The 71,761-nt window shown below is 43.4% G+C and overlaps 1 protein-coding gene and 1 long non-coding RNA gene across 3 annotated transcripts; one reads left to right on the plus strand and one right to left on the minus strand.

Annotated features, from left to right (window-relative positions):
* Positions 1-18,691: 18,691 nt before the first annotated feature.
* Irx5 (iroquois homeobox 5) lies at positions 18,692-22,091 on the minus strand. Its single transcript, XM_074055985.1, has 3 exons — positions 21,775-22,091; positions 20,309-20,714; positions 18,692-20,135 (listed from the first exon to the last, which is right to left on the minus strand). The coding sequence occupies exons 1-3, from the start codon at positions 22,021-22,023 to the stop codon at positions 19,342-19,344; spliced, it is 1,449 nt and encodes a 482-aa protein (XP_073912086.1). The 5' UTR covers positions 22,024-22,091; the 3' UTR covers positions 18,692-19,341.
* A 2,441-nt stretch (positions 22,092-24,532) lies between these two features.
* On the plus strand, positions 24,533-54,986 carry LOC141417415 (uncharacterized). Of its 2 annotated transcripts, XR_012441971.1 has the most exons (3): positions 24,675-28,572; positions 29,253-29,318; positions 52,291-54,986. It is a non-coding gene; the product is annotated as an uncharacterized lncRNA (long non-coding RNA). The 2 variants fall into 2 exon arrangements; XR_012441970.1 differs by lacking the exons at positions 24,675-28,572; positions 29,253-29,318 and adding an exon at positions 24,533-24,667.
* The last annotated feature ends 16,775 nt before the right edge of the window (positions 54,987-71,761 follow it).

The following is a 71,761-nucleotide window of genomic DNA, read 5'->3' on the forward strand; positions in this document are numbered from 1 at the left end:
TCCCTTGATGTCAAGTTAAAAATGGGTGCTCCTGGTTGGAGGTGGGTGTTCTCCAAATGGTGACTCAGGGAGACAGGGCCATTCCACACATGGTTTTTTTGTCTACCACACATGGTTTCCAAGGTGGCTGTTTTCACCTGCAGCAAGCTTTAAAAATAGAAGGCACCTCTATTTTATGACTACTGTTGACTGGAAAGAACATGTATCACTTCCTATCATAGTCTAGAGGCTGTTTTTTTGGCAGTGCTGGGGATGGAACCCAGAGTCTCGCACACACTAGGTGAGTGCTCTACCCCTGAGCTGCATCCTCAGCTTCCATTGTGTCTTGACACCTCATCACAGGTCATCACTTGGAAGGAATGCTGGGAAAGCAAGTCCCTGGTTTGGAGGTATTTCCTACTACCAGCCTATTCCATGGAAATGGAGGTGTAAATCCTTGGTGTGTGGTTAGTCCATGTGCCACACGTGAGCTACAAAGAGACAACTATGTCACGGGAGGAAGAAAAGGAAGTTGACTTGGAGTTAGAAGGTATGTGTTCAAGTTTCAGAATCTGACTGTCTCCTTGGGTGAGCACTCCACCTTTCTGAGCCTTGGTTTCCTAATCTGTAAAATGGAGATCATACAAAATGGAAAGAGGCAATAAGAGAGACAGTGTGTTATATGCTATCAAACGATTTACCTGTAGTCCCCAAGTGAGTTTGAATCTTATGGTATTTTATGAAAAATATGATATAGTTATGAATTTATATGGATTTCACATTTCCCTGGGGGAAAAAAATAGAAGAATTGGCAACATTGCAACTACATGACTGTATCATTACAATTAGCTAAAGCCCAATGCAGAAGTGACGCTGTAATGTCCCTGATGTCAAGCCCTAGGTGTGCAGTCCCCTCACTCCCTCTGGCCTGCTCTGCCTATGGACTTGGCCTGCCTGGCCCTCATTGGCAGGTGAGTTTGACACTCCTGAGCTGACAAGTGGTGGATGGATTCCTAATGTAATGATGGGCACATTCAAGTGTCTGGAATGATTTACTTCTACTTTTCTGCTCTCAAAAGAACTAAGTCATTTCCAAGCCTCTGCTCCAGCCATCGAATTTTGTATGTCAGTTTAATTAATTGATCTGTAGAAACTGCTTATTTAAGTAACAACTAAAGTTGATGTGCATAATAGTTTTAATTGTCTATGTTACTATGCCACAAACTTCAGAACCTTCTTGATTTTCATAAAATAATGAATGGGAGTTTATGGAAAAGGTTTTATTGCAGAACTCAGAGACTCATGAGTTCAGTAATATGATTGGGAAGCTGGCCTGCTGGGGCCTGTGCTGGGGAGGCTGAATGACTGACAGCTGTAATTGATTGGCACTGGTGAGGATGCCAGGAGCACGACGTTGTTGAGGCAGGCTGGTTACCTTCTGCCAATGTCCACTTGGCTATCACTGGGAAGGCAGGAAATGAGCAATCATGGAAGGCTTTTAATGATTTGTTGACAGAGGTAAGTTAGGAAATAGAATTATAAAACTGTTGGGAAGGGCAAGGAAGCAAGGAGGGGAGGGAGAGAGAGAAAGAAAAAGAGAAGGGGGAGAGAAGGAGAAAGAGGAGGAGGGAAAGAAGGCAAAGAAAGAACAAGACAAGAAGGAGCTGGAGAAGGAGGAAAGTAGTATATCACTAAGGATGGACTAAGGTTTGACGCTATAACAAAGACACAGTTTCTCAATGGCTTAAAACAATGAGGGTTTATTTGTTGCTCATAGCACATTTGTAAAGGTCAGGAGAGGTCTCTGTTCCACATTGTCCTCAATCTGGAGCCTCTGCCATCTAGATATGATTATAGATTATGTATTTGGTTTTTTTTTTTTTGTCTTTTGTTTTGTTTTTTGACAGCACTGGGGTTTGAACTTAGGGCCTCACACTTGCTAAGCAGGTGCTCTTACTGCTTGAGCCAATCTGCCAGCCCTAGACATGATTATAGAAATGAAAGAAAGAAGGATGAATCCTGCACTGAGTTTCAGTAGCCCACCTGGAAGTGACACCTGTAACTGCTACTTACATTTGGTTGGCAAAGGAGGTCATGCTGTGCCTCACTCAGAATGAGTCTGTTCTAGTGGGGAGTCTTTTGGGAGAACAATGACTGCCCATGCCAGGATCAGCGCCAGCAGTCTCCAGGCAAAGCTGGGTGCAAGAGTGAAGGCTCCTGAGACCTGTTCTCCTTCTGTCATTCAGCTCTGTTCCCTTCTAATGGAACTTTATTCTAACATAGTCTTAGGATTCAACTTCAATGGGAAAAGAAAGCCTCCATTTTTCATCAGTTTTAATAAAAATCCTAGGCCTTGATCTCCCTGGGCCACCTTGGGTCATGCACACATTCCTGAACCAATCTCTGTGCTCAAAGGATGGAATGTTGGTCATGCCTAAAGCACATACCTAGCCCTGGACCCAGGACTGAATTACTTCATCAAATGCATATGAACCCAGGGGAGTAGAAGGATGGTTTCATGGAGAAATTCAGGGTGCTGGAATGGAATCTGGGTGTCAAAAAAAAACTCCAAACAAATCAAATAGCTTACATTCACCACAGGACAGAGTTGTTCTGACCTACTGGTTTTCCAAGTGTTGTTTTGTAGCCGTATTTCAGGTGCTGTATTCAAAACCTGGGATTAGGCCCCTGTACCCTCTAAACTCCTGTTCAGTCCCAGCAGTCATGCTTCATTTGTTACATGTATTAGAGGACCATCTCTGGGCCCTGGATGCAAGCAGTAGACAGCCTTTAAATATTTTAAGCAGGTGAACTGTATCGGTACAGATGCAATTAAAATTTTTGTGGAACAGGAAAAAGGAATCTTCTGCTTTAAAAAAAAGCAAGATATTACGATCTCCACTCTTTGATCTCATCTCCTTATTTTACAAAAAGAAGAGACTGATAAGCAGAAAGGTTGGTAGATTTCTCTTTATCTGTCATGGGCCAGAATTGGTCACATGCCCACCTAGCTGCAAGGAAGGCAGGGAAAGTGAACAACTTGCAAAACAACATAAAATGATCACAATTGGCCCTGACGGAAGTGGTTTATCCCCTCGGGCTGGGCACATTGCCACTCCAACCAACACTGGGGTTCCCTTAGGAGAAAAAAGAAAGGAAATGTTGCTTAAGGAGCTGACAGCCATGAAGGCCTGATTCTGATCACATCAAAATTTCCTGAAGGATAGGACAGGTCCCATCTTCTATTTAGTCCCCCCAAACCTGTCAAAAGTGCCCGGGATGATTTCTTTATCCTCACAGCAATCCTATGCGGCAGTGAATCACACTGACTTATAAAGTGTCCCCCTAGAAAGGGCTCAACACCATGACTATGTCCCATTTTGCAGATGGAAAAACTGAATCTCAGAGGTGAGTTATGCATCCAAGGTCACATAACTAGGAAAGGGTAAGAGTGGACCTTTAACCAATGCTTATCCTTTCTTTTATACCTTTAGTGCAGAGAGGGTCAGAGCACTGGGGAAGGAAAGAGCTCTAACCATGGACCTTTCTCTACACAGAGGCTGAACATAGGAAGGTGGGGGGAGAGGGGACAGAAAGGTATGCCAGGCTGAGAGAACAGCATGTGCAAAGGCCCAGAGGCAAAAATATTACACAGACGTGGAAGACCTCTTAAAATGTGTAGAGAGCATCAAGTTTGAAAGGACACCATACTCTCCAGTTTCTGAACTTTGTATGGAAGCCATAGCAAACCATTAAATATTTTAGGCAGGGAAAATGCAGTTTATCCTCAAAAATCAAGTGCAGAGCAAGACTAGAACTGGGAGTCATTGAGGAGGTGAGAGGACAGGGGCCTGGATTGTGGAGGGAATGGACAGAAGTGGAGATTCTAACAAAGAATGGAAGACATTGCACCAAGCTGATTTGGAAACAGGGTATGACAACTAGGAGAACATAGAAGAAGCTGGTGGAAACTCAGGTATCTAGATGGCTGTGCCATTTGCTAAGGTGGGCCACATGGGAGGGAACCATGGAGGCAGGAACCCAGGCAGCCTGACTCAGGGCCAGGGGCTTAGTCAGTTTGTTCTAGGTTCCCAATAGGTGTCAAGTGGTTAGAAAGGAACTCAGGACAGGGCCAGGAATCCTCAAAGAACACTGACAGAGGTAAGGAACCTTCCCTCACTGCATGTCTCCATACCAGAAGTCCTTAAGCAGTCAGCCATAGTCCTGACCAGAGCTCAGGGCCCAGGGGAGTGCTACCTTCCAGAGCTGCACATGCAGTCCTCTCTCACCTGCCTCAGAACCAAAGGGCCCTAGTTTTTCCCTGGACCCAAGGAAGGACATCCAGGCCCTCAGGTTCCTTTTGAAACTGTCTTCAGGAGTGCCCCAGATAGATCCTGAATTTTATTGCTGTCTCAACTCACATTCTCAGAGAATCACCTGATGCTCCCACCTCCACCCACCCTGAATTAAAACCCTGTGCCTGTCAAAGCCATCAATCCCAGCTACTTGGGAAGCAGAGAAAGAAGGATCACTGTTCAAGGTCAGCACTGGCAAGCCTGATGTGGTGGTGAATGCCTATGGTCCCAGCTACTTAGGCAGTAGAGGTAAGAGGATTGAGGCCCAGTTGGGCAAAAGTGAAAAATGAACTAGAAAAGCACAGGGGCTGGGGGCATGGCTCAGTGATAGCACTTTCCTAAGAAATGCAAGACCCTGAGTTCAATTCCCAGTACCATCAAAAGAAGAAAAGAGAGATACCTTGATAATGAGTTAAACACTTGGGAAACTTATGTTAAAATTTGTGTAAAAGAACAAATGCCACAGATAGCTAAGTCAAATTATTTTTTTAAAAGAAAGCATAAATAAAGTAAGGACTGCCCAGCAAGACGTTAGTGCACACTACAAGCAACTATCTTTTTTAGGTTGGGAGCCCTGAGGATCTCAAGACCTCATACATACTAGATATACACTCTACCAATGAAGTGCTCAACCCTAAAGAAGCCATTTGAACACAAACAGCCCAGCACCTGCTCAGGACAAATGGGCCACAAGAACTCATGTCTAGAACCACATCAGAGATCAGAGCAGTCTGGCTGAGCTCACAGAAGTGTGCGATTTTTGCAGTCATCTTGTTTCCATCTTACACATTGAATATGTGACCAGTGGACACCCTGGCTCTAAGCCATGTCAGAATGACTCAGTCTGATGGCACGCTCCAGACAGCCTAGCACTAGTGGGAGGACACATGTGTAATGAGACTGTGGCACTGGGGGGTTGAGTTACTTGCCCAAGGTTACAGAGAGGCAAGATGCAAGCCCAGACTTCCATGACCTCATAGTCTGCACACACCATTGCCCTTGCTCAGAAGCTGCCCCATGTGGAAAGGAAGCAGTATGGGCTGGAGCCACTAGAAGAAGCTCCTAGTAGAGTCTCTATGGGGCAGGGGGTTTTTAGACAGGTGGCTAGGATAGAGGGCACCACATCAGAGGAACCAGCCTGGAGAAAGTGACTGTTCAACAAGTGTGACCACAGCACAAGCTACCACGAGGAGCCTTAGCACACAGGCTATATAAGAAAGTGGGGTCAGTCTGGGGAAGGCCTTCAGGTGACAGGCAGAGGAGTTGCAACTTCAGGCTTTGTTTAATTATCTATCTATCTATCTATCTATCTATCTATCTATCTATCTATCTATCTATCTATCTATCTGTAGTACTGGGGATTGAACCCAGCATCTTGTTCATGCTAGGTAACTGCTGTATCACTTCAGTCACAACTCCAGTCCTCTTGTTTTCAGGACAGGGTCTCACTAACTTTGCTCGGGCTGGACTCAAACACACCATCCTCCTGCTTCCTCACCCTAAGTACCTGGGATTATAGGTGTACACCACCACATCCAGCAGGACTTCAGTTTTTTGAAGCACAGCTTTAACTTTGTCACTTTTGTGCTTTATAGTGCCACTGTCTCCTGGCTAACAAAGCAGGAGTATTTTGTAGGTAAGAGGGAGGGAGAGCCTGGAGACAGAGATCTTTAAGAGGCTGATGTCACAGGCCAGGGTGAGAGGACAAGAGCTTGATGGGGAAGAAGGGAGAGAGTGCACTTTGTGACAGGGTTTTGTGAGATGTCTATTCCTGGCATCCCCTACTTATATCACCAAATTGAGGATCATTTCTTGCCTGCAGAGTCAGGTAACATTTCAAGCTTACCAACTAGCAGTAGAATAGTACACTTATTCTCCTCAGTGTACATTTGAGCCACAAATGGCTGGAAAAACAGCTGATGCCCAAAGAGGAAAAGAACATCCAGCAGCTCTTCTCCTGGCTCCACATAGGCACAGAAGGACAGTTAGACAACCCCAGGCTCTTCTACCTTGATATCTTCTCAGGCAAGTAAATCTTTCAGTAAAGTCTTAGTTTGTTCATCTGCAAAATGGGAATGAGACCATATATGTAAATTCTTACTAACCCAGCTACTCACCACGTGGAGGCAGGAGGATTTCAGTTCCAGGCAAGCCTGGGCAAAAATTGGTGAGAGCCCCATCTCAACAGATAAAAGCTTATATCATGGCACACGCCTGTCATCCCAGCTATGGTGGGAAGTATAAAATAGGATTGCAGGCAGTCTGGGCCAGCCTAGGAAAAAAGCAGACCCTACTCTCAAAATAACCAGAGCAAAAAGGGCTGGAGGCATGGTTCAAGCAGTAGAACACTTGCCTAGCAAGAGTGAGTCCTGAGTTCAAATCCCAGTACTGCCAAAATAATAATAATAATAAAATAAATTAGATTAAATTTTTTTAAAAGGGCTGGAAGTGAAGCTCAAGTGATAGAGCACTTGCCTGGTATGCACAAGGTCCTGAATTCAATCTCCTGCCCTGAAAAAAAAACCACCTTTACTAAAATAATTGGCTCTCACTAAGAGCTTAATAATAAGAAAACAATTGCTTAGGTCACATCTTACCCCTTGAGCTATGCGATTAGCAGCTTTTAGCATAGGAATTGGTGTTGGAATTCTCCAGGTCTGGAGGCAGAGACTTGGGCCCTTCCGGGGACTTAGAAATGTCAGAAGATGAAGCACATTCAATTCAGCTCAAGAAAGCTCAGACTGTCATTTCCTCCTACTACAAAGATTGCCAGTTACAGATAGATAAGGAGCTAGATGTAAATCATAAAATTTAACATATTCTTCCTGTTTGAAGTACTGAATGCTATTTAAAAAAAGAAAAGAAAACCCAGTTCTCTGACCACAAGTCCCTGCTCGTGTGACAGGAGTCCATAGTGTCACCTCTGGGAGTTTTCATTATTCAGCTGTTTGAGGAATGAGTGATTGATGTAATTAAAGTTATTGGTAAAGAAAGACTCAGTTATCAAGGAACAGATGAGTCAGCAGTAAGCTTAAGTAATGAAATAATGTTCCAAGGAGTGAGTCTTAAAATAAGCTTTTCTTTCTTTTTTAACTCAAGACATCTTAAATGTTGTCGGTCAGCAAAAAAGATGTGAAGTAGTTTAGAAAGGTGGACACACACTACACGATTTGAGAAATTCTCAGATACATGTATTTTCTATTCTAGGAAACACTGTTTATTGAGTAATAACAGTTGGAGCTTACGTTTTATTGAGAGTCCACTTCACGATTTTCCCACTTGCTCTCATTTGCTCTCCAAGGTCAGTATTGTCATTGTCTGTCTTTCTGATGAAGATACTGACATCCAGAGAGGTGGAGGAACTTGACCAGGTCTCTCCACAGCTGGCAAGTGGTCCAGGAAGGTAGGCTCTGGTGCTCTTGGCATACCACAGGCCCTGGGCTCAGATCCCTTGACCATTTCATACCCCAGACAACAAGGGGCAGATGGGCAGTGAGGATTTGAACCACATTTGTGTGACTCCTGAGCGCTTTCTAAATTCATGGGTGCATTGTATAAGAAAGACTGGCTTAGGATTCATTGATTTGTTTTCATTTCCATTGACGTTTATTGAATACCCAGGACACCCCACACTTTGGGCTCTGCGCTGGTGCTGCGGAGATAATTGGGACAGAGAGACCCTGGAGGTGATGTGCCATAGATGACAGAGGCACAGACCAGAGCTGAGGAGGAAGGGAACTGAAGGATCCAGAGGACGTGAGAGTGAATGCATGTGAGGTATAAAGAACAGAGGTGAAGAAGGGTTCCAACTGGGAAGGCTGAGTAAAGGACAGCAAAAGTTGACTTGAGGGTGAGAATAGGGGGGTGGCTTCAGTTTGGAGCATGTTGAATTTAAGTTACATGTGGCCCTTCTAGCTGGAGACATCAGTTGAATATTTGGATGTATGGCTTAGAGCAAGAGTGAGGGTGGTCCTGAATGCTAAGCCAGGTGTGGCCATAGCACCACCAAGGGGCATGGCTAACCCGCCTGGCCTGGTCCTGTTTCCCCATGTAGGGAGAAAAGAAAGAGATGGGGTAAGAGGGGAGGCATGAATTTAAGTGACATTACGGTTAGGAACCCAATACTCCTCATGTGGTGACTCTAAACTGTTGCTGTATGCCACTGTGGCTGGCTGCTGGAAGGGAGAGTGCAATGGGATTCCCCCACTGAGGACCCCTGGGCAGCACACTCTCAGAGGGAGATGGGATCCACCTGTTCAAGTCCCCAGAACCACCAACCTTCCACCGCCTCCACATCTGGTGCAGAGAAGGAAGTCCAGCCCCTCTCCTCACCCTACAGATGGCAACAAGGGCCAAGGCCTTTCAGGTGTCAAAGAGCTTATTGGGTGGCTATTTTTGGCTTTTTCTCTCCAAAGAGTGAGCCGAGACAGAAGAAAAAGGAGTCAGGCATTGCAGACCCAGAGAGAGACAGGAGGGACCAATGCCCAATAGGATTGTGGGAACCCTCCCGTTTGAGTCCTGCCTCCCTGGAAGCACACCCTGAGATGAGGATTGGAGAGCAAGGGATTTATTAGGAAAGAACACCCAGAGGGAACTGGTGAAGGAGTGAAGGGAGCAGCTGTCCCTAGCTGTCACCAAATCTGCTTTGTGTTCCTAAGGAAGCTGCTTGACCACTCAGGTCCTCAGTTTCTATATCTATAACAAGAACATGAGCTGTTTTCTCAAAGAATGGTAGTCCCAGCTACCCAGAAGGTTAAAGCAGGAGGATCTCTTGAGTCTAGGAGTTCAAGACCAACAAGGGAAACAGAGGGAGACCCTGAGAAACAAGGAAGGATAAAGGAAGGGAAGGAGGGAGGAAGGAAGAAAGAGAAAGATAAGTCATGGCAAGGCCAGGGGGTGGCTCAGTGGTAGAGCACTTTCCTAGCATGCACAAGGCTGTGGGTTTGATCCTCCACACTACAAAAACAAAGCAAAACAAAACTACATCTGGGTGTATATGAGATGATTCCAGGCAGGGTGAAGAGATGTTCATATGGAAACCCACATAACTCTGAGGAAGCCTGCAGAACAGAAGGAATAGGGGTGAGGGAACCTCTAGGACAGTCAGAGGTCATGAGGTCCAAGAGATGCCAGCTGCTTTCCAAGTCCAGGGGCCAAAAAGTTCACTGAATTAAGTGTTTGTTATCATTGCCTTCTGTTTTAGTCACAGCAGCCATATAAATATTCCTTTCAAAATCAGTAAATGGTGACAAAATTTGAAGGAAATGACCCTGTAAACACCAGCTAATAGTCATGGGCCATGGCAAGCATGTGGAGGCAGGGGCTGGAAGAAGCAGGTTGGAGGAGCACTGATCAAAGAAAAGGCTAGTTTCTTCTAGCCTTGAAAGCCTGCAGAACCTTCTGAGACATTCCTTCTACCGGTACTAGGACTTGACAGGCCTTTACCAGATTGAAAGAGAAAAATTAAAAAGCAAAAACTCTGGAGAGAAAAAATAACTTCACCAACCAAAATAAACAGGTAGATGAATTTTCTGCCACACTCTTCACAGGAGCAAAGAGGTGGTGCTTATTCCAAATAAGCCCTTTTCTCCAAGTGGCCACTAATAGGCTTTTTATGTGAAACAGGAAATTGGCCCTCAGCTACTGGTGAGCATCTTTGAACATAAGAGTATTTGGAAAAAGAGCCACCTATTACCACAGGGTTTGGATTTAGATACTCTATACAAATAGAGTACAAACACAAAAAGCAAATAAACAAAAAGTAAGCCCTTGTGGTTTGGATCAAGGGGAAAAAAAAAAGGAAAAGAAAAAAGGGGAAAAAAAAAGTCTCAGAAACAATTGTGTGGTGAGCCTAATGTCAAATTGTGTTAGCTGGGAAGGTGTCTGGAACATTCTGGAACCACGGGAGTATTTGGAATCTGGAGCTAAAGAATGCTTCACTCTGCTTGAAAGATGTTGAGATGCTGTTCCTAAGGGCTGTGGGTTCCCTTGGGGACAAAGCCACTGAAAGTTTACAGAAGAAAAGTCCCCAAACTGACAACCATATATACAATACAGAAAGTCAAGAAAAGGATTGAGAAAAAGCAGTCAAACTAAGATGTCAAAAAAAAAAAAATTCAAAATGGATGCACGAAAAACCCCAACTCAAATCTTTGATGGGATTTGCTCTGCAAAATGATGGGCAAAGGAACATTAAGTTTTGCTTTTGTTATGTGAAATAATTGTGGGCGGGCAGAAGTCACTTCTGATAGGAGAAATGAATAAACCCTTTCAGACAGCAATTATTCAGGGCAGAAAACACTCCCCAGCCCTCCTTGTTGTTGAGTCTCTGGAAGAGGTGGCACATTCCTAGCTTCTCCCTCATCTGTACTTCACACATGGAGTCCTGAGGAGGCAGCCATCTGCAAGCAGCATTTGAGGAGGGCTAAGATGTTTCCTGGCCCAGCCTAAAAATATCTCCCTTGACAGCCTGTCACAGTGTCTGAGATTCCGCCATTATAAATTCATTCTTCTCTGTTAAGGCGTTTTGTTTCCAGGAGTTCTCTGTTAAAACACAGATATCATGGGGAACTTAGCTTGGGTGAGCCAGGAGTTAGGAGACCTGGGTTTGGGATTTGACTCTACCTGTGAACTCACCACTTGAACTTGGACACGTCATTTTAACTTCCTGAACTTTAGTTTCTCTCCTGCGGAAAAAACAAAGGCAGGAATAAAAAGTGAACCCTGGCCAGAGAGTGTTAAGATCTATGGTTTCAGGGAAGAGGATCTGTTCACTTTGGAATTTTCCCTCAACATGGGCATCTTACCCTGGACATCTGGTGCTTTGCCACTGGCTGCCCAACATGTCCACACAGGTAGCTATGGTGAGCCAAGGGCATGGGGGTCTGCCAAAGAGTTCCTTAATCCCTGATCTTCCCTTCATGTTTGACATCTCAGCAAATGGTACCCCTACTCCCCAGGGTGCTCAGACCCCAATTCTGGGAGACAGAGCACTGTCCCTTTTCTCATCTCCCATAACCAACCCATCAGCAAAGCTTGTTGAGTCTTCCTTCAAAATATGCCCATGGCTGCTGCTTCTTTCCACTTCTCTAGCTACCACACTGGTCCAAGGCAGCACCACCTCCCCCTGGTCCCTGCTTCCCCTCTTTCTCTCCCAGAATCTCAGCTCTGCACTCCAGGGATGCCTTTAAAACATAAGTTAGATCCTTTTGCTCCCCTCAAAATCTTCCATGCTTCCTTCCTTCCTCTCATGATAAAATTGCAAAGATTTCACCGGGGCCTACAAGGCCCCTTTTAACCTGCTCCTGGCCTTCCCTAGGCCTCATCCACTCCCCAAAGGTCTCCTTGCTGCTCCCACCTCAGGATCTTTGCATTTGCTATTCCTTCTATCTGGAACCCTCTTCCCCAAATATCTGCATGGCCTGTTCCCTACCTTCTTTCAGATCTCTGCTCAAAGACCACTGAGGCTTCCCAGAGGGCCCTCTTCAAAAGGATTCATGCTAGTCTTCCTTATAACCTCATCACCTGAACTTTGTGATAAGTCATCACACTGGTTTGTAATAAGTGTAGTTACTATCTTTGCCGCCTCTGAAGTGTAAGCTCTCCAGGGTAGGGACTTTGTTTTGTTCATGCTGAATCCTTGACATGCTGATTAACATTAGTTGGAGGAGGAAAGGGAAGAGTTGGACTGGAGATGCATTAACAAAACCAGTCAATGCCAAGGTCTTTCCTGCCTTCTGAGTCAGCAAGGCAGGATGTCACATGGAGGCAAAAGTGAAGCCCAAAGTGGAGCAGATTGTTGGGAGATCTGGGAGGAACCAGTGTATGAGGTGGGTGGAGGGTGTGTGTACAAGGTAGGCACAGAAGGTGTTGCAATCCAGAGAAAAGAATCCCAGCTGAAGTCATAAGCCTTACAGGCTGCAGGTTCTTGATTGAGACCAGCAGAAACAGCCAAAAGGTCCTTGTGCACAGATTCCAGAAGGCAGCCTGCAGCCAAAACACTGGTAAAGGATAGAAGGACCCCCCCAACTCTCCAGCAACTACCCTGAAACTGGATTCTGCCATTTAAATGTGACCCCGGGCAGCTTCTGTCAGCTCCCCAAAGTTCAGCCTTTAGCAGGTCACTGGTGGATCTAATTGCCTTCCCAGGCTCCCCTATAGTCCCCCCTTCAGATCCCTGGGAGTGGTGTTCTCCAGAAGAAGTGGGGAGGAGGAAGGGGTGCTAAGGAAGAACAGCCATTTTGGCAGGATCTTCCTCCCCTCTGCCCCATGCATTCACCCCATGCCTAGGCTAGTATCTCCAGTGAACTTGACTCTTTAAGGTACGTGATTTTAATAACTGTATTGAAGGTTACCACAAAACCTGGGTGGCAGCCCCTTTTCACAGGTGAGGACTTTGGGCTCACATCGGCTACTAGACCTGTCCAAGGATAAGAAGCTAGTAAGTTGTGAGAGCAGCACGGTCAAGTACCTAGTAAGCTGTAATGTCACTGGACTCTAGTCAGCTTTTGTAGCTCCATGCTGCCTGGGGCTCCAAGGTTCTGAGAGGCCGCAGCCTACCTGTGGGCCTGCAGCCGCCCCAGCTTCCCCCCAGGCTTGATAAAGCAGGGGGCGGTGGCGGGTGACTTGAACCTGAGCCCAAGACTCTTCCAGACTCGATCTCCACTCCTGAATTTGAGGACCCCGGACCGCCCGAGAAAGCAGCCACAGTCCCAGCCAGGGAAACGCTCATGGCCAGGCCCTTGGGGAATCCCTGGCAGGTGCTGAGTTCCCTGAGGCTGAATCCAGTTGTGTTGAGCGCCGCCGCCAGGCCGCCGGTGTGGACGCTAGCTCTGAGTTCTTGTTTGATGAACAGCGGCCAATAAATTCATTAATCATCATTTTATGCCTCATCAAACCCCCTCCAAGCCCCTCCATGGGAGTTACACAAATTAGCCCCTGAAAAGACAGTAATTTCAGTTTAGCGAGGTAAGTGCTTTCTGATGGGCTCCGCGCACAGAGCTCTCCTGACAAGCCAATCCATCAGGCTTTGGGATGAGGGACAAGGCAGGGACGTCCTGCCCAGGTCCAGGTCTCCCGGCCCTGCCCAGCCCAGCCTTAAAGTACTGGGGGAGGGGGCGGGGTAGCGAGGGTAGCGAGGATCTCCGCCCAGGGTTCCTCTCTCCCCGGTCTTCTTTGCACCCTTCCTCCGCAAGCTGCCTCACCAGGCCTGTGTCCCTCGCCCGCCCTGACCTCCTCTCCAGTCCTTCTGAACAAAAAGAAACTTTTTGGGAAAAACCGAGATTCAAACGAACTTGAGGAGCAGGAAGACGACGTGCTGGCGCTGACGTTCTGAACTGCGACCGGGAGGAAAAAAGAGTCAGGCAGCCCTTTCCCCTTCTAATATCTGGTTGTCCCGGTTCTGCGACTCCTTGAAATTGAGTGTCGTGTGTATTGCGTGGGTACATTATTTGGGGGAGGAGAAAGGAGGAATCCATAGATTCCAGCTGGTTCTGAAAGAAACCTCAGGTTCCAAAAGAAGGCCATCTGGGTACAGAGAAAGTGGGTCTCGCTGCGTTGCGGGCGGATCCACAGGACCCTGGTGGCGAGAGAGGAGCGCCTGGTCTTTTTCTAGGCCACTGAAAGCGCCACCTGGGGTGGAAGAAGACTCCTGGGGAAGAAAGAAAGAAAGGTTCTTCTATCCAGTGGGGCCGGCTAGTATGACCCAAGTAAGGGGAGTTGGGTGAGAAAGGAGAGGGGAAAAAACCAAAGTGGAGAACGTTGTGGCAAAGGCGGGGTATTTGCAAGTGGCATGCCAGCGCCATCCGTCTCACCTTCCCAGCCTGACCGCACAGATGGCCCCACGGGAACCCCATCCGGCTTAGAGGATCAGTGCAAAGGAGGGCGACTGGGAGGCGCAGCCCACGCGGAGCTGGCAAGCCAACGCGCCACGGCTGCGGAGAGCCCGAGCGCTGAGCGACGCTCGCTCGGTTCCTTCATTAGCTTCCCCTCCACGCGGCGCTGCATGCCTCGGAAAATAAGTTAGCAAACGGGGAGCCGTTTATCTCTTTTATCTTGGGGCCTGATCCAATTAAATAAGTGCACATTTACATTTGCATCCATCAGGCGGGAGCACTGAGAGCCTGGGGTTTGCTCGGAGCAAATAAAAGCAGATTTCACTGGGAAAGTGACGTCTGGACGCGCTGGGCTCGTTCGGGCTCCGGAAACTAACGCTGCCGGGCGGCCGGCCTTGGGGGACCCAGGATTGGGGGCTGCTGCCGACAGTAGGCGGGAGACCCCCAGCGGCTCCGAGGGGCGGGCCAGTGCAGGGAATCGAGCCAGAGTTGCAACCTTGCCCCGGGAGGGTTCTTCTGTTAGGCCACAATCTGGGTCCGCCTAGTGCCCGAGGTGCATGTCGCATTTATCGCGAAAACGAAATGGAGACCTGGTCTGGCCTGGTCACAAAGCGAGACTTGTAGAGAGGGTCTAAGGATGGTTCTGAAGCTTTGGCTAGTTTAAGGGAAAGAGGGCAACAAGGTCCCAATCGGGCCCCATCTCCCTCCTGTTTGATGGCGGAGCGGCAAGGGGTGCGAAGAGCTGGGCCAAAGGCGCGCCCTCTTACTCCAATATCCTTGCACCTTAGGGACAACAGTTAATACCACCCATTAGCACTTCTGGCTGCGCGGGCGACCGCCCGGGAGAGCGCTGCGTGCTTCGCCACGCCGACCTCATTAAAGATGCTCTCGAAACAGAAGGGTTCCAAGCAGTGGGAGAACAGTTTTCTTTTCCTTCATCTTTAATGTCCACCCACAGGTCAAAAGCTCCAAAGACCAAAACGGTGGTCGGAGGCGCAGTTGCATAGTCACACCCTTCGGAAATGCCAAAACTCAGATTAAATAGGACTGCGCAGGGTGCAGATCGCGAGCTTGGAGGCCCACAGAAGCGAAGTGCGAGCACCTGAGCCCCAGCGGAGCCCCGCATATTGTCGCCCGCGTATTTCTCGATCGCCTGCTGCCTAGTTTTTTGAAACAGTGCGGAAGCCATGACGAGAATCTGTAGGGTTAAAGCTGTTTTAGTCAAAGGCCCTGCTCCCCAAATCCCCAATTGCTAACCAGGTCCTGAAGTCCATACCCAAGGCGACTTAGGATGGCAAAGCAGTTTGACCAGTTCGAAGTTCAAAGCTAAGTCCCTGCTGTGGATGGGGGCTTGGCAGGATTTTGCCTAACTCCTTCTCCCAGCGAACCCCGTGGCTTCGGGGTGGGGGGACCAGTAGGCGGCGCCCTTCCTAAACCGCATCCGCATCCAGCTCTCAGGAGCACAGTCTTGTTCCTTTCACTTTGGGTGCTTTACAGTGAGCTGTTCCCTGCCTCCAACCCGCGTTGGCAGCTTCATGTGGGGAACAGGCGGGTTGGGAGACCTGGCTCCTGCCGAAGCCGCATGCACGACCCTAACTCTTCTTCCCCCAAACCTTTCAGGCCCAAGAGCTGCGCCTGTCAAGGAAATGAGTGGCCCTGGTGGGTTTGTAAACTAGGAGGCCTCGCAGCAGGCCCCGCACAAGAGTTAGGGAACATTTTTCAGGCCTTTTCAGGCTTTTCATGGACCCTGGAGTCCATGAGCAGGAAGGGAGAGGCTCCTCCGAAGCCTCTCAAGGCCCGTGTACTCGCCTTCGGGGAATTTACTATGTTATTTGGTCCTCACTCCCAAATGCCTGCACTGATTTCCCCTGCACAGAGGGGTAATGGAAGAGTTACAACCCGGTCCATTCTCGGGTCCGCGCCGCGTCTGGATACTGCTTGCCTGCATAGCCCCTACGCAGTGATCTCGGGACCCTTGTCGCTAGGGTCTCCTACTCCCTAAACGCCAGGCGAAGTACTTCCTGGGATCCAGAACTCGCCCAGCAAAGCGCAGGTGGCTAATGCGCGCGCCACCCAACCCCGCACTGTCTTAGGCACTGCCTCTCGAAACTTCCGCGCTCCAATTCAATACTGAGAACAAACTCTGGCCCTAGTTAGTCCCCTCTGCCCCCCATGCTTCTAGGATGCATTGCCTACTAGATGGCTGGAGAGGCCACAAAACGGAGGTTAGGGGACATTCTTGTGACCCTGCAGCCACACAACGACTCCTGGGATTAAACGCAGGAGCGTTTCCTAAATGTCCGCACCTGGATCTGCCCCGCAGGCTACCTCCATATTGGAAAGTCTCTAGACACCAGAAAAACTACTGGCCGCCTAAACCCAGCTCTGCAAAGAAGAAAACCCCAGACTTCATTGGGATTGTACTCAAGACGAGCTACGCAAAGAAAACCGTAGACCCTGCAAGGCTGTGGGCAAGGGACTGGGACTCGGGCACCAGCAACCGAGACTCTGGTGGTCGCGTACCCCAGCTGGGAGCCTCCTTGCGCCGCCCTTCGTTGGGGAGAAAGACCGCGCGCTCCCGGGCACGCGGTTCGGATTCCCAGGCAGCCCCGCGGGCATTCGGCTCCCAGCCCCAAGCCTTAGCAGTCGGACTTGGGAGGCTGCGCCATGTCATTTGCATATTCCCGGGAACACAAGGAGGCCTGTAATTTTCTTTAAAAAAATCGATGGGCAGGGTTTTAGGACCAATGCTTCCAAAGCCCCGCCGAGTTGATGTCGTCTTTAAACTTTCTCTTAAGAGACTGGCCTATTCTTCAGACTTTTTAGAAAAGGTGTCTCCTGGGGTTGTATATTCAACAGCGAGGAAAAAGCTGATTGTGAACTAGGCTGGGGGAAGGGGGTGGAAGGGACTGAGGCGTTTGGGGCTGGGAGGGAGGGGGGAGGGCAAGTCATCTCTGGAATTCAATTGTTTAAAAAATCATTTATAATTAAAGGGACAAAATAAAATACGATCATCTCATGCATATTTAGTGATTCACACTTACAGCTTTGAAACCATGTTCCCTGCGTGAATTTTGTCACTAATTTAAACCCTGAAGTCAATCACTGTTCGCTAAAACATCCGGACAATACTAGCTTTCAAACTTGTCGAATAAGCTAAAGGATCCCAGTGGCAGGTTAAAAAAAAAAATAGCAAACGCAATAACTCCAGTGAAACTTTGGGGTGTGTTTTAAAAACCTAGTTGAGTTAAAGTAATCTTGAGTGGAAATGCAAATATGTGCATTTTGATTTAGCCTAATTAAATTGGTGTTATGTGCAAACACATTCTGTCTCTACATTCAAATTTGGGTTTAATAGAGCAAATTAATTCCTCTCACTGGAGTATGTTTTTGCAGAAACACACCCGCCTCCCCCGATCATTGAAAATTTCCCACGAAGTAAAAACCGGTCAGCAACTCCAAACCTCGGGCGCAAACGGAGACCCGAGGTCGGCAGCGAAGCCAGAATCCCGACAGGGTTGGCCGGCGTGGAACTCAGGGTGGCGTCTCTTCCTCATTTAGAGCTGAAATTCTTCCTGAGTTTGCATTTTGAGATAAAATATTCGGGACTGAAAGGAGAAAAATAAGCCTCAAAAATGCTTTTGAAGCTACGCCCACTTTTGAATTTGAACTGAGAAAGGTGCTGAAGCGGCGACAAGCCTCATCGAATTCGCAACGGCCTTCTTATCTATGCAAGTGGTCTACAGGTTTGGAAGTCACTTGTCTAAAAAGAGGCCGGTAAGGGGAGGGTTCACCCGATCCCTACTAGGCCTCGCTCGCTAGCCCAAGTGACTACGGAGCTCCCTCCTCCCCCCTTCCGCCCACTCTCCGATTTCCAACTTTGCAAAGTGTAGGCTCGAAATTCAGGACAAGTGTGACACCTACCTGTGAAAGGGGGGAACCGTCCCATCGCGGGTCGTGCGACCCCAGCTAGGAGGCTGAGCGGTCATCCGCAGGGCCGCCGGCCACCCGCACCATCGCGGATAGAACATTCACTGATTTAATTAAATCCAAAGTAGAGATCAATGCCCAGTTTTGAAGAGGTAGAGAAGACAGTGACTTGGGAAAGAAAGCCTTCTCTGTGGCATTCCCTAACGCTCCTCGCCCGCATTAGCCAGCAGCACCTTTGAAATAGTAATAAGGGCTAAATCCGGCATAAAATCGAACTCATTAGCAAAGTTCACCAGCTGATTGCTTTGCATAAAACACGACACTGATTGGAAGTAATTAGGTTAAGCGATGGCGCTGGGGTGGTGCGTGTCTCTGGCTTGCTTTGCCCTCTTTTCTCCCTTCTGGGCACACACTTGGGTCTCTCTTCTCCTTCCTCCAGGGTCCAATCTCCCCCAAGTATCCCGCATCAGTGACCCAAATCCGCATTCCCCGGCACGGCCGTTCCTTGGGCTTGCAACCTAATTACAGTGCACAGGCACCTGAGGGTCTGTGGAACCTTGCACACCCCACTTCGAAAAAAGTTACAGTTGCACCTTTAGACCAAGGCAATGGACAGTTTATTGAGGCTTCTAAAAAGTAATGAGTAGCTCTGATTATGTTAAAATCTCTTTTAATTAAATATTTTGCATTTTACAAAGGCGGCTGCAGTTTCTTTAACTTTTTAAATCTAAGAGTATAACCTGTTTCCTTTCTGTAATAATACTTTAGCTCATACCCAGAAAAATCAATAGGTGTAAAAAATTAAATTAAACTTGTATTTTTAAACTATGAAACAGTTTTGGGGGAAACACAAATGTATATATTTATATTACAAAAAAACATTAAATGCCTGTACAGGGGTCTTGATTTCATAATTTACTTCAAAGATATTGAATTATCAATTTAAATACAAAATGCTACATTAAATATACAGAATAAGATTTAATACAAATCCTCTTTTAAATTTTTCTTTTCGTTTGGTTAAGACATTTGTGTTTGTGTATTATGTGTGTGTGTGTGTGTGTGTGTGTGTGTGTGTGGAGATGTTTACATTTTTATGTCATCCATCTCCATAAACTATAAACTTTTGAATAGGAGGGGTAGTTTTTCTCTCTCTCTCTCACTTACTCTCTTGGTGATGGGAAAATAACTGCCAAGGCCATGTTTTTAATAAATTAGCAAAGTCCGGGACGACGCGGCCCGCGTTAAATGTCGGACATACCTTTCTTCGGTTCATAGGGAGAGTCTTTGCACAGGTCTAGCTGAGACTGGCTCCTCAACATTTTCGGATCTTTAGCCAAAGTGTCCGCTCGGTTCAACATGGTCTGGTTTAATCCATTGAAATGAGAGCCTGGACCGGTTGTGGGGCCTGGCCCAGGCCCTGGGTGGCCATGAAGGTGTCCGAAGGAGCCATAGTTCGTGTAGCCAGGATAGAAGGGCGCAGTGTAGTAAAGAGGCCGGGACAACACTGTCCCGCCCGGGAAAGGACACTGCGCCGAGGGCGAGCGCGACGGCGCAGGGGCCGGCGACACACGGCTGCCTCCTAGGGCTTGCCCCGCTACAGACCCCTGGCACGGTGGGCATGGAGAGCTCTCGCTCCCGCCGCCCCCGTCCTTGACCTTGTCCGAGGATGTGGCGATCTCTGCCAGAGACCACAGTTTGGGCTTGGTGAGCACCGCCGGCGGCGGTGGAGGTGGCGGCGAGTGGATGACCGAGGGCCCGCCAGGGACGGGGGGCAGCTCTCCCGCTGATGGGTGCGGGCTGGGCGCCGGCGCGCCCGCGGGGTAGTGAGGGACCGGGTCCTCGGCCAGCCGCGCTGCCACTGGCCCAGCTGGAGAGGGTCCCCCGGCGTGGGGGGGCCCCGGCTGCGCGTCGTGGCGGCCGTCCGAGGGCGGCTCCTTAAAATCCGAGTCGCTGAGACTGCCTTCCGTCTCCTTACCGGCCGGAGTCGGCGGCCCCTGCAGCCGCTCGCAACCCGCAGCCTTCTGCTCTGCTCCTCCTGTGGGCGAAACCCAGATTGTCAGAGGCGCAGAGGCCACGCGGCGGGGCCCAGGTTCCCGTCCGCAAAGGCAGAGACCCTTGCCCCCAACGTTCAGGACCCGTGCGCGCCCCCTCCAGGCTCTCCCTTCCTTCTTAGTCCTGCCCAACATACCCATTCCCGCATCTACCAACCTGCTTCAGGACCCTCGGGGTCGCCCTTGTCCTCGGGCTTCTGGGGCTCGTCCTCGTCGTTCTTCTCCAGGTCAATGTTCTCCTCTTCTTCCTCGTCCTCGCTTCGGTTCCGAGGAGTCCACGTCATCTTGTTCTCCTTCTTCAGGCGCCGGCGCGCGTTGGCAAACCAGGTGGACACCTGGGTGAGCGTCATCTTGGTGATGATGGCCAGCATGATCTTCTCGCCCTTGGTGGGGTAGGGGTTCTTGCGGTGCTCATTGAGCCAGGCCTTGAGCGTGGCTGTGGCGTCCCGTGTGGCGTTCTTCCGGTACGCGGGGTCTCCGTAAGGGTATGAGCCCAGGGGCGCTGCATACGGGTGGTACCCCAAAGATCCCGCCATGCCGGGTGTGTGATCGTAGGGAGAGCCCTGCGGGGGACAGGCAGAGGGAAAGTGAGTGTGGGAGGTGGTCTCCACCGCTGAACACTTTCCCTGCGTTCCGGGGTCTGCGGGCGGGTAAGGCCCGCACTCCAGCTTTCCCTGGGGAAGGGCTGGCTGATTCAGACCCAAGAGCAACCCCTCCCCCGTGCCAGAGGGCTATGAGGCCCCAATTTCTTGGTCTGGTCCTTTGGGAACCCCTGAAGCTGTCCGGGGCTCGGTGCCACCCTGGAGGCCCATATCTGCCGGGGAACGTCCATGCTCTGTGCACAAATCTGGCCTCCGCCGCCCGGCCCACCAACCAGATAGAGGCCTGGGCAGAGGCGGCGACTCCGCGCGCCGCGCTTGGGCGGCAGCATGTTGGGCGCAAGGGCGTAGAACAAGGGAAGTCAAGGCTTTCCCTTTCTCTCTCTCTCTCTCTTAATCCTCAAAGAAACACAAACGACAGCCTGAGCCTTACCCTGCATGCCCACCCTCCAAAAATGATACCCCGAACCGAAGGCATTGCGCTTTTCCAGAAAGTGCACCCGGCCGAAAAATCCCGGATGCACCGCAGCTCGGGAGACTTTTCAGAAATTTAATACCTCCAAATCGGATTGCGAAGATAGGATTACGGATTTGCAACATGTTGGAGGATTAATTAAAGGCGAGGCCAAACACATTTACATAGATCTAGCAGGCTTCTGTTCAGATTTCGGGTCTATTTCTTTTGAACTACTTTTCCAAAATGGCAAAACCAAAAAAAGAAAAAAAATTTGCAGGGCGGCCTAGAGTTTACGTTTGAAACAAATGCTGCTCTTTAATTGCAACGACCTCTCCCCTCCAAACCCTTCCCTCCAGCTAAGCGATCCGAGCAAGACGAGGCTCTTTCCCGAGCAACTGCTAAGCCCGAGGCCCAGGCGAAGCCGAGGGACACAATCGCCCAAGTTTGCAAGGGGCCGCGAGCTGGGCGGGGGAGGTGGGCAGTGGCGCTAGGCCTGTGTCCCGCACAGTCCCCGCCCGTTAGCCTGGCCCCGGTTGCCCTCGCCCGCTGCGGATCCCACTTACTCACCACGTACGAGGAGAAAGCCGCGGCGGCGGCAGCTGCGGGATCGGCGCCGTACTGGAGGTGCGAGTTGTACCCCGGCGAGGGCGCCGTGAAGGCAGTAGAGCCAGCGTAGGGCGAGAACGCAGAGCCCGAAGACGAGCGGCCGAGCTCATCCGTGCGGGGCCCCGAAATGACGCTGGTGCTGTACGCCGGGCACGAGTAGAGCGCCAGCGAGGCGGACGGCTGGTACAAGTAACCCTGCGGGTAGGACATGGCCACACACGGGCATGGGGCGCGCCGCGCTGCGGCCGCCAACGAGCCGGGCGGCGCCCTGCAAGGGCGAGCGGGCGGGCACCTGGCCTCTGGCCGCCCTGGGCCGCCGCTCTTCGAGCCCTGGCTCCTGGGCTCCGGCCCGCGGCACCTCCTCGGTGGCTTCCCGCGCGCCTCCGGCTGCGACCGCCGCGCCTGCTCCTCTGCGCGCCCCGGTCACCCCGGCTAGGCTTTTTCCCCCTCCCCTCCCTTGATGCTTTCTCTTTTTCCCCCTCGCTCTTTGCACCGGGGGGCTCTGCTTTTGGCTTCGCAAAGGTCCTGCCAAGATGCTAAGTTGGAAATTGAGGATTCTGACGCCTTGTGCGCGCCCGAAGCTCCTCCTTCTCGGGGTGTAGTCGGTGGGAGGACTGGCAGGAGGCTCTGGGCGGCCGCAGCCAACCCGGCCGCCAGGCGCGCCTCGCCCTCTCCCTCTTCCTCCCCGGCTCCCTCTCCCGCTCGCTGGCGTTCCCCTCGCCCCTCCCTAGCGCCCGCCTCTCCTCCACCGCCCCCCTTTCTCCCCACTCCCTTACCTCCCCCCTCTCCCGTCCCCGGCTCTCCCTCTCTCTTTCTCTCAGACTCTCGAGCGCCGGCCCCAGGATGACAATCACATCCCAAGCGCGTCGATCTCTTCCAACTTTCCTCTCCTGTTAACTCGAAGCGGAGCGGCAGTCCCGAAGCGTGGCGGGCCCCGATAGCGGGTCTGGCCGTTCCGGAGCACGAAGGGACCGAGGCCGGACACTGCTCAGGTCAATGCTCTGCGCTGTTTTTGCCCCCAGCAAATCACGAAGTTAGCGGATTTCTTCTCCGGGAGACTGGGCTCTGTGCTTGGAGGTAGTTCGTCACCCGCCTCTCAAAGGCTTCTCCCTAAAGTCAGGGGTCATCAGGGCAAGTTAGAGATCCGGAATTAAGGTCTCTTGTAGAACCAGTGGATGCCTGCGCCCAGGGCGCAGGGAGTCCGGACTGACCCTCTGCGCTAGCCACAGCAGCAGGTGGGCGAGAACCAGGCCTCGGCTCGGACGTCTGCACGTCTCTGGCTTGGCCTTCCTTTCAAAGTCCCCTGCCAGAGGGCGAGGGAGGAGACACTGGGAGCCTGGTACTGCTGGGGTAGTGTTTCTCTAGGGGAGAGGTAGTGGGCAAGAACTGCCAGGCGGAGAAGCAGCTACAACCGAGTAGGTTCCCTTGACTGCCCCCGCCCCCACTCCCACTCCCTGCCTGTTCAGTCTTTCTCCGGGGTTTCCCATCTGCAGCTCGCTCGCCAGGTCCGTGGTGACAGAGGGTGCATGTCCCCTTCCCTTTTGTTCAACTAAGTCGCCTTCCCCTTCACATGCACCCGCCCAAGCTCCACTGCAAACACTCGGCAGCGCAGTGCCCAACCCAACCACTGTTTGTTCAGCGAGGCGCTGGCAAGGCAAACACACACCACTGAGTCACAGGCAGAACTCTCGCCCCCCTCGGCCACACAATTCAAAACAGACCCTCTCGCGTCTCTCCGCCTCCTGCCGCCACAAGCCACAGACGCACTCGAAGACAGACAGGGGCGCTGGTGAACCAGGACATGGGCAGGCACAATGCTGGGCACTACCCTGAAGCTCGGTGTATCAGGGACGTTGTAGCCTTTTATAGTGGGGCCACGCGCAAGCCGAAGCATAACTATACACAAACTTTCTCGCAATGACTTGGGCGCGCGACACACACAATTTGCTGAGCCCCAGCCTTGGCACACACTAACCCTACCCTAACACAAGGCACCCACTCGGCGGCGCGCCTTCACGCACGCGCGCTGACTCCTCCCCTCCGTCTGCTCCAAGTCCAGGCTCCGCCCCCTGAAGCTAACTGAACCCCCTGCAGACTACATTCTCCAGGAACCATTCCGTCCGCCACGCCCTCTCCCTCACACTGCCTTCGCCTCTGATTGGGCGCTGTCCTCTGTTGGCTCCGCCCCCTCATGACACAGGCCGGCTTCACTTCAAGCCCGGGCGCCTAAGGGGCGGGAGCGGGCGGGGCTTCAGCTGCGCTATTGTCATGGAGACGAGAAGCCGGCGGCTGAGGTGGCGTGGACCTCGGGGCGGAGGGGGCTGCGAGCCCGGTGAGACTGAACGAGGCAGAGCGGTCCGAACGGCCCCGGATCCTGGAAGAACAAGAACCGTCCAGAGGCGGACTCTCCGGCTCGTCCTCGCAGACTCGGTGTAGGCCAGCGTCGTGGCTGGGAGCGCTCGGAGCGTCTCCGCCCTGCTGCGCCGCCCCCGGCTCCGCCCGCCGCCGCCGTAGCCCGTGGCGCTAACGGTCGGTAGCAGCCCGCGTGCGCCGCCCGCCGGGAGCTCGCGCCTGCCACGAGGGAGCGTCCGCGGCCCGCGAGCCCGCGCCGCGCCGGAGAGGTGAGCGCCCAGCGGGCTGGGTCTCCATGCCGCCCGGAGCCGCGTCCCCTCGTGGGCCGGGTGGACACAGTGGGACCCCGCGGTGTGGGCCGCGTGAGCGTCAGACCCGCCTCTGCGGCTGTCACCGTCCGCGAGCGGCGGGCGCGCGTGGGCGTGTCCCCATCACGCGTGTCCCCTCCATCACTCTCTGGGCTCTCGTCCAGGACGACGACTTCTGAAACCGAACCATGGAGGTTGGTGCCGCCGAGACTCAGAGTCTCTCACGCAGACACCCTCATTACATAATGCTGCCACGCTGGGTCGCCCGGCTATTTCCTTTCCCCCCTGACACCCCACTTCCCCTCTCCCCCTTTTTATTTCCCTTTACTGGAGAGAATCCTGCAAGATATTGACGCGTTCAGAATTTATGGTTTTGTTGCCGTGGCTGTCACCTCGGCTCATTTCTTAAGGATGTCTCTATTTTCAGCTTTATTTGCACATTGGTGGCTCGGCTGGCCATGGCCGCCCGGCGTCTCAGATAGAATTGTGCTAATAGGTGAAAGGCAAGGGCTTTCAGAGCGCAGCTGCCGGGCTTTCTCGTCTTTGTATGGAAGTCGTCAGGTTTTCTCTGGTAAACACAGAGTTTTAACTTTTTACCTTAATAATGGATCCCATTCCCCTTTTTATTCAATTTGGGAACTTGCTTCCACAGGTCTGTGACACTAAAGCTGTCCACCACCAGCAGAGCTGGGATCTGTCTCCTCCTCATCCAAGTAACCAAGATTTTTTTCCCCCTCTTACCCTTGCGTTTGTATTTTTCTGAACATGTTAACTTGCATTAGGGCTAGGTCTTCTGTTACTGCTTTTCACGTAGGGCTGTTAAACTTCGTTTTAAAAGTTCCTAAGGGTTTATTGGTCTGTTACATCTGCACCCATCCAGTTGTGTATAACTCTTAAAAGGTAGATCTTTTAAATAAAAACCACCATTGCACTGCCAAGACACTGCCACGGAGCTTGCTCTTCAAGTTTTAGACAAGCACAGTTGTCATTGTTATGATCAAGTGCAAAGGAGGTGACTCCTGTTTATTTAGTGTAATAGCTGTTTACAGTTAAAACTTTAAAGACTCATAAAAGTAGGTCTGCTGTATTTTAGAGATGTCATCATTCTTGTGGGAGAGACACAGCACCAACACCAGGAAAGGCAACAGATTGCTCCTGTCATATCGCTTTGCTGTTTTCCAGTGTACTTAAAGGATTATGATTGATAAGGCTGTCTTGCCAGGGAATGTTGACACAGGTGTGCATCGTTATCTTAATTAAGATCCTGAGAAAATGTTGTCTATAAATGGAGACATAAAAAGGGTGGCATATTTTTGTACAGTTTTGCTTTTGGAGAACTTAATGGCACTTGAAACCAGCCTTTGAGCTTCCAGGTTTTGCGAGCAGTTTGGCAACAGAAGTTTTAGAGAGAAATGGTAGTTTAATGTTAAGTGTTCTGGCATGTACTGATACTACTTGTGGCTTTTTGGCAATACCTTCTGTCGGCTTTCTTTGTACTCTACCTTTGTGGAATAATGGTTTCTAATTTCTAAAGAAAAGCATAAAATAGAGCAGCATGTTATTAAGCAAACATTTACTGGTGTTCCAAATAAATCTGTAGAGAAAGGCATGCTTAATATGCAGAAACAAGAATATAATGGAAAAGTAAATGTGTGAGAAAGTTACGCCACTTAATTTTTTGAAAAAGAAATAGTGTCCTGGAGTGTCAGTGATCTAAAACAATTTCCTTTTTGTATCATGTAGTACCTAGCTATGATGTTTATGTAATGCCTCATTTTTATTTCTAGAAATACATTAAAACTGCTTTCTTCCAAAATAATGTTCTGCAAGTTTGAATTGAGGAGCAATTGAAGATAGTGCATTAGTTTAAGGATCTAAAGCATACACGGTGACCACTGAAATCATATTCAGTCCTTTATGTGGAATCTCTGAATGTGGAAACAATGGCAGGAGGGGGGCTGTTGTTGCCTTTGCCTTCGGCTTATCCAGCACCTCACACAAGTATTGAGTCAAGATTCCCCCTCACTATTTGTAGCTCTTGGTTTCCTGAAAGCTGTCAGTGTGTGTGTTTCCCTTTAATATTAAAATTGTAGAAAGAGGAAATGACAGTGGAGGAGCCCACAGGCCTATGATGGGAAAAGCCAGGTGTAGAGTCGCAGCTTACTCTTAACTCCAAAGATAATTAGCTGGTTAGAATTACATGGTAAACTGAAATCAAAGGAAGATTTATTTAGATTTGTTTACTGAAACCAAAACAAGATCGTTAATTTTGGGATGATTGCTTTATTTATCCCTCAAACCCCCCATCAATTTTTTCCCCCCTCTGGCAACTACAATCTCCATCCTTACACTGTTGTCCATGTGTTATTTTTAAACTTGATATATTGTGTTAAAATAGATGGAACAGGGGCATGAACTAATTACCTGTCATCTGTTTTAATTAGTAACACCAAATAATTATCAATATGTTTATACATTCTGGAAACCTGAGGAAAAATTTAAATGTTCTTTAGTTGATAAGATGGAAGTAAATGAAGTCCTGTAATCCTGAGTGAATTAAGCATGTTGTTTAAAATAGATTATGAACATCGTAACACTTTGGACTAAGGTTTTTATTCTGAAATAGCACAGCTATTCAGTTTTGAGTGGAAGAATCTCAGCATCTTTGTATGTTTCTCTTCAATTTCTACATTGTGCTGACTTATGTATTTTAAAATCTTTTTGGTCTATTTGTTAGTTTTATAGAGAATACTTTTTCTTAATAGAATCACAGCCGATATACCTCTAAGAACATGTAAAATCTAAGAATTATTTTTTCCTTTTTTCAGCAATGACTCTGGTTTGCTTTCACAGCTGTATTTGGAAGTGTGATACTGATGACTTATTTCTGGGTAAATCTGCAGAGTGTTTATTGCTGTAGTATACCTAAGCACCAATTTACATTGGCAAATTAACTTAGATGCTTCAAAATTGAAAACGAATATATTCTAATGTATTTTGAGTTTAAGTCTTTATTAGTAAGGATGCACTTAACATTTGTTCAGGAGAAGAGAATATCATTTTCTCCTGCAGTTGTCATTTATGTAATCCATTTGCTAGCCTTTTCTCAGGCTAATGACATTCCACACCTTGATACAGCTTTTATTTGTTTATTTGCCATAATGTGGAGTGATACCTTGGAAAAGATTAGATTAGATAGTCATGTCTAATATCCCCACAGTATTACTAGTCTTCTGTGTTTCCTTAAACAGAATCATTTCCATTTTCTGTGTAGGTAGTAAGTATGATGCCTCCATAATGTGTTTGGATGTTTTCAGCTAAGTTTACTTCCGAACTATGGAGCTCCTTCAGATGTTGGCTAAAATTTGTCCTTGTGCTTCCAAGGCTCATCTGCACATGGGGGTGTGCTTGTATGGGGAGCAACCTTAAGTAGCATCAGGGTTGCCCTTACCAAAGTATGTGGATTGGTAATATGGGGCTACGTACAGAATGAAGAGAATGCCACTTGAGGCCTTTGATTATTAAAATTCTATTCATGCATTAAACAAGAGAGCAGTAAGTAAAATTATTTTTGATTCATGGAATGACACTGAATAATTTATTTTTATTTATTATCTTGAATTACATTGAATAATTTATTTTAATGATACCATTGGATAGTGAAATTTATAAACTTCATGTTTTTCATGAAAATCAAGAGCAAGGTTATGATATTCTATACAAATAGAATTATTATCTAAAGGAAAGCATCTGTCTATACCAAATCACAGTTTAAATTGTTTTAATTACCTAGTTCTTTTAAGAATAAGTTCAGTGGGAATATCAACTCCAACCATTGGTAACAAACTCTTAACAACAAAGAGTATACATGTGTATGCAAAGCTTGTCATTTTTCGTCAAAATAGAGCTGTGGAATACAGGTGGATGGAGAAGAACAAATTTGCAGAATCCAGTGTTGTCTAGTCGGCAGAGCAAGGAGCTGGACTTTGTGATGCAGAACATTGCATTAAGTAATAAAGATGTTTGTATGACTGAAAAGCTAATTTTTACAGAAGGCAGCTGGAGTTAGCATACCCTTCGAAAGAACAAATGCTTCTCTGTGAGTATTTTCAAATACATTAAAGTGGTTTTTTTTTTTACTATAATATAAAGTAATATTTAGTTTTCCCCTATTACTGATTGGGATTTACAGAAATGGAGTTTCTTATGTGACTGAGCTGAAGCATTACAAAAAATGCACAATACACACATAGAGAAATGGTTAAGCAGTGAGCAATCTGATTCCTCTTTGTCTACCTTTAGGCTTAGTTTTGTGTTTTGCTTTTAAACCAGGCACAGAGTTGTTGAATTTAAAACATACAAGCATTGGGGTTTGGGTTTTTTTTCCCTTCTAAGGATAAATCTAGGAAAAATCTAAACCTGTGCTGATTTGTCAAGTTCACATCTGTTGTCAGCCAGATTTATTAAGATTCATATTTCATGTACATTAAGGGTATTCAAATGTATTAAAAGTCTATTCCTTTTATATGAAATAGATGTGGGGAGTCCCCCACTCTCCTGCAATTATGAAGAAACATCCTTTCAGTAGTAATGGGTTATGGTTGATTAATTGCGAAGGTTGTACTAAATGTTCTCTGGTGGAAATAGCTAAAGAGTATGCTTTTTGAGAAATGCATCATCCAGGGATAAAATCAATTGAAGTATTGGTAATTAAATTGTAATTCCATGAAGGAAGGAAGTGGAGAGAGAGGAAGCTAACTATTGCTGTTTTTCTTAAAGAGTCCACAGTTGGTAATGGAGCTAGTGCACTGGCAGGTGGAAGGAGAAGATTCTGAAGATAGGGAGGTAAATGTTCTCTCTTTTGAAGGAATACTTTTCTCTGTAATCCTGAATGCTTATTACATAGAAGACTTCGCCCACAGGCAGCAGTGTCTTTAAATTTGGAGTGTGGAAACAATCTGCTTTTCTCCTGCTAGGTTTCTGAGCCTGCTTCTCCCAAGCCTCTGGGCTCTGGGCTGTGTCAGGAAAGCTGAGAAATATCATTTCGGTGTACTCGGCGCCCTCAAAATAGATTCTCTCTGAGAATCAGGTCTGCGATGCTGTCCTGCACAGCTCTGGTAGATGACATTTCAGTGCGCTTGATGCGCATGCATTTAGCATGTTGTTGAACTGTCTTCAGTTATCTCCCTGCTCTTTGTGGCCTTCATTTGGAGGGCTGGCAACGCTTTGAGAGAGGACTTGCTGGTTGGTAGCTGGTTCAGAGCACTGGCAGAAGTTCGCTGGGCCTGGGCTGGGGTGATGGGATGCAAGGGCCCGGAGCTGGGAGCTTGAGTGCATGGGTTCTGTCCCTGCTTCAGAGCCGGGTCCCTTTCTGTTCTTTCTGTGATTCTAGGCCGTGGGTAATACTTTCCTTTTCCGCTTTTTGTTACTTACTTTGCAGCTGTTGCAAGGATTCCCATGGAATGGAGGACTCTGTTTTATTCTGGATGCTGTCTTTGATAATTCACCACGCACATTTTCATTTTCAAAAATACACTGTTGGCACTGAAGTAAATCTAAGATTCTTGAAAAACAAAAATTGGGTTCAGTTTGTGTCAGAAAAGGTTATCTTCTGACACTATGCTGCCACATTGATGATACAGGCTAAATTATAAAGCCTAAAAATGTTCATACAGGCTTAAATTAAGTAGCCATATTTATATTTATTTTCCTTTTTTAAGGAAAATGATGTACAGAAATTTTCTACTCATCAAGACTATCTGCCCCCCTGACCTCTATCTTGGGAGGAATATTAATGAAACAATAAAGGACTGTATGCTGTCTAAGTATATAATTAGGCAATTGGAAAGAAATGTTTTGGCTCAAATTTATTTCTTCCATTAAAGGAACTGGGGTATATTTAAAAACACAACTTCAGAAAAGCCTCTTTAAGTCAAATGTTTTTGGCTAACTCTATAAGAAGGGGAAATCTATCAATTTCAAACTCATTGACTCATGCCTCTGTAGAGGGTGTATGCTGCTGGGGGAGCCATTAAAATGTAATCTAGAAACAAATGCTGATACTAAAGTGATTATTTGGAAAGCAGTTTACATTTGCAAAACAATTCCATGTTAGGACCTTGACCAACTTTAACACTTGGTACAGTTATTATGGGCTTCTAAAATAGCAGTCTGTAATATAGCTGGTGTATGGAATGCAGGCATGTTTTCAGATTGACTGGCTCATCTTAGAATATGCTGCAATATTACAAAGTTGGAATGTACTATTTATTAAAGAAAAGGGAAATATAAAATCAACATCTGGTCAATTGAGACATTTCAACCTACCTTTAAGTCATAAAAGTACGATCTTGACATGGATAACTATTTTTTGTCATTGTTACATGGATAGAATTATGCATATTCTGCAACCCAAATGTCTTGTTAATTCCAAATTTTATTCTTTAAAATGGACTTTTAAATAAAAGGCACATATGCTTTAGAGAGTATATAATTTGAATCATGGGTGAATTTCCTAGGCATCAGAACATAGAAAAGCAGCCTTGATTAATTTAGAAGTGTGAAGGGGGCAGGTAGAGCTGTTTGCAGTGGAAACTTGCTAACGCACCAGCCATTTAAATTAAATGTTTGTTAACATAATAGCGATGGCATTTTCTCCTCCTCCTCCTTGTGGTTTTGTCCAACTAGATGTTACAGTGGCAGTCGCACTGACTGTTAAGTGTTTAAATGATGGCACCATTATGTGAAGTGATTTTGAAATGAGAGATTCCAGCCAAGAATTACATCTGCTCCCATCTCCCTCAAATCATACTCTCTGGCGCTACAGATTATGATTGATTTGTTTGTGACAGATTGCAGGAAACAGTCATTGATTTTTCAATATTTTACCTTAAAATTATTTACAGTTGTAACCATGGGGAGGTATTTCCATGGGCTGTCAGCCCCTGAAAGACTAGGATAATATCCCTGCTCTCTGACAAGACAAATTACCTGTAATGAGTGCAGTAGCTGAAGGGTATACTTTTATTTTAAAATATGTCAATAACCCCAGTGACTAAACGAATATTGATTTAGCATAATGAAGCCTGAGTAATGTGAAAATGAGCTTTTTCAAGGGGCATGGTAAAGACTTTCTTTTTAGCTGGTTGTAAGAAGCTTTTCATTCTTTTCAGCTTGCTGGGAGAATGCAGTTTCCTAAGCAAACCGTCAGGAGTGATAGCGTCACTGCTGATAACGAGGGTCCAAATATCTTGCCCGGTTTTTAAAGATTCTTCTCAAATCTTATTTTGAGTCTTAATTTTAGTCATAGAATAGCTACTAATTTGTTGGACGTTATCTTTAACCGGCTTAATGTCTTTAGAATTTCAGCATATTTTGCATTGAAACCTCTGGCAGTGAATATTAAAATATAACTATATTCACATCCATTTATAGGTGACATCATAATTATAGTAAGGCGTTTCAAGGGGTTATTGTAGTATTTAATGTGCTGTGTTTTATGGTAGACTGACCCTCTATCTCTGCATATCAGATTGCTTCACTGGAAGTGAAGATTCATTTACCTAAGTCCTGATTTGTTATGAGGACTGTGCGTTTTTTTCATTTTTGTCAAATTTTTTCTCTCATTTTAACATAATTCTTAGTCATTTCTAGATTAAGATCCCAATACATAAAATCCTTCAAACAGGAATGATAATAGATACTTGTATATATGTGTAAATAGCTATATATATATATACTATATACATGTATATCAAGTTAGTTAAAGATCGTATGAGTTAGTAAATCCGTATCTAATGTGGTAAGGAGAAAATAGGGTAAACAATACTGGTGATGTGTGGCAGAAAAGAAAGTGCGTGAGGAAGATGTCCAAAGTGATATTCCATGGGAACCTAACTCATTTTATGGTAAGTAATAGTCGTCAAATCATTAAAATCAATAGATAAAGCCCTTTAGCAATGAAAAATGAGTTACAATTTAAAGTCCAATAACTCTTTATGAATACTAGCTCTCTTATAGCATGGCATCGGAACTGGTGAAATAAAATGCAAAATATAAATATCTTTTAATGGAAAAAAAGGAGAGGCTCTAGAACACAAGATTATTGTTTTATTCCCCTCCCCTCCCCCCCCAGGGATTTGCCAGAGGGTATGAGACAGGTGATCTCTGTCACTTGTCTTTGTTGTGTCCTGCAATGAACTGGGTGCTTTATAAAAATACCTATGATTTTATATGCTGTAAAATTTCACTTCCACGTCATCACCTGCCTCCCAAATTCTTTCCTTCTTTGTAAAAGGACCTTTGAGGTTCAGAAATATGAGGGATGTGCCATCATTGTCTGTGAAACTCGTAGCCTAAATGCTTCAACGTTTCGGTTGACTTACAGTTTTTACATCAATGTAGTATTCATAGAATTGCCTATGTCCTTTAGGAAAAAAATGCAGATTTATTTCCTCTGTAGATATCTAAATAAAGCATATTTTCTTCAGGCAAATCTTTGCTAAGCAAAACACCTAGGTGGTTTAGTTTGTTTTGGAGTAAAATTTTTCAAAGTGCACTATAGTCAACACTTCATGACCTCATCATTGAATTTGAACCTGCGTGTTCATTTCACAGTACATGTAGAGCTAGTTATGTGAATTAAAGAAATATGTAGATAAAGTGAGGCTTTTTCTGAGAAAATTATTGTCCTTTGGATAGTATACCCATCTCTATTTTTTCCCCTTGGAGTAACCATGCCCCTGTTCTTCTCTAGAGAACAAATGTTTATATAAAATATTTTTAAATTATGCAAGTCACTGCCTAGGGTTGTTTAAATATTTAGTTTTGAAAAGGAGAAAACACCCCTGCATGGTATTAAATTTTTTCTTGTGTTTGTGTCTGTTAAGAGAAACAGTTCACTCTGATGTGGTACACATCAACTTACTTAGTTAATTTTTTTCCAGAGTTTAGTTTACTGTGTTTCATCTGACCTTCAATGACAACTTAATATAGGAACAAATTAGCATATAATTCTATTTTCCATGTGACCTCAAATAGTTGTAGAATTGGTTCACTATTTGTGGGGGGTAATTTGATAGTGTTTGCAAATATTTAGAGCTTTGTGCTGACCTTTGTGCTATGGAAGTGTTGTAAAGTAAGCAGTTAGAGGAAGCACTTCACCCCATCACTAAGTTATTAAAATGCATCCTAAAGGTAGCGTTTTAATGAGTGCACATAATTGATTGGTGATTTGTCTTCTTCTGAGCAGAAGCAGCAGGGCAAAGTGTGGTCAGCGAGGTGGAAGGTATTAGGGATTGATGGTGACAGTGATCATGACAACTAAATGAATTGTTTTTCTTTTAGATTCAGCCATCGGCCTTTGAAATTGTCTGAGATACGTTTCAATCTAGATGCAAAGGATGTGTAAAAATCAAGTACTTGCTCAAGTGACTTAAACATGTTTTGGATGTTCCTATTTGTAGACTATAATATTTTTCCAATTAAAATCCTCAGTTGCCATGCAGAAGGTTGAGCTCTTCTTGATCACCAATTTTATTGAAAATGCTCCGTATTACAGAGGATTGCTGAATATTTTTTGCTTTAATCCAAGGATTGAAAAAAATGAAATAAATTTTATATGTTAACTCCTTTTCTAAAATGTCTTTATTGGATGGAATGCATACTAACACTTGAAAAAGAGGGCTTTAAAATCCCTTCATCACAGTAATTCTTCCAGCAACCAGATGTCATTAAGTGAGTTAAAACTCACTTTCCAAATGTGACTCGTGTTTATGGGAGAAAACGACTTGACAGATATCCATATGTATATTTTAATCCTCTAGATTAGTCCCCAGGAGCAGAACATTTCTCAGGGAACACCTAGAAAAAATTGCCTAACCTGGCATGGCCTTTGCTATGTGAGGAACACAGTTTATGTGATTAAGGCTAACATCTAGTAGGGTTCCTGCCTTTGGGTGGACTAGGTAGCAACTGACTCCCTCACCACTGTGGCCTCTGTAGCAGCATAGAAAAGGGAAGGCTTCCTCTATGCAGGAGGTCCCCAGCCCTGTACTTGTGACCTGCCAAGGTGTGTGTCTGGCCAGAGGTTGCCCCTTAGGCAGAGACTGGGGTGACTCAAATGACTGTGAGTTTCTGGGTGAGTGACCCAGTGTATACACTATCCACTTCCATGGTTTTTACAAAGAATCCAAGTGTCACAGTGGTTTCTGAAGCTGAACTCTCAGGATAGCAAAGCAAATTTATTAGGCTAGAATATTTCCCTTTTTAGTTTTATTTTTAATTAAGCTTCATATCTTGAGACAGTTGTAAATTCCCCTGCTGTTGTACAAAATAATACAGAACAGAGGTCCTTGAACGCTTTGCCTAGTTTTCCTATAGTAACTTCTTCCAATTTGTAGTTTACTATCACAAGATGGATGTTGATACAGAAGAGTCCGGACAAGCACCATGTCCATCACCACCAGGAGCCCTGTGCCCTTTCCTAGCCACACCCACTGCTCTCCCAGCCCACCCCTCCTTCACTCTACCTCTACTAGTCTGTTCTCCATTTCTATGATTCTGCCCTTTTAAGAGTGTTACATAGATGGAATTGGCTTCTTGTACTCAGCATGGTTTCTGGAGACTCCCCTTGCTTGTGTCAATAGTTTGTTCCCCTTTCTCATTGAGTAGTAAGTAGTCCATGTATGGCATACCACCGTATGTCTAACCATTCACTAGGTAGGACTTGAGGGTTGTTTCTGGGTTTTGACTATTACAAATAAAACAGCTATAAAATTCATGTAGTGGTTTTTGTATGAATCCAACTTTTCATTTTCCTGGGACAAATGCCCAGGAGTGAATTGTGAGTTAAATGTTAATTACATAGATTCTTTGTTTTTAAGGCTAGAATTGATTGGGGAGAGGGGAGCCAAAGATGGCATCTACATTTTATAGTGTTTTGAATTACCTAGATTTGTTTATGATTTTAAGTGTTCAGTTTCTTTTTCTTTTTCTCTCTCTTTTTTTTTTTTTTTGTGGTGCAGGGGATTGAACTCAAGGCCTCACACATGCTAGACAAGTACTCTACCACTGAGCCAAACCTCTAGAATGCAGACTGTCTTGAATAACTCATAGTTAGATATAAGAAAACATTTTTTCCAGAATCTGGATTTTGTTATTTTGGAGAAGTACATTTTTAAAAATTGCTTCTTTTCTTGGTAAACAACTCCTATGTAAAGGAACACAGGTAGACCTATAAACTAGGAAACTGAAACATTACTTGGGGGCAATTTCTCCAAGTGTAGAGACTTGACATTCAAGAATATAGTGTGATGGTTTTGAATTGATAGACTCAAACTTTTGTCACTACCATCTTACCAGAAGTGTTGGGTTTGAATTCAGGGCTTTCAACTTGCCAGGCAGGTGCTCTACCATGTGACCTATGCCTTTTTGCTTTAGTTATTTTTCAGGTAGGGTCTCACACTTTTTGCCTGGGGCTGGCCTCAGAACATAATCTTACACATCTCACATAGCTGTGATTACAGTCTTGAGCCACCACACCTGGTTTATTTTTGAAATGGGTCTTGATAACTTTTTACCCAGGCTGGCCTGAAACCACAGTCCTTCTGATCTCTGCCTCCTGTTTAACTGGGATCACAGGCATGAGCTACCATGCCCAGCCTTGAAGATTTTCTTTGCATAATTACCTCATCTGCAGGATGCTCAGTTCAGTGGTGTTGCAGAAAATGCTCACTTAATTCAACTATGCACTTAATAGGAAAAAAGAAAGCCAAAACAAAGTATCTTTTCCTTGTACATGACCCTAAAAATGAAAGGACTTCACCCAATACTTAACAGAAGAAACAGCTTGGTTTCCACCAAGCCCATGTGGAAATTATGCTAAGTTATATTTACTGATGTGGGAGGTATGTACAAAGCCACGTGTATTATATTTTGGGGAGACTCATAGAAAGGGTGTTCAGGGACTCATATCTACTCTGATTTACCATCATAAATAATGAGGTTGTAAAATCTTACTAGATATGTAACATTGTAATTCCATTCTTTTTTTTTCTTTTTCTTTTTCTTTTTTTCTTTTTTTTTTTTGTCTTTTAAAGAAACATTGGATGTAATTAACTGGTCTTAGTGACCCCTGTAGCAGCAGTCAATACTATAAATCTTTAACTTTTTTGAATGAAATACTAGATCAGGGGACCCTGATCTTTCAAGATTTAATAAGTATGCTTTCATCTTTACTCATGGTGATATAAAAGGCATAAGATAATAAAATACTCTTTCCTCTGAAAAATGACCCAGATAAGGTATACACATGGAATCTTTAAATACCAGTGTAGTCAGTCAATCATTTGTAAAGCAGGTATTACCATGTCTGTCCTGTGTTCCGGAGCCTCTAGGCACTGGAGACTATCAGCAAAGAAGCCAATGCAGCCTCTGTTCTCTTAGCATGTTTCTCATAGCTCCTTGATTTGGGGGTGCAGACAGAAAAGTCAAAAGAAACTGACAACCAACACAATGACACATTACTAGAAAAACCAAATTCAGGCCAGACATGGACGCTCACACCTCTAATCCCAGCTACTTGGGAGGCAGAGGGAAGGAGGATTGCAGTTCAAGACCAGCCCAGGCAAAAGCACAAGGGCCCACCTGAAAAATAAACAAAAGGGCTAGGGGTGTCTCTGAAGCAGTAGAACACTTACCTAGCAAGTACAGGCCCTCAGTTCAAACTCCAGTACGGCCAAAAAACCAAAAATACCCCAGAATCCAGGAGGAGAAAGGCACTAGTAGAGCTGAAACTGAAGAAGCAGGCCTTACAGAAAATGATAGGCTGTGGAAGAGGACAGCAGACAGGCGCAGGGAAAGAACTGGAGCAGTTTGTGGTAAGTGGGGTGGAATCTGGCCTGGCTAAAATTTCTTGGGGCATTAAGGGGGTATGTCATTGCCCAAAAGTATTCAGGAACTCACCAGAAAGAAATAAGGCATCCTTTCAAAGAGTAATATTTGAATTTAAATATGTGGGTTTGTGGGCTGGAGGTGTAGCTCAGTGTTAGAATGTTTGCCTAGCATGTGAGAGGCCCTGGGTTTGAACCCCAGTACCACAAATAAATAAATAAGTGGGCTTGAATGAAAATCAAATGGGTGCTTTTCCTTATAAAACCAGGGCTTAGAAGAGTTCTTTAGGTTAGGAGGCTCAATCTCTTTTTCTCCTTTTATATTTGATAAGAAGGAATCTGATTTTTTTTTTACTTTTCTAGTATCTTAAATGCCTAATCTACAAGACTAAAATACTTTTAACATTTTTAGTTTTAGGCTTAAATAAAAGAAATTAAAGAACTGAAGTTCTTTTGAAAGAACTTCAAAATTCAAACTAAGATCACATACAAATAAAAAGTTACGTAAAGACTACCTTCATGAGATTACATGCAGAGCTGAAATTACTTTGGGCAGGAAAAGAAAATACAAGTATGTTTGCACATTGGGTTTTCTTAGTGTTCAAGGTAGAAAGAGACAACCAAGAGCCTTTGTTAAATGTACATCTAATTTTAGGAGCTCTTATATGGTGTAGGTCCCTTTAACAAGAATTTGGAAAATAAAAGAGGAATTTCTATCAGAGTTTCATTAAATTCATATAAATCACAGATTTAATTAAAGTGGTTCTAAAAGACATTAAAATTAAGATACTCATGATTTTATATGCAGCAATATTGATTCTAGAATTCTCAACTCTATGGCATTGCCAATGGAGAGGTCAAAATGAATTGTTTTATAAAATTGTGTTTTATGGAAAGGCTGCATTAAGCCAATGACTTAAAAACATTCGGAGTATATATGAGACAAAGCATCTTGTCATACTGTTTGTGTAGCAGTTAAAAAATGAAAGGAAAAGAAAACAGTGCCATTTTAGATAGTTTAAAAAAAATTCACAGATATTGTAAATCATAGGTTGGTCACCACTAGACTTCCTGACTCTGCCACGATTGCTGTATTCTGGTGTATTCTTTTAAAATACCAGGCACTTTATAATTTTGTCTATAATTGTTTATATATATTTTCTCCACAAAATGCTTTTAGAACAACTTATTCCTAAATTATTTTAAACCACTTACCATCTATTTAAACCTCACGTATAAATATACTAAAGTATATTTAGAACAGTAGTCTATTTTATTTTTTCTAGGACCCTTCTTATTCAAACTTCCTTCAAACTCAGGGCATAAAAATAGAAGACCATTTCCACCTGTGGGCTTTTGAAACTGGAGATGTGTTTTTTCAGACGAGTTAACTGAGTCCCAGGAAGGTGAAATGTCTTTAGTAAGTGGGGATGAGGATTTAAACTTGGCTTTTTGACTCCAGAGCAAGTGCTGTTGACTGGAAGGTGCTTGTCCTGACTTCTGGAAAGTCAGTTTACAGCTGTTTGTACCACAACCCCATTCTTAGTGATGCTTTGTTCTATACGTGTCAGAAATGAATGTCCACTTGCCACTTGCTCATACCATACAGACCTCGTGGCACCAAATGTAGATGCTACAAGTAGAAAGCATCAGGGTATTCATCCCAGCTGTTGTTACTCGTGCATACCCACTATACTCTGTACTCTAATATTATGATAAATCCCAGGAATTAAATGTGCACATGTCATCTTCTCATCCCACAAAATGGGCATTGGTTTTGGGCCAGGAGGTAAAATCATATACAGCTATTGTCTTTGCCCTATGGAGCTTAAAGATGAGTGTCTACTACGAAGAGAGCTGGCATCTCCAGAGACCAAGGTCAGGTGCTTGGGAGCACAGGGGCACAGTCCTTACCAAGCCTGATGGAGGGTGGATGAGGTCAAGGAAAGCTTCCAAGAGAGGAAGACAGAAGAGATGTCATTGGGTTGAGTCCTGAAGGGAAGAGCATTCCAAGCAGGGGATGCAAAGACCAAAGACAAGGAAGAATGTGGCACATTTGGGAGAATGGGAGGGGTCCAGCTTGAGAAGAGTGTGAGGTGGATGTTCAGAGATGGGAAAGAGAGGAGCGTAGACAAGGTCAGGCTGGGAAGGCATTGTGTGTGCCTGGCTGAGGAGCTTGGACTTCATCTTGCAAACCGTTCACTTTACTAAGTCTGCGTTTTTGAGTATCTCTTTGACCTTGGCAGGGAAGTGCATTGAAGGCCAGAGAGGTTGCATATCAAGAAAGAAACCAGTGAGGTTTTTGTAAGTAGTTGTCCTGGTGAGAGATAACAGTTTGCACTACAAGTGTGGCCAGGGAAAGAGCTGTACAAAAATCAATGAGAGATGCTCAGTGCTAGAAAGAAGAGGACTGGGTGGGTGATGGGTCCACTCTAGACAGAGGAAAGAAAGCAGGTTTCCAAGGGCGTACAGAGGGCACAGCAATAAGGATGTGATGGCAGTGTTTGGCAAGGGAACCCAGGAGAGCCAGGTCTGGAGAGGAAAGGTTGGTTCGAATTGTGGGCCCAGAAGTGGGTTTTGAGGTCCTGGTAGAATGTTCTAGGAGTTTGAAACTCATAATCTATTCTTTGGTATTGGTGCACTTCTTTTTCCTGTTAAAGGGTGAATTTCTCAAGAAATGTTCTTTCATTATTTTTATTAAAGATTTTTAATAGTGGTCCTGTGTAAAGCTGTAATGGTCCTGTGTAAAGCAACTTTCAAGACAAACTGCTCAATATTGCTGATAGTGTTTGCTTTGATGAAGATGGGGCTCTGAAGTATGTGGAGGAAGGAAAGAGAAAGAGAACTAACTCTGTGATACCCTACACAATGAGTTAAGTATAGGAGTTTCAGTTGTGCACAGAGATTTAAGGAGAGGGGGTGAAGCATTTCTGAGAAAAAGGTACTAGGGAATATTTATGTTTTTAGAAACTTGGTGAGTTTGGATTACAACATATACGTAAATAATTATAATGACTTTTTGCTCCTCCCCCACTTCTCTTCCTCTTTCTTTTTCTCCTTCTTCTTCATCTTCAGCTTCATCTTGTTATGTAGCCTGGGTTGGCCTGGAACTCGAAACGATCCTCCTGCCTTCACCTCCCGAGTGCTGGGATTATAAATGTGCACCACCACACCCATCTTGACTTCAGGGTTTGATGCAGTGTTGTTTGGATCCTATTACCAACAGTCATTCCACAAATACTCAGTGCCTAGTAGTAGATCCTGGGTGCTGGGACAGGGTTGGCTGTAGAGTGCTGATAACAGTAATCATGGCCCTCTTCCTTCCTGGAGTGGATTATAAATATTGAAGGTGGCTTTATATGATACGTGCCTAAACTGCTTAATATAAGTACTGTAGTATACATTGTAAGAAAGATGTATGACATTTAAATCCTGTAACAAAGAACACTGTACCTCTAGAGGGCACTGCCAATATTCATAGGTGGGTGGGGGAGGAAAGGATTCAGCGCTGCCCTCACTTTCTGCCTAGTGAGGCCAACTGACTAGCGTGGCACTGTTCTCTGAGCAGGGAACAGAACCAAATATAGACAGTAGTACTTGGTTATTCCTCAGTAAGTCGGAGGTAAGAAGGCATCACTTCTTTGCCGGAGATCAAAGGAGATGGATGAGAAAGGGAGAGAGAGAGAATGAGAATGAGAATGAATGCAGGTCTTAGAGTTAGGAGGAAGTTGGAATCTGGAACTTTCTTCCCATTTTCATTTTGAAAACCTTGAAATCCACTAAGAAGCTGAACTAGTGCAGACTCAGTTGTAAAACCAGGTGAATCATTTTTGAGCAAATCACAATTCATGATTTCACTTTCTTTTCTAGGTCCAAACTTACCTGTCTTTCATTTTTCAGGGCGATGGGCACCCCTTCTGTCTAGCCAATCACTTGGTTTCTCCCTTCCATTTCCTTCTGATTTCTTACCTCTTTTCTATATCCTAAATTGACCTTCACCAATTTCTTTTCCTCCCATTCTAGAATAACTTCTCTAGATCCAGTGTTCCCATTCTAGAATAGCCTCTCTAGACCCAGCCTCTCCTGTGCTGGTCAGGAACATTTGTCTCCTTAGCTGCTGAGCTCATAGGAAGCCATTATAGATCTGTGTCTTCTAGGTAGCTGTCTCCACTCCAGCTTCTCAGTCAGCAGTGCCTTCTAAGGGGCTTTCCAGTTTTCTAAGGGTCTAGCTACCAACTCATAGTGTGCAGTTCTCATCCTTCCTGACCTCTCCAGGCATGTTGCAGTGTCCCTGGCTTCTGATGGTGCTGTTCTTGGGCTCCTCCTTGACCCTGGCCCTTGTCACTTTTGCTGTCCACCTCCCTTCATGTACTTATTGAAGAGGGCTTCGCCCAGCACGCTGACCTTCAACTCAGCCTTCTCCTGTGCTGAGCCTAGAGGAGATATTATGGTCCACTGTCCTTCCTCTGTCTCCTCTGCCGTGAGTGTACCTTCTCTGTCTTCCTACATGTTTCATTGTGGTACATGACGTCACTCCCCTCAACTGGGTCACTCTTCCTTTCTGGGTCAAGTCTGTCTTCTAAAGCCTCCCAAAGCCTAAGCCTTAGTCTGTTCCCACTATCAGAGACACTTGAGCAAAGAACTGGGAATACAGGCTTCAGGAGTCAAGGTTCTCTGTACCTAGGAGATCATAGTCTACAGAGTAACTCACATGTGGTTCATGGACTGTGCCAGGCCATAGAATCTTTTATTTCTTTTATCAGACTTTAGTTACAGAAGCTTTAGGTTCACAACAAAATTGAGCAGAAGGTATGGAAATATCCCATATACCTCCTGCCCCCACACATGCACAGACTCTTCTGCTACCGACACCCCACACCAGAGATGTACTTTGTCACAATTATTGAGCCTAAATTGACATAATTGTTACCCAAAGTCCACAGTGTACATTAGGGTTCACTCGTGACATACATTCTGTGGATTTGGACAAATGTATAATGATGTAGCCATGCTTTTCCTCTTTTTTATTAGCACATCTCAATTGTACTAAGGGGTTTCATTGTGTTATTTCTATACATGCATGTAGTGTACTTTAATCAAATTCACCCTCTCTATTACTCTTTCTTATCTCCCATCTCCTTTTAAAAATAATTTTAATGGATATATCTTCTCTTATAGTATCATACAGAGTGAAATGTCACTGCCCTAAAACCCTTCTGTTCTTCATCTGTTCATCCTTCTCACCCCCTAACCCCTGGCAACCGCTGATCTTTTTACTGTTCCCATAGTTTTGCCTTTTTGAGAACATCATATGGCTGGAATCATACAGTATCCCGTCTTTAAAATTGACCTCTTTCACTTAGTAACATGCATTTTCTCCTTGTCTTTTCATGACTTCATAACTTACTCTTTTAGGGCTGAATCATAGTATATAATCTGAATACACCACAATTTTTTGTCCATTCATCTACTGAAGGGCATCTTGGTGGCTTCCACATTTTGATAATTATGAATGAAACTACTATAAACATCTGTGTGCAGGGTTTTGTGTTTCACCTCTTTGGGTAGATACCATGATTGTTAGATCAAATGGTGGCAATATGTTTACTTTTGTAGAAGCTGCAAACTGACTTCCAGAGTGGCTGTACCATTTTTCATTCTTGCCAGCAATAAATGAGAGTTCCTGTTACTCCACATCCTTGTCAGTATTTGCTGGTGTCAGTGTTCTGGCTTTGGCTGTTTTAGTATATGTACAGTGGCAACTCACTTTAATTTGCATTACTCTAATAACATATGCTGTGGAGCATCCTTTTTATATGCCCATTTGCCACTTGTAGTCCTTCTTTTTTAAAGTTGATTGTGATAAGAACACATAGCGAGATCTTGACCAATTTTTAAGTGTATGAAAGTGTTGTTGATTGTAGAGACTCTGATAAGCTTATTCATCTTGCATAATTGAGACTTCATGCCTGATGGTTTCCCCAGCCCCCCAACCCCCAGCCCTAGCCATAACTATTCTGCTGTCTGAATCTATGAGGCTGACTATTTTAGATGCCTCATACAAGTGGAATCAGGCAGTGTCTGTTCTCATGTGACCCACTAATCTTACTTGGCGTAATGTCCTCAAGGTTCACCCATGTTGTAGCATGTGTCAGAATTTCCCTCTTTTTTTTAAAACTAAATGATATTCCATTGTATATATACCCTTTCCCTGTTGCATATTCTTGGCACCCTATTTTTGAAGATCAGTGGACTACATGTGATCATATAGGATGGTTATCATCTGTATATCTTCTTTGGTAAGGTGTCTGTTAAAGCTTTGGTCCATTTTTTAAAAATCAGATTGCTTGTTTCCTTATTGTTGAGTTATTTGTATATTTTGGATAGCATTTGTTGATCCCTTGTCTTTTCCAGATATTCTATCCCAGTCTGTTAAACTATCTTTTCAATCTCTTGACAGTTATTTCACAAAGCAGATTTTTAAAAATTTCAATGAAGTCCAGCTGATCAATTCTTTCTTCTCTTTCACGGATCCCAACTTTGGGGTTGTACATAAAAAGTCACAGCCAAACCCAGGGTCACCTGATTTTCTAGTGGTTTTATAAAAAAGTTTTGCATTTTATACTTAGATTTACAATCCACTTTAGTCAGTTTTTCTGAAGGGTTTAAGATCTGTCTAGATTTAGTTTTGGTTTGTTTTTTTTTAACCTGTGATGCCTAGCTGTTCCAGCACCATTCGTTGAAACCACTATCTATTCTCCATTGTATTGCCTTTGTTTCTTTGCCAAGAAAGGAAGGGGTATGACTTTAAGGGCTCTCTTTTCTGTCCCACTGATTTATTTGTTTAGTCTTTGGTGAGTACCATGGTGTTTTTATGATTGTACCTTTATAGTAAGTCTTGAGCTCAATAGTGTCAGTCCTCCAACTTTGTTCTTCAATAACCAATATTGTATTGGTTTTTCTGAGTCTCTTGAATCTCCATATAAACTTTAGAATCAGTTTGTTGACATCCACAAAATAACTTGCTGGAATTAATTGACTCTCCAGATCATGTTGGAAAGAACAATATTGAATATTATCAATATTGAATCTTCCTATTCATGAACATGAACTGTCTCTGGTTACTTAGTTCTTTGATTTCTTCCATCAGATTTCTCTAGTTTTTCTCATATAGATCTTGTATACATTAATATACAAGTGCCTTGTTATTATATATTTTTTTGGTGGCACTGGGGTTTGAACTCAGGGCCTCACTCTTGCTAGGCAGGCACTCTACCACTTGAGTCACTATGCCAACCCTTTATTTTAGAGGTGCTAATGTAAATTATTTCAAATAGAATTCATTCTTTGCTAGCACATAGGACAGTAATTGATTATTGTATATTAACGTTGTATCTTGCTACTTTGCTATACTTTTTATTTTTTTATTCATTCTTTTCTTTTTCCTGTTATAGATTTATTTGCTTTTATTTTTCTACCTTTCTTTTTTAATATAGTCAATCAATGCTATATATTTCCCTCTAAAGCCCTCCTTTCCTTGCATCCCACAAATTTTTATAAATTATATTTTCATTTAGTTCAAAATGTGTTAAAATTTCTCTTCATATTTCTTCTTTGAGCTTTATGTTAGGTAGAAGTATATTGATTAATCTGTGGTGTTGGGGATATTCCAGCTATCTTTCTATTAATGGATTCTAGTTTAATTCCATTGTGTTTTGAGAACAAACATCATATGATTTGCATTCTTCTAAATTTGATAAGATGTGTTTATGACACTGATGAATGTTCCTTGTGGGCTGGAGAAGAATGTGCATTCTGCTATTGTTGGATGAAGTAGTCAGTAGATGTCAATTATATCCAGTTAGTTGTTGGTATTGTTGACATCAACTTTGTCCTTACTGATTTTTCTGCCAACTGGATCTCTTTCTAATATGGGGGTTTTTACACCTACAGCTATAAAAGCTATTTCATCTGTTTTGCCTTACAGTTCTGTTTTTGCATCATGCATTTGACAGTCCGTTTCTATATACACATTAAGGAATGCTGTCTTCCTGGAGAATCGACCCTTTTGTCATTGTGTAATGCCCCTTCTTATCCATGATAACTTTCCTTGCTCTGAAATGTACTCTGTCTGAAAATAATATAGCTATCCTTGCTTTCTTTTGATCAATATTAGCATGGTATATCTTTCTCCATCCATTTGCTCTTTTTTTTTAATTTTACATCCATTTGCTTTTAATCTGTATGTGTGTTCATTTTTAAGATGAACTTCTTATAGATAATATATACTTGGGTCTTGTTTTTTGATCCACTCCCACAAGATCTGTCTTTCCATTGGTGCATTTAAACCATTGACATTTAGAGTGATTAGTGACATAGTTGGATTAATATGTGCCATATTTGTTCTATTTTCTATTTGTTGCCTTTATTCTTTGGTCCCATTTATCTTCCATTCTTTTTCTGTCTATTATGGTTTTAATTTGACATTTTATATTATTTTATCACCTGTTTTGATATATCAGTTTACTTTTTATACTTTTTTTATACTTTTTTTTAGTAGTTGCAATGGAGTTTGTAATCTGCATTCACAACCACTCTATTGCTTTATAGGTAGTGTAGTTTATAATAACAAAATGATCTTAATTCTTTCCTCCCATCTCTTGCATAATTGCTATCACTCATTTTGCAAGTACATAAGCATATCCGTGTGTGTGTGTGTGTGTGTGTGCGTGTGCACGTGAACTTGTGGTAGAGTGCTTGCCTAGCATGTGCAAGGCCCTGGGTTCAATCCCTAGCACCACAAAAACCAACCAAAGAAGCAAAAAACCTGTTATTGCTAGTATTATTTTGAATAAAGTGTTATCTGTTAGATCAATTAAGAACAAAAAAACCCTTTTTATTTTGCATTTGCTTACTCTTTTGTTTTTCCTTTTTTAAGATGTAGGTTCAAAATTTTGACCTATATAGTTTTTCTTTTCTCTACAGAATTTCTTTAAACATTTCTTGTAAGGCAGGTCTGTTGGCAACTCCCTCATTTTTGTTTGTCTAAGGAAGCCTTTATTTCGCCTTTACTTTTGAAGAACAATTTTGCAGGGTTTAGAACTCTAGGATTGCAGATTTCTATTCTTAACTGTTTAAGAGTTTTTCCACTCTCTCGCGCTGACATAGTTTGTGAGGAGAAGCCACATGCAGTTTCCTATCTTTGCTTGTTACGTGAGGTGTTTGTCTCTGGCTTCTTTGGGGACTTTTTCTTTGTCTTTATCTTCTGTAGTGTGAGTGTGACATGCCTTGGGTCAGTATTCTGATCATATGTTTAGCATTTATCCTGCTTGGCGCTCTCTGAGCTTCTTGGGTTTGTGGTGTGGTATCTGACATTCATTTGGAGGAAATTATTTTTTGTGTTCCTTTCTCTGTTTCTTCTCCTGTTACTCTCCTGACACATGTGTTATACCTTCTGTGATCATCTGATAGCTCTGGGATATTCTGTTCTGTTGCTTCATTTTGTTTTGTTCTCATTGTTCTCTCTACCTCGGATTTGGCAATTCCTATTGGGATCTCTTTGGCTCAGGCATCCCTGAGCTGAATATTTTCCTCAGTCTAATTAAAAGCACCCCTCATTTCTCTTACAGCTTCTAGCACTTTTTAAAGTTCTTTTTTAGATTTTCCTATCTCTGCTCACATTTCTCATCTGTCTTCGCATGCTTCCTACCCATTAACATCATTAGCCTCTTCATTGTTGTCCTAGTTGTTTGTGTCACTGTAATAAAATAGCACAGATTTAGTCATTTATGAAGAATGGTTTATTTCCAATCTGGAGGCTGGGAAGTTCAAGATCAAGGTGCTGGCATATGGCAGAACTTTGTGTCTTCACATGGCCAAAGAGTGAAAAGAGAACCCACCCCTGCAAGTCCTTTGTATAACAGCACTAATCCATTCATGGCGTTCTCCCACTGGCATCCACCTCCGAACACTGGTGCACCAAGGATTACATTTCCAACACAAGAGTTTGTGAGGTGACAAAAACATTCAAGCCATAGCAATCCTACTTGTTTTAAATTTCCAGTCTGGTAATTCCAACATCCTTGCCATTTCTGAGTCTGATTCTGATGCTAGCTCTGTCTGCTCAAGCTGTGTTTTTGACTCTTAGGTGGCTTTGTAGATTTTCCCTAATAGCTGGGCTTTTGAAGTACTGGGTAAAAGTAAATATCACCATTGCAGCGTGGTTGTAAGCTGTGGGGAGAGGGGAAGCACTCTATAGTTTTGTAATCTGGTCTGTCTTTTAGTGCGCCTGTGTCTCTGAACTGTGAACCTCAACAAATGTGCTTCTTACCACCCCCTCCTCTTAGGTGGGGCAGGATGACAAGAGTGGGGCTAGAACTGGTCATTTCCCTACTCCTACATGGATGTCCAGAGGGGCCTGAATTTGGGTGTATCTGCTTTCTTCAGGTCACTAGGACTCTGATAAGCCCCAGGGGTTAGGCTCTGTTTCTCCTGAGGGCAGACCTTGTTAATAAGAACAGATGGAATAGAATGCTCTGGCATATTTCAAAGTGATAATGTTTTTCCTCCCCCTACTAGAAGTCCCAGGAAGAATTTTTCCCCAGTATTCACTGTGACAGCCTCATAAAGTCTAGGAGGTAAACTTCAAAAAAGGGTGGGTAGGAGGGTGCAGCGACTATATTTTTACCTGTTAGATTTGTACACACTAAGTCTCTGACAGTTGGGCAATTACAGCTCAGGTTTTCCTCCCGGTTGCCTGGATCCTGCAGAGGCCTCTGCTATGGTTAGTTGTTCTCTGTATCAACCTGTCTGTCTCTCCAGTTTGGTGGGGAGTGGGGGGCGGTGCGCAGTTTCCTGTGTGACCTCACTTTCACAGATTTAGGAACACTTGTTGATTTTTCAATCTGCTAAATTTTTTGCTTGCTAGAATGGAAGGCCAACTTCCAAGCTCTTCATGTGCCGGGCTAGAAACTAGAAATCTACAAACATTTTTCGTATCATCCTGTGAAATGATCAAAAACAAAACCAGAAAATGAGAACAAAACATTTAGAGATTTGTATAGCAATTTGACATTGCCATGAAACCCAAGTATATGATTCTGCATTGTATAAAACTTTCTCTTTACAGCTTATAGCTTGGCTCTTGAATGTCCCCCAAAGGCCTATGTGTAAAGGCTTCATCCCCAGGGTGCTATTGGCAGGCAGTGAAGGTTCAGAAGATAGGGCTTAGTAGGAGGCCCCTGGGTTATTAGGGGGCATGGCCTCAAAGATATGGGACATTAGTCTCTTCCTCTTTCTTTTTGGTCCCTGGTTTGTGATGTAAGTGATTTTGTTGCACCTGTCATATGTACTACCCTGCCATGGGCCCAAACTAAATGGGTCCAGTTGATCCTCTAAAACTGTGAGCTAAAATAAAACTTTTCTCCTTTTAAGTTCATTTTGTCAGGTATTTTGTTATAGCAACAGAAAGCTGACTAACACCACAGCAGATTAGAAATTAGAAACAAAACCAAACCATGACAATCAGTAATTAGTCCTTCACTACAGATAAAGAAGCATGGGGCCAGGAGGTTGTCAAGAAAATGACAGTTTGGGATAGGACTATGCCATTCCTGAAGTTGTCTAAAAGGTGCCCTAAGAGCCCAGGGACAGTGGAACTGTCTAGGGTGCTTGGGGAGTGCACAGGTATCTTCCAGTCCCAATTTCCTTGTCCCTGCCATCAGAGGGCTCCTCTTAAAATGCCCTTATTTAAAGCCTCCAGAGACACCCTTCTGCCTGACTTGCCTCAGCTTCTCAGCACCACTCACAATGTCTCTCTCACCACCTGACCAGCAGATGCGCCCAGCTTTGTCTTGCACTCTCCAGCTCTGACACACTACTCTCTGTTTCCTAGAGTGGACACAGTGTGCACTGTCACCTCCAGGCCTGCACTTCTGCTGCCTCTTCCATATCCAGGGCCCCCCTCCTCTCAGCTGTTCCTGGTGAAAATCTCATCTGTCCCGCGACTCTTCCTTCTTCTTCTTCTTTTTTTTTTTTTAATTTAAAAAAATTTAATACTGGGGATGGAACCCAAGTCCTCGTGTATGCTAAGCACATCACATATTCTACGACTGTGTTACACCAGCAGCCAACATCTTTCTTTTTTGAGACTCCCCCACTTGAGGTCACATGCACAGGGCTGGCCTAGGTGCTCAGTCAGTGTGGAGTGGGTGCAGAGCTAGCAAGGGAACTTAAAGGTTAAGCCAAAGCTTGGATTATTTCACTGCCCGTGTCTTCCTTATACATTTCACAACTGGAAAGAGGGATGCTTCTTAGGCCTTTAGACAAGGGTTTCTATCAGTGACACAACACACATCTAAGGACTAGTCTAAGAGCTAGGGTGGAGGGGGAGATAGGGAAGACTTTACTGAGGGCTGGTGGGAGCGGGATACAGCTTTCCCCAATGGAGACATTCTCTTCCTTCTCTGGGGAGACACTCTAGAGTGGGGTGGGGAGGGTTGGCCAACTTTTTTTTAAAAGAGCCAGATAGGGAGTATTTCTGGGGCGGGTGGTCTTTGTTGTTGCAATGCAAAAGCAGCCATAGACAAGGGTGCACCTGTGTTCCAGTGACACTTTTACAAAAGTGTCACAGTAACATTTACAAAAACAGGATGCAGAGTGGCTTCTAAAGGAAAGAGAAAGTCCCCTTCCTCTGCCATGCCTCTTAGCCTGTCAGAGGCCTCTCCACGTTTACAGTTAGAGTTCCTAAATCCCCAGATCTTTTTTCCCCAAATAACATAAACAGCAAATAATCTGCCCCATCTGCAAAAGGCTGGAAGTGTCCCTCCTTGGTGAAGGAAGGGAATGTGGCACGTCCCAAACACTCTGCCACTGTGAAATCTTTAACCCTGGCTTTTATGAGATAGACACAGGAAATTCTTAATATGAAACCATTTGGAGACTAAAGCCTTGCTATAATGCAATTTCATAATGTCAGCAGTGCTCTGCCTGTGCTATGGTGGACAGTTTGAATTTTGAACCTGCAAAGTAGAGCTTAGCTGATCATGAAGTGGAGTGAGACTGGAACATAGAGGATGCCCATGTCTGTGGTATGGTGTGGTCCATGATTCAAAGCCTATGGGAACAAAGGCAAAGTTACTAATTTCTTTGAGTTCATAGAGTGGTAGACTCTATATAGCAATGCATAAAATAAGCCAGTACACCTTGAAAGCAAGCATTCCAGTTTCTGTAGTGATATAATGTATAAGATGCCCAACTTTCTGTTAGTGTAACAAATGCCTGGAGTAATCAGCTAAGAAAGAGAAAAGGGTTTTGACTAACAGTTTTGGAGGTTTCAGCCCATGAGCTATTGGCCCTGCTGTTTTGGGCCTGTGGTGAGGCAGCACATCATGGCAGGAGCACATTCATGGTGGAGCACAGTCCTCTTCTCATGGCTGGAACATGAAAAGAGAAGAAAGGAAGGGACTGGAATCCCACTGTTCCCCAAATCTAACATCTCTACTAGGCCTCGCCTCTTAAAGACTCCATTACCTTGCGGTTCTCCACTCTGGGCATCAAACCTCTAACACATGGGCTTTGGGGGTCATTTCAGATCCAAACTATAGCACCGTGCAAATTAAAATCCCAAACAATGGAGGTGCTAAAAGCCTAGCATAGAGATAAAGGCAAGGGAGGCTTTGATAACAGCACCTATAGCTCCTCCTGTGCCACCAAAGAGCTCCATGGAGATCACCCTGCCACCCATCTCCCCAAAGCCACACATCAGGACATCACTTGTCAACCTGATTAAAAGGCACCACCTAGTACTTCAGCCAGTGCTGGGAGGCTGGAACTCTGACTTTGTCATCTCCTGGTGATCATCTTCATGTCCTCAGATATTCGAAAGCTACCCCATGGCCTTTGTCCCCAGATAAAGCCAACGTCAACTGTGCACTGGAGACAGCAGTGGGTTGCTTTCCTTCTTTCCTTGAGGATTTCAGTCTCTTCTTTCACTTGCCTCGAGAAAAGCTGATAGTATAACTAATAGTTCTCATCTCATCCAAACAACATGTAAATTACATCTCAATTCAGCAACAATTTATTGAGCACCTATGATCTCTCCAAAAGGGAGTAGACTATTAGTTAATCATCACACAGTTGCATAAGCTGATTTCATTTTCCTAGAACCTCTTTCTCTTTTCACACAAGCGTAGTATATGTAAGTTTACAATTTTATGTCTCTTTTCTCACCATTTATCTTGGGTCATTTAGATTTTCATTTTCAAAGTCTGTTTTTGAATAAATTTATTATCAATTTTGAAGAGACTTGTTTATCTCAGTTCATCCTAATGTTATGTTCTTTTTGTGCTTGAGTTATTTACTATGAGTTCAGTTATTGACCTATTTTATTTTGTCATTTTATGGCATACATATTTTCAGTGGAGACGCTTAGGCTAAGCTATATTTATTTATACCACAGTACATTAACCATAAAACTATCTAACTACAGTGAAATCAGCATAATCTGGTACCCTTGGGGAGTAGGTTATAAAATAGCCAAGTTTTAAGAATTAACTATTTGTGTTGGAAATCTTTCGAAACTGGATCATATTGTTAGCTCTTATCTTGAAAACAATGTATGTAGTCTCACTTAACTTTGACACTAATTCATAGTAATCAGTAAGAATTGGACTATATAGCTCAGTTGTCCCTAAAAGACTCAGGTATCTTGTTTTGTTTGTCTTAGCTAATTTTGTTCAATTGTTTTAGTTCTCATTGGCATTTCTTAAAACATTTCTTTTTCTGGATTGCTGCCAGCTGTATTTGTAACAGTAACAAGTGAATGCTTTATCCATGTGCCAGATGTGAGCCTTGGCCTGGGAGCTTTGGGGTCTTGTGTCTTCATGCTCTTCCACACCTCCAGTGTCTGTGTTATCTTCTCTCCTCAGGTCCTCAGAGTTCCCTTACGTCAGAGCCAGGAGCCAGAGCCACCCAGGCTTCAGGTGACATACCCACGACCACACTGCACAGAGTGGAGGGAAACTTGACCCCAGAGTATGTGATCCAGAGGGGAGACGTCTCATCCTCCTGAAGCTGCCTGTGTGGGATCTGAGAGCCAATTTCAGCTGGCCAGCTGCATGCAATAATTTGGGGCATCAGTACTAAATATAGTGACTTTAATTATTACTGTAGATAATGGTCCAGTGTTTGTAGACAACTAGGTATTTTGTTGTGTTTAGCTGTGTTTATTTATTATTTTGATACATGGTCTCACTATGCAGTCCAGGCTGCACTGGAACTTGAGATCCTCTTGCTTCTACCTCCTGAGTGCTGGGATTTTAGTCATGAATCACCATGTCTAGCCATATGTTAGTAGTAAAACCATCACTTTTCAAAATTAGATGTGTAAGTGTTTAGGAATAAATTCTAATTCCTTTCTTAATATAAATAATGTCTGTACCACTTGTATTGAAAGTGTAAATTCTCTTTATTTTTACTTTTATATTACTTTGGGCTGGAAAAATGTCTTTGGCAAAAATAATTTTCATAACTAGATTTGATATGTCATTTACAAATTCTACAAGTAATTGTTTTAAGAATTGTTAATCTCAAGTGCTAAAAATTATTAAAAATCAGATATATAAAGCCAATTTTTGATGGTCTATTAAGATGCTACATTCCATATAGATTGATATTTAAATTAAATTTGTATTTTTCTTTCATTTCTGTGTGTATTTGCTGATGGTCCCGAGAGTGCTTTCTGAGAAGTCCAGCTCAACCCTAGAATTTTAAAAAGTCCTCATTATCCAGTTTAGTTTTTAAAAATTGGAATTTCAGGCTGATCTATTTATATTAACCAACTGGTACTACCACGTTAATCCTGTAATTAAGATTCACTTCTCAAAGATGTTACTGTAATCTTAGAAATATTAAGGATCTAAACCCTGAAGACTGGAATGGGAGTGATTAAATTTTCTCTATTATTTTCTGTCTCTCCCAGAGTGATTAATTTCACTTTCTGTGTCTCACTCCCTGAGCTGCAGTGCTTCGCTGAGACTTGTAATTCAGGAAAGCCTGTTTAGGGATCATCTGTGTTAGACAGACAGCTGCCGAAAAGGCATTCACTTTCCAAGCATGGATTTTAGATCTGGCCAATCAAGATGCAGAGCTGGAAGAACACCTGCCAGAGACGTTTTTCTACACGGAGATGGGCTCCTTCATCGCATTTCACTGCACTTCAGAAAAAGGTTCATTTCCCAGTGTGGCATCTGCTTCGTGATTCATCCTTTTCAGCTGAAACACCAGTTTGGAACTTATTTATGATGTTGCTCTATGGTGAAACAAGAAACTGCAATTGTCTAAAAAGGAAGGAGTTTCCCAGGCATTGGATGTGCAACTTTCGCTTATGGAGAAAAAAAACTCTAAAAATTTGTTTTTGAACTTTGTGGTGTGAATATAATTAATGACAAGAATTCTTTGGAGCAAACTTTCAGAACATTTGAGCTACCTTGTGAAAACATGTCACAAGAGTTTGCCTGTGTTGAAATCTGTACCATTTATCTGTGAACAATGCAAAGTTTTATTGGTACCGACTGGTGTTTAGAGAAACTGCACTTGACTTTCAACTTGGCTCTAATTGGGAGCATTAAGTCCATAAAACACAGGTACTGTCTCACACCTGCATGCTTACAGAGAGCAACTATTAGAAGACAAACTTCATTCTGCAAACTGTGATTTAATGGTATAACAGTGTGCAGACCAGAATATCAGTTAATTTTCAAAACATTTTATTCTCCACCAATTAGCTCAGGTCCTGGAGGGCAAAATGACAAGAGGTTACTCGTTCACTATGTATTTAATTAATTGAAAAATGCTCAAATTGCTTTTACAGTTGTTATTAAAAAGTGGAATCAGTGTTGCCAGTGCTCAACCATAATTGGAACCCTGGGGAATTAAATATTTAGCATTAGTAATGTAACAGCACTTAAGACACAAATTTCTATTTTCGTAATGAAAGCTATCCAGTGTGAGTGCAGGCGGCTGAAAGGACAGCTGTGACAAGCGAAACGGCCTGGGATATTTCAATAAGACACCTCATTGGACAGCGAGTCTTACCCCATTATTCGTTTGTAAGAGATCTGCAAGTTGAATTCCCAGTAGAAACCCATGCCCAAGTATTTAGAATCCTAATTGCATGCAGGATGAACAGTTGGGCAAATGGCTTGCCATAAGTGGCTGAAATGTATAGTGCTTTCTAAATAATCCTATATAAGTTCCTGCCTTTGTCAATTTCAAAATAGCGGCACTGTCAGGGAATAAAGATCTTGTTTGTTTTAAGTTTAATTACATTTTAAGCATACATGTTTTCAGTGCTATGAGAAAAGTCGGATATCGGGCTCTAATGAGCTGTGCTGGTAGACGACTGGAGACCCTAAGGGATTCACCCCATAAATTAACTGGATAAAAGTACTTGGTTAGGATCTAGTTGATGGCTGAGCTGTTCTTAAAACCCAGTTATAGAGCTGTCTCATGCCTGTTTTCATTCTAAATAGGCCCTGTAGAGACTTTAACAGCTGCCTGTTAAAATTGTTCAACTTGTCAAACTCTATTATATTACTCCACTAATAAATAGTATTAAAGCGTGTTTGACTTCACTTCTTGTTTTCAGAGGGGATCATGTTGATAAACACAACTGGCTTAGCATGGCCTTATTTTAATTTGTTTATGTCATCTAAGTAACATTGAAGGTCCACAGTTTGAATCTGCAAGAGATGAAAAACTCACAAAATATTGTACACAATGAAAGCTATGAACAGAGACTATTTATGATGGAACGTTTGTGTTGAAAGATGTATGACTGTGTCATTCTTAGGCCATGTTCAGAGTGTGTGGAAACCCTTAGGCTGAACTGACAGTCTTTGAAGCATGACCAGACTATGCCATTGCCAACCATTTGAGCTTTTCTTGGAAAAAAAAAAAGTTGTAAGAAAAATTAATTTCATAATTTTCTCTTGTCATTCTCCCTGTGTTCATTGTAAAATAATTTATTCTAATTGATCACAATTCCTTATCTCTTTTTTAATGGAACATTCTTACTTTAAAAGAAAAAAATGGAAAAAGTAGTTTATTTGATAAGCTCTCCCTTCGGCCCTCCCCCCATCCTTCCCCAGCCCACGGTCAGCTGTGCTAAGACTCTGAAGGAGTCTTTCCATAACGCACTCTGGACGTGCTCTGCCTGTGCACAAAAGGGCACACACATACGGGTATTTGTTACATGTAGCATACCTAAGGAACATGATTCAGATCATTCCACAGAAGTCTGTGGGTTACTTTTTCCTCCAGTTAAAATTGACATCCTAAATCAGTGTCCTAGATAATCCTTGTGCTTTTCGTTTTTATTTGTCATTTGTTTTTTTGTAGTACTAGGATTTGAACTTAGGGCCTACACCTTGAGCCACCCCACCAGCCCTTTTATGCGATGGGTTTTTTCAGGATAGGGTGTCACAAACTGTACTGTTTGAGCTATGTCCCTCCCTAGCCTGTTTTTGCTTTAATTATTTTTCAGATAGGGTCTTGAGTGAGTTTTTGCCTGGGACTGGCATCCAACTGTGATCCAACAACTTATGTCTCCTGTGTGGCTGGGATTATAGACTTGTACCACCACAACCGGCCTGTTGGAACATGGGGTCTCTCTAACTTTTTGTCTCAGCTGGCTTCTAACCATCATCCTCTTGATTGCCACCTCCTGAGTAGGTGGGATTATGAGCATGAGCCACTGTACCCAGCCCCATCTTATGCTCTTTAATAGCTAATTATTATCTAGAAGGTCATTAATTTCATTCAAAGTCATCCAGTTGTTGCTACAGCAAATGATTCTATGGTGAATTTCTGAATAAGTGTGAGTGTATGGCATGAGTCTCCGTGCATGTATCACAAAAACATACTGGACCCATTTACTGAGTAGCTACTGTGATGGGCATTATTCAAAAATCTTCTCAGTCCATCTTTATAACGATGAAGAGTTAAGATGAATTATTGTCCCATTTTCATATTGGGAAACCGTGGTAAGAGGTGAAGTCCACAGTGTCACATGGTAAAAAAACCAGCAGGGCCTGCCTTTAAACCTGTGAGGCTCAGTGCATTAGAGTCTGAGGCCTTGGCCAATCTGTTGCTTGAGAGCTACAGAAATACCTCGCTCACACACACACCTGCCCACACACACATGCTCGCCACAATTTGCCTTCCCTTACTAGTGAGTCTGAGGGTTTGTCTTCAGTACTTATGGCTGTCGCATTTCCCCTGAGAACTGGCCTGTTCGTGTGTTTTGCTCATTTTCCTATAATGTTGCCTTGTCAGATTATATGCCTTTATTGATTATGGCTACTGGCCATCTTTGGTATATGTTGTCAAGTATTTTTTTTTCTGAGCCTATTGTCTATATTTTCACTTTCTTCATTTTAATGTTACCAAGGTTTGCTTTGTGGGTTGGGGGATAAGGGAAACTTTTACCACCCCAAGATAATACCTGTGTTTTTCTACATCTTTTTCTATGACTTTTAACTTTTTTCATGTTTTTATCTTTAACCCTCATGGGTGTGTGTATGTGTGTGTGTGTGTGTGTGTTGGATGAAGACCAGGCCTGTCATTTTCAGTGACTTCCACAGTGCCCTCTTGTCAATTATGCATTCCTTTCTCCATGGCTTAAAGCACCACATGCCCTTTGTCTCACATTATATCCCTCTTCTTCTGGACTATTCCATTTATGGAATATTTATGCCTAATCCTGCAATACCACATTTTTTAACAGTATAAAAGTTAAGTTTAAGTCTTTTTAAGCTTTTTAGAAATGTTGTCTATCAGATAATTCAATCTTAAATCATAATAGTAATATCCATGTATAAGTTAATAGATGCACATGGTTTAGAAGGGTTGAAACTTGCGGTAGCAGAATAAAGTCATGTCCTAATTTCTAGAGTATATGAATGTGTCACATGACATGGCAAAGGGGAATTAAGATTGCAGTTGGAGTTAAAGCCACTAATTGTCTGACTTTAAAATCAGAAGTTATCCTGGATTGTCCAGGCAAGCCTAATGTAATCAAGAGGGTCCTTAAGTGTGGTAGAGGGAGCCAGGTCAGTGTGAGAGTGAGGCAGAGTGAGAAGGACTCAGCCGAACCCTGCTGGCTTCTGACTTCCTTCAGGAATGAAGCCAGGACGTGGGCCACCACTGGACACTGGAAAACACCAGATGACACTGTCTCCTCTCCAGAATCCTGAGGGCAAAGCTCTGCCAACACCTTCATTCTTGCCCAGAGAGACCCAGGTCAGCCCGCAGAACGGTAAGATCATAAACTTGTGTTCAAACTACCAAGCTTAAACCCCAGCTGTAGAAAACCAAAACACAGCTGAAAAGAAAAAACTTCTCCCCATTTCCTGTTCCCCTGTGGCCTCCTCCCCTCAGTTCAGGCCCACTCCTGGTAGTGACAACTGAACAGTCTTTTGGGGAGAATTTCTGACTAGAGAAAGTGTTTTTTTTCCTACAGAAATTTTGATATTGTGTCTTGGTTATTTATAAGCCAGGTAGCCACCCCTCTTTAAAAAAAGGAGACATTAACTTTTCACCAGTTTACTTTTTCAGGTGAACATTATAATCAGCTTAAAAATTCCATGTTAAAATTCCTATAGGTTGTGTGCGTGATAGGGATTGAACCCACAGCCCTGCACATGCTAGGCAATTGCTCTACCACTGAGCTACATCTCCAGCTATTCTTTTAGGAGTTTTGTTGCTGTGGTAAGCATACATGAGCCTCTAGGCTTTTGACTGGGAATATATTGAATTATAGACTAATTTGGGTGAGGGGAAATATTTCCTTATTCCTAACACCTCAGGATGCCTCACAAAAATGACTAATACACATTCCTTGAATGAGTATGTGTTTTGTTTAGTAGAAGAGAGGGAGTAAATACTTGATGATTTTTAAAAATATTTTATATTTTCTTAAAATGATCCATTTAACTTAGATTTTTGATTTAACCTTGTAAAGTTCAATATAATAAATTCATTTAAAAAGTCTCCCCTATATCTGTAATTGTGTCTACTTTCTTAATCCAAATGTGGTTGATTTATCTTCGTTTCTGTGCTTCTTTTCTTTATCACACTTGCCAGAGTTTTATTTTATTGCTCTCTTCATTTAAAAATTTTTTTGGCTTTATTGATGTCTTTTCTTTTTCACTCGTTTGAGTTCCCTTTTGTCTGTAGGGGAGAAAAAGTAATATCTTTTCCTCACTCCTTAAAAAGCTCACAGTTGAGACCTTCATAACAAGAGAAAACCATACAAATTTATTTAATCATAGTTTTATGACATAAGAGCTTTCATAATGAAGACTCAAAGAAACAAGGAAATTACGTACGTTCATGCTTAGTTTTGATGAAGAGTGTCCAGTCCTGTGAATTCTGATCAGATGATCTACTGATAATAACTGGGGAACCCAGCAAGGCCCATGTGTTCAGATTCTCCGTGGCACCCCCGTGGGACCTCTCGGAAATGGGCTGGACACCTGCAAATGGAGGGTTCCAGGAGAGACAAGAAGGGAAAGGTCAGAGAGTGATCTTCCAGGTATTATGGTCTGCTTTAGGGAAGAGAGTAGGGAAGGTGAAAGTAGCCTCCTGCTTCTGCTATTTTCTCAATTTCCAAGGTGCGGTGTGTGTCCTAAACCCCACCATACCCTAACTCTGCCTTTTACTGTTTTCTTTTGGTTTTTTGAGACAATGTCTAGCCTGGAACTCTATATTCTCTGCCCTCTGCCTCTTGAGTGCTGTGATTGCAGGTGTACACCCCCATACCTGGATTTCTTTCACTTTGTTTTATATAATTTATATAATTGACCTTTTCTGGCTCTGTTCACTCAACAGAATAAGTAAACTTTGTTTACTGTTTTCATCTCTCTTGATTGCAAAAATTATTAATTTAGGCTATGAATTATCCTCTAAGTTCAGTTTTGGCTGTGTCTACTAGTTTCTCTATGTATTGATTTTCATTTTCTTTCATAACTAAATAGTTTATAATTTTGCACCTTTTTTCTATCCAAAAAGTTATTTGTTTGTTTGCTTATTTATTTATTTGAAATGGGGTCTTTTATATATGTAGCCCTAGGTAGTCTCAAACTTTCTGAGCTCAGGTGATTCTCCTGCCTCAGCCTCCCAAGTGCTAGGATTACAAATGTATATCACCACACCCAACTTCAAAGAGTTATCTTGAAAAAAGCAATTTTGAAGAGCCTGGGCTAGGGGAGTGCTTCAAGTTGTACCATACTTCCCTAGTATGCATGAGGCCCTGGATTCAATCCCCAGTAACACAAAAGAAAATCAAAATAAAACAAAAACCAGCTGGCTTTTTCTTTTTTTTTTTTTTTCATTTTTCTTTTATTATTCATATGTGCATACAAGGCTTGGTTCATTTCTCCCCCCTGCCCTCACCCCCTCCCTTACCACCCACTCCGCCCCCTCCCTCTCCCCCCCCCCAATACCCAGCAGAAACTATTTGGCCCTTATTTCTAATTTTGTTGTAGAGAGAGTATAAGCAATAATAGGAAGGAACAAGGGTTTTTGCTGGTTGAGATAAGGATAGCTATACAGGGCATTGACTCACATTGATTTCCTGTGCGTGGGTGTTACCTTCTAGGTTAATTCTTTTTGATCTAACCTTTTCTCTAGTACCTGTTCCCCTTTTCCTATTGGCCTCAGTTGCTTTAAGGTATCTGCTTTGGTTTCTCTGCGTTAAGGGCAACAAATGCTAGCTAGTTTTTTAGGTGTCTTACCTATCCTCACCCCTTCCTTGTGTGCTCTCACTTTTATCATGTGCTCATAGTCCAATCCCCTTGTTGTGTTTGCCCTTGATCTAATGTCCACATATGAGGGAGAACATACGCTTTTTGGTCTTTTGGGCCAGTCTAACCTCACTCAGAATGATGTTCTCCAATTCCATCCATTTACCAGCGAATGATAACATTTCGTTCTTCTTCATGGCTGCATAGAATTCCATTGTGTATAGATACCACATTTTCTTAATCCATTCATCAGTGGTGGGGCATCTTGGCTGTTTCCATAACTTGGCTATTGTGAATAGTGCCGCAATAAACATGGATGTGCAGGTGCCTCTGGAGTAACAGTCTTTTGGGTATATCCCCAATAGTGGTATTGCTGGATCAAATGGTAGATCGATGTAGCTGGCTTTTTCTTATTTGCCTTGTTTCAGTTTGCTTTCTCTACAAAATTAAGAAGGATGACCTTCATTGCCATGGCACTTGTTCCTGTATCTGGGTTTTAGTTTTCTCTGGTGTTTGATTATTTTTTCCTGTCTTTTAAATTTTTCTTCAAGGAAGCAAGAGTGAGCCAGTTGATGATGACATGCACTGAAAGGCTTGCAAGGAAAACAAGGTCACTGCCTTACCCTCCTTCATCCTCTTTCTGCTCTACACAAACAACCCTGTAAAACTTTCTAGCTATTTATTCTGTCACTTGTCTTCACGTTTCTAAATAATGTCATTACTGCTGTTTCTTTAGCTACCAGGAATAGCTATGTTTATTGAGTTCCCATCATGACATATATAGCTATATTACTTTACCCTCCCCATTGCTTCTGTTTCATATACTTTTTAATTGACTAAGGATTTTGTATTAAGATTATTATTATGCCTGTAGATAAAATTTACTGCTGGGAAAAAGTAATATACTTATACTTCCCTGTCATTTAAGGTTGTTCTCACAAAGCTCTTACTGGTCCTTTTTCCATATTTGATCTCTTCCATATGCTCACTTGCTCCATCAACTCCGTTATACAATCTACTGTCAATACTTTCTAAACAGTTGTATGTATTTTCTGATCACTTATCAGTTATCCTTGGATTCTTTGGTTCTTCTTCTCTAGAATACTCTCTCCAGGAAGTTGTTTTTTTTTTTTTCCTGATCCTCTTCATTGTGGATTGATGCTTTCTCACTTTGCCACTGGGCTTTCATCTTGAAATGTATGTTTGTGTTTTCCTGTGTTGAACTGTCTGTTTACTTGGTTTTGTGAATTCCTCTTTCTTCTCATTTTCATGGGCCATATCTTTCCATAGCTTTCTTTTTTCTCTACCCCTTGAGCCCTGTTTGCTTTAGGTATTTTTTTAATAGGGTCTCCTATTTATGCTTCCAATATAGTTGGGATGACAGATGCATGATCCATACCCCGATTTTTATTGGTTGAGGTAGGGTCTCACTAAGTTTTTACCTGGCCCAGACTTGATCCATGCTACTCCTGATACCTAACTCCTGAGTAGGTAGAATTACAGGCATGAGCCACCATGTCTATTGCAGTCAGTCGCTTTCTAAAAATATATGCATGGAAATAAGTGCTTTCATCTAAAAATGTCTTCACTGTGGGTATCACACTTTTCCAAGAGCTTTCTCTTATACTCCAAGCTCTGTCTTCTAAAAGCTCTCTTATATATTGTTCCTATTCTATAACAGCCTATTAGTGTTTCATAAATATATCTTCTTTTATTTCTCTGATGTTATTAATAATATGAATTTAAACACTATTTTTTGTGCTCTGTATTGTCTCAGTTTCCTACAAATCCCATTTTTCTGTTTGCTTAGGTTTTGCCCTCTCATTTTGGAGGATCTCCTCACAAATGTCTTTTTGTTATAAGCTATGAAGGAAAATACTACCCAAAAGCTGATTAGAATCTCTGTGTCCATTTGGGAGTTTGTTGATAGTTGAAGTTCACTCAAGTATGACCAGGTGGCAAGCCAGTCTTGGTTGTAAGAGAACGTTGAGTTTCTAGATCTTGGGGTCTCAAGAGAAACTCTTCAACCTCCTATTTGGGAGACTGCTATTCTCGAAGGAGGGAGAAGGAAGGGGTCAGGGAGCTCACCACTCAGTATACTTCTTTTTAAAGCCTCTTCCATTGCTCTAGCCCTGGAATATCTCTCTCTGATCTGGAGCCTCTAATTGAATTTCTTCTCTCCAGATAGTTGCCTGTATAGGTAGGAGAGGGGAAAAGACCTGGGATCTGACTGCTGCATTACAGACTTTCAGCTGTCTCCACGTTAGCCCTCACCCCTCACCCTATGTCCAAGCTGGCTCCTTAATCCTGGGCCTCCTTGTTCCATGGGCTTCAATTTCATCATTGCTCCCATCTGTGGCATTTAGAGTCTAGCTGCAGTCCTATAGATAACACATCATTTCTTCACCCACTTTCCCACTTCTAAAATAGTTACATTTTCTTTAAAATTATTTTGATATTTACTATGCCAATGTTATTTGCCTCTCTTCTCTCTTTCCCTGAACATTTGTATATACTGTTTCAGTATTTCTGTGTAATAGCTTCAGGGAGATTTAGGAAAGAGAGGAGGACTGAGTGAATACTGTTCATCTGACATGATTAATTTTCAGCTAGATGTTCCCACCTTCTTTGCAATTTTCAGAAATTCCTCTAAATGTCTGATTTGTTGCTTATTTTTTGTTTTTTGGGGTTATTTATGATGGTGGTACTGGGGTTTGAACTCAGGACCTCATGCTCGCTAGGCAGGCACTCTACCGTTTGAGTCACTTCTCCAGCCCAATGTCTGTTTTGTTAATGGCTCCTTTCTTGCTTACAGCACTGCTAAGGAAGTATTTGTTTACTTCATCCATTGATATAAACTGGAAGTCACTACCTTGAGGCAAAAGTCTACAAGGCTTGCTTCTCCCTACCAGAATAATATATTTAATATTCAATACATACAAAACATTGTTTAAATGTTTTGTTTCAAAATTGTTAAACTTATGGAAATTTTTCAAGAGTAGTAAATGAATTCTTGTATGGTCTTCACCTTGTTCCCATTTTGTTACATTTGCTTTCCCCCACTCTCTCACAGATCTCATGATAGTCTATCCCTAAATAATTTCATAGTACTGAAGTTTTGAACTCAGAATCTCATGCTTGCTAGGCAGACGCACTACTGCTTGAGCCACTCTCCGTCAACCCTGTTTTGTGTTGGGTATTTTTGAGATAGGGTCTCATGAACTATCTACCTGGGCTGGCTTTCAAATCTCGAGCCTCCTGATCTGTCTCCTGAGGAGTTAGGATTACAGACATGAGCTACCAATGCCCAGCTAGTTGGGTTTTTCTCATATTTCTTCAAAATTAAATACAAGAAAACTCCAGAAGGGATGCTAAGCTCTCTGTTCATCTCCTCAGGGGCCACATGATGTTGTTTTGTTTCCATATTGGTGACTTTAGCTTCAGCCATTTGGTTAAGGTGATGTCAATATCAGGTCTCTCCACTGTAACATTTTCAGTTTGTAAAACATGTGAAATCTATAGGGACATGCTTGAGTCTATATACATGTCTACTGTAAAAGAAAATGCACATATAGGACTGGAGGCATAGTTCAAGTGGTACAGAGCCTACATAGCAGGCACAAAGCCCAAGTTCAAATCCCAATACTGCCCCCCCAAAAGTGTGTGTGTATGTGAAATATATAATATACACTATATATAGGAGATATGTATAGAGACCTAAATATATTTGCAGGGCTGAGAATCAAACCTAAGGCCTTGTACATGCGAGTCAAATGTTTACCAAGCTATACCCCAGCCCTATAACATAACTTAATAAATCTTACTCCACATAAAATCATTCCTTTTTAATGTGCATGGAGTCCCAGATTACATTGTTGATAGTTAAGATGATTATAATACATAGTACAGTTCAGTTCTACTGAGGAAACAGTGATGAATCAAAGAAATGGGGCCTTCATCTACTGTTGTCTACTACTAACTAAGTGGTTTAGCACCCAGGTTAATCTTTCCCATTACCTTTAGTAGGAAGTCCCTTTCTTTGACAGTACCACCATGTCTGGTTCTACAGGTTGTGCACTGAACAGAACATTATTCAAATCTACCATGTGGACATAGTAGATCTTACACGTTTATCTTGACAATTTTTTAGCAAATGGAAACAAAGCGTCTTAAGATAGGGGAGGTCTTTTTTCCAAATTGCACAAAGTATCCATTACTTGAGGTATGGAAAGTGGATTATAATAGTTGTCATTGATAAAGTAAGTGACAATATTTAGGACAATAGCTTAGGATGCCAGTCATGCTAGACTGACATAAGTAAGGCCAGGCAAAGTAGGGTGTTCTGATAGGGATGTGCTGGCCCAGGAAGTAGGAAGTTGGAAGGTTCTCCATCAGGAATCTACATAAAGCGATCAAGGATCAGTTAGAAGAACAAGCTGACATGCACATAAGCAAAACTGATTGACTGTAGAGTTGTTCTAATGGTTGCAAATGTCAGAAGTTTCTAGAAAAATAAATGAAGCAGAAGCAAATGAAAAGAGATTAATCCAGGGCCGTGAAATTCTCAGAGTTGAAGCACCTCAGAGGAAGAGGTGTTGGGGTGCATAAGAGTGGGAAGAAAACAAATGTGCACAGGGAAAAGAGGGCTAGTTTTAAGAAAGTCCTATGATTGGGATGAAATCATGGAGAAGCTTTGGTGGGTCCTACTGCCTCTAAGATGAATAGTACAGCTCAGGAAGCAAGGGCAGCCCAGGGCTCGTATAAGCATCTTGGTTTTTGAGTGCTCCCCAGTGTTGTGCACATACATGTGTGATGTGGGCTGCATCCTTCTGTGTCCCACTGAGCATGTCCTCTAGGATGGTCATGAAACACTCCCAAGTCAGACTCCTCATTTTTCTCTAAACAGCTTCAGTCTGTGCCTTCCTGAAGTGGCATCCTGAGGGAAGAGAGAAAGAATGTAGACATTCTGAGAAACAGAAGTGAACTGGGGTTTTAAACAGAGGAAGTTCTAAGGCACTTGCCTGCACCCTTGGTGGGATCATGGTGCTTCCAGCGCATGGCTGCCTTGATGGCTGTTGCCAAATGCTAAATGGTTATAAAGCATGTCCTGTCCCTTCTTCAGTTTGTAAATGCCTTGGAAGCAGGTTCTACCCCTTTGAAAAGTGCGATTCTCAGGATGCTGTATGTGCAGCAAGAAGGAGCTCAGTACATGCTCACTTATGCAGAGGACAGGGCAGCCCCAAAGGACAGAGTCAGGTGCTGGTTGGCCCAGGAAGCAGAATATTAACCTTGTCAAGTAAAAGAAACCAACGGACGAAATCTCTCAATTGCTCAACACCTGTCAGTGCACAGCTTAACATTTGTGCACCTATTAATAGCTTAAGTTCCAAAGGAAGGAGCCATGAAGGAGCTGTGTGTAGACAGAGCAAGCTAAAAATGAGAGCTCACACTGACTGAGCACTCACTTGTGCCAGTCCCCAAGCTAGCTTATTTGCTTCCCATAGGGGGATTATCTCTATTATTCCTATATAATAGGTGAGGAAACCAAGGCTTGGGAAGATGGGTTGTAACTTTCCTTGGACTCATCCATGAGAGCTAGGACTTGGACCCACATCTGTCTGATACCAGAGGTTGTACTGGGACCTCCAGGTGATACTGTTTCTCCTCTACCTCTGTGCAGCACAGAGTCACTGCTAATGTCCTGGCATCTCCATGGCAGAAAAGGTCCCCATGGCCATCTATCTGGTTCACCTCCCATGGGCACTGAGGAGGTATGAGCCTAACATTTCCAGGTACAGGGCCTTTGCAGCAGAAAGGCTGTTGATTTGCATTGCATTCCCCGTGAAGCCATAGACTAAGTCTGCAGCTTATCAGGACAAGGAGTTGCCCAAGGGCCAGCCCTACATCTTTGGCAAATGCACACAGTCCTTTGCTCCCAGGATAAGGAAGATCTCCAGGAGTAACAACACAAGTTACAAGCTTAACCTAAGAAAGACACCTACTGACTTCATGTATTTCCTTCTGACTAAAAATTAACAGACAACGCCTAATATTCCAGTGCCCAGTTTTACAAATCCCCTGTGCCAGTAGACTCTGTGTTAAATGTGCCACTCGCTGTCCAAGCTTACAGATTCAGAACCACATGGAATAAAAACAGCAGACACGGTTCCAGGATTTACAGTATAATGCACATTTTCAACTAAAATCACAAGGCATTTCTGCTTACCCTTCCTCCACATACTGCTATAAAGTTTCTGAGGATTGAAAAGATTTGAGGGCAGAAGGAGTACCATTGAAGTCAGCACATTTCACATCCTGGTGATGTTTTTCTAGCTGCCACATGCGGCCCAGTGTTAAGTTGCCAAAACTCTCTGCTTGCTGGCAGCCAAATCTGCCCTTGCCTCCTACAGAGTCATACATCAAAAGGCCTTCTGTGGGCTGCAGAGAGAGGAAACAGGAGCGGGTGATCACTTATGCTGCCTGTGTTCAGTTTCCTTTTCTTCCCCTAGTCCTGGGGATTGAACTATGTGCCATATAGGCGATCTGATACTTGAGTCATGCCCTCAGTCCCTGTTCATTTTCCATCCTTGCATCCTGGTTACTAGAGCCATGCAGGAGCTGAGGGGCAGAGGAATTTGAGGGTGTCTCCAGATAAGGTGCTAGAAACCCTGATATTTGAATGATAGGTTGCATTCTTCTAGAAGTAGTGCTTTTTAAAAGCATAACTGAATGTAATTTCAGTTGGAGAGGTCCACATGCACTAGGTATGCTGAACCAGCCTGGAAGCTGTGTTATATGTAAAAGTTATCTCTTTCTATCTCTCAAGGAAAAGCAGCCACTTGGCGGCTTTTCCACTATAGGACAATTCTGCTGGTTGCAAGTGAACCCAGCCTGTGAAGGCACTGCTTACAGAATGTTATAGGAAACTTGCCATCTACAAACCTTCACTGCGCAGAGCTGGAAATCACTGAGGCTGGATTAGGGACAAGCTGGCTGGACACCCTGACCTTTGGAGGCTTCATGATGTCTAGCTACCCCATTGCTTAGCTTGCTTGCTTTCCTTTTCTCTTCTTTTCTTCTCTCCCTCCCTCCTTCCCTCCCCTCCCTTTCCCTCCCCCTCTCTCTCCCTCCCTTCCTTCCTTCCTTTCTTCTTTTATTTTTGCCTACTAGAATTTCCAATGCTGGAAATGGCCTTTGAAGACGTCTAGATAGCTTTCTATATTGAAAATCAACCAATGTAATCCTCATTTTGTTCTACTTTTATACTTTGGATAAAAATGTAAAAGAATCTTGGTTTTGCTTTTTTTTGTTTTGCAAAGTTTTGGCAGAAGTTTTAGCGTAATACAAAAGTTTTCTGCATAGGCCAACTTACTCCAACCAACTGCCTAGAGCTATAATAATAATTTGTTTGATTAACTGAACAGTAATTGTTTAAAGTGTAGTCAGCCAACAGATACTTATTGCACATTGTGGTAAAAACTATGCTCCCTATCTCAGGCACCACGTGTTTGTGAGCACACTAAGGATCCATTCTCTGTTCCTACTGCAGATTCTTGAATAGGGCTCATTCATGATGGTGGTGGTGAGGTTCAGATAGCTGGGTCCTCCCCACACTACCTGCTTTTGTGTTTTTCCAGAGGTGATTAGAGTTGACCTGGAAGTTTCTCTGTGGGAAGCTGTTTGACTCATTTGGGGCTTGCACACCTTTGTTTAGACAATCTGCCTTGGCACTTAGGAAGTAAATGCTAATTGTTGGTCCTTCGGAGTGCTCTTCTGCAACAGGTGGCAGAAGGAGGGTGCCTAGCTGGCTGTCATAGAAATCCTACCTCACTCCTCTGGCGCCTTGCTTCTTGGTGAAAAAGGAAACCAAGTTTTGGCTTAAGGGGCCCCTACACCCCTTCACATTCTTCAGTTTCTTGTGGACTCCTCCACAGTTATGTGCTTTTTTTGAGCATTAAACAGCACCCACAGGTTGCAAAGCCATTGATGCAAGTTAGTGAGCCACAAATCTGTTGTTTGCTGGCAACCCAAAGGTCCCCATAATGACATTTTGAGGAAAAACTTGTCTTCCTCTGAAATTCTGTGATGCTGGGCATTAGCCAGGTTGGACTGTAGAGTGGCCCAAAAAGGGATGACTGATGGTCTTCGTTAGGTCAAAACGAGGTTTTCCTATGTTCTCAAATAACATAGCTTAAATGTCACAAGAAATATAGTAATAAGGAAGAATATTTACTTCTTAGTAAATTCAGAATCACTAACTTAACAGTTGGAATCTTTGATGAGCCTTAAATGAAGAGATGAGGTTCAGAGGGCCCCATGAGCAATTTCCAGATCCAGGAGGGTAAAGATGCAACCCACTTACTTCTGTCCTTGTCCCCTGTGTTCAAACTGCCATCCTGAACTCACACTGTAGTCTTTTCTAAGCCAGATGTGCACTGGAACCTTTCTCAACACAGAGTCTAAGGCAACTAATGGGAATTGACCCTTGAGGAGAAATTTATGTGCCAGCCGTTACCGGTAGGTTGATTCTGGAAGCCTCACTGTGTTTGTGTATTCCCACTCTGTTTTTTGTCATGACCTTTGGGTATTACTGTCAGCACAGTTGACATTAACATTCCCAACCTTGACTTACAACATATGCTCTGATATCTACAAGGAAAAAAAGAAGCTTTCCAAAGTCAAGTGCAATTTCAACATTGCAATACAATGAATGGAAACTGACTTTCAACCAATGCTTGCTAGGTCTTATTAGGTACAGTTTCATGAAGAGCCTACTAATTAGAAAAGAAACATTTTCAGGTTGTGTTTTAATACTTTAGGACATATTTCCTTTAAGCCAGACAAAGGCTATGTGTGTTTGTATTCACAACTCAACTAGTAGTAAAACAAATTATTGAGTATTTTACTGTTTATCAGGTACTATGATCATCACTTTAAATGTGTTTATGATCGTTTGCTAGAGCAAAATATATGACTTAAACATCAGAAATTTATGTTCTCATAGTTCTGCAGGCTGGAAGTCCAAGATCAAAGTGTTGGTAGATTTGGTTTCTTCTGAGCCTGTCTCTTTGGCTTGCAGATGGCTGCCCTCTCCTGTCTCTTCATGTGCATATGCCCTCTGAGTGCATGCATCCTTCATGTTCCTCTGTGTGCAAATCTGTTTTTATAAAGACAACAGTCAGATTGGAATAAGGACCACCCTATGGGCCTCATTTGACCCTAAACATCTCTTTGAAGACCCTGTGTTCAAACACAGTCACATTCTGAAGTGCTATCTTGGGTAGGGCCTCACCATATGAATTCAACATTTGTGCAGGGACACAGTTCAGCCCATAACAGTGTTGACAGCTCACAACAATGTTTGTATTAAGGATCATCTCACCATCTATTATCATTTTAGAGAAAAAGAAACAGAGGTTCCTAGAAGCTGAGCTATTTGCCTGACAGCCTTCATGTAGCAAGCCCACTATATCATTCACACACTGCATGTTTCTTATTCAGCTGTGTGTGTGTTCAAGATAAAAAAAAGTTTATAGAGTGAGTTTTAAGGGCCCATTGAAATTTCTAGATTCCTTTCAAAAGAAATGTATGTAGGTAGCAAGATTAGTATCAGAGCCTCTGACTCTTACTGGCTTTGGTGACCACAGCCAGGTTGCTTCACTCTCTGGCTCTTAGTTTTCTCATCTATAAAATGGGCGTATTGATAGTGTCTGCCTTCTACGGGGCTTGAGAGGGAATGTAAAGCAATTTACATGAAGTCCTTCCTAATAGCCATGTCTGCACATTGTAGGTATTCAACATACATTAGCCACTTATTATATGATTGCCGTGATTTCTGAGAAGGATACATTTTTAGAATGGGACAAAGTTATGGTTCTCATTCCCTTTTGGCATTTGAAAGTGTGTCAGATCCTGGTTATTGGATCTATGTGTTTTCACAGTTTTAGACGTCACCATTTTCAGTGCGATGTGCCATTTTGCATTGGCAACATGTCAGAGGCCAGTGTAATAAGACAAAAGGGATTTAATTCATTGTCTGTATGTCATAAATGTGACATGGTGGTGAGCATCAGACCAACAGTACCTGATTTCACCATACCTTGGGAGGCAGGTGGGTTTTTCTTGGAGTTAAGACATAGGCTAGTTATTGTAGCTGCCAAATAATTTTCTGCAGAGTCCTAAAAGACCATAAGATGAAAATTATCCTCTAAAAAGTTTGCAGATGTCTTTGGTCACCTTGGAATGGCTGTCAATCACTGCTGGACTGAGGTCTAAACTGGACAAGTGAAATGTCATAGAGCAAGGTCCTACCCAAGCCCATCTGGAGTAGTGGAAGGTGCTAGCCTCCAAACTAACCATTTTCTACTCTGGTCTTTGCTTTTAAGAAAAATTAAAGCAGACACAAATGAATTAAGGAACATTAGAAATGCTTTATCCACCCTTGGGGTAGGTAGGTCACTGTGAAATCTGAATATTTGGTTGTTATTTTGAAAATATTGCTGTTTTTATTTACAGAAAATAGTTTAAATAAATGGTCTTGCAGGTAATTTATTTTGATAAAGACCACAAGCCCAATTTTATTTTCTCATCACAATTGAAACTACAGAACTTTTAGTTATATATGCTTTTTCACTGATGAGACTCTTACAGGAAGATGCAGACTTTACTAAATGAGATTTGCACTGCAATGTCACTTGTTTGAAGTCACTGAAAAATTTCTAATGGGCAGTGGTGATAATTTCTAGAGCACCAGATTTAGGAGGTAGTGCCTGGCCAACTCTGTAAAGGTAACCAGGAGAAATGGGATCAGATGGTGGAACGAGTGGGCAGTGTAGGGACAGGCTTAGTGCACAAGTGACAAGGAGACTGTGGCCAACAAACCAGTGACATGGAATTAATATGGTTATATTTCTCCTTCCAGGGTTGTTGCCATGCAATATATTTCTTTCTTTCTTTCTTTTTCTTTCCTCTCTCTCCTTCCTTCCTTCCTTCTTTCTTTCTCCCTCCTCCTCCTCCTTCTTCTCTTTCTTCTCCTTCTTCCTCTTCCTTCCTCTTCCTCTTATTCCCCCTCCTCCTCTTCTCTCCTCTTCATCCCCCTCCCTCCATCTCTCTCTCTCACTCTCTCTCTCTCTGTCTCTCTCTCCTATTGTGCTACTGAAGGTCAAACCCAGGGCCTCACATATGCTAAGCAAGTACTCTACCACTGAGCTACAGCCCTGGCCCTTGTGTAATATTTTTAACTCTGTCTTTCCTCTCTTCATTCAGGAGTTAAAGATTGCATTATATTTAACAATCTGTCATCTGATTCTCATATTATACATGGATTGAACATATTCACCAAAACTAAAAGCAACATTATCATGTGGTACTTATACAGATGATAGCAAAGCAATGTAGACAGTATAAAGAAGAAAAAAAGATTTTTCTATCATCTTCACTATCCAAAATGTTGAGTCCCTGTTCATGTGGAGTGTTGGAATTTGCTGGTTTTCCTTGGCTGCTTGGTGTTCCTTGTTGAGAGTCCAGGGAAGGTGATCATATGCCTCTCTTCAGGTGTCCCACTGGCGTGTGACCACTTGGGAGTGGTGATCAG

Source organism: Castor canadensis, chromosome 15, assembly GCF_047511655.1.
Source record: "Castor canadensis chromosome 15, mCasCan1.hap1v2, whole genome shotgun sequence".
NCBI classification, from domain to species: Eukaryota; Metazoa; Chordata; class Mammalia; order Rodentia; family Castoridae; genus Castor; species Castor canadensis.

Bases quoted from the DNA above. Each gene is read 5' to 3' on its own strand.
- Irx5 (XM_074055985.1), bottom strand. From the start codon at position 22,023: ATGTCCTACCCGCAGGGTTACTTGTACCAGCCGTCCGCCTCGCTGGCG. The intron at 20,715-21,774 runs GTGAGTAAGTGG...TGTCCCCCGCAG, and splicing joins CGGCTTTCTCCTCGTACGTG to GGCTCTCCCTACGATCACAC. The intron at 20,136-20,308 runs GTTGGTAGATGC...TTTCGCCCACAG, and splicing joins CCCCGAGGGTCCTGAAGCAG to GAGGAGCAGAGCAGAAGGCT.